Raw genomic sequence first — 72,089 nt, forward strand, 5'->3', positions numbered from 1 at the left:
AATGCTTTATTGATGCCTCTCTTTCTTAACCATAAACTGCTTTATTGATGCTTTCACATGGAGTTTTGCAATAACAACAAAATTTAATATACACTCTGGCACTGAAACAGTTTCGTTCCAATAAAATTATTACGTTCTCCTTGAATATAGCTTATTTAACTTTCTTTTATTCTAGAGTACACTGAAAAAGGAGACCATCAAAATCAAATATTAATTGGCTGACACATATCTCATGATGGTAGGCATCTTTCAATTACATCAAAATCGATCGCGCTGCTGCCAACCAGTAGCACTGGAAACCGTCTCGATGAAACAATGAAAAACGACTTCGCTTTGCAAACGGAGCATTCCAATGGGAGCGGAGATTTCAGTGGGAACGAATGATTACAAAAAAATGGAAACGAGAAAGCGGGATGAGAATGGGAACGGACCGTCGGACAGAGAAGAGAGAAAAAGAAAAAGAGAGACTTGGCCGTATTAAGGAAATGAGAAAGCTTTCATTCCGCCACCTCTCACTCCCATTCGGACCTTCCCTTCAAATCCCAACCCCCTTCCCGGAGAAAGATCTCTCCTTTGCGCAAAGGCGAGGATTAACGACAAAAGGGTGAGTTTATCTCCCCATCCTCCTCCTTCTCTCCTCCTCACCCTCCAACCTCCTGAATAGAATGGCAAAGAGTGGGGGGTAAGAGAGAGAGAGATCCTGAGGCGGAGATTGGCTCGGATGGAGAGAAAGGGCGAGGAGACGCGACCGGGGGGGGAAGAGAGTGGTGGCTGGGAGGGGAGAGGGTGAATGTGGGCGGTCGTCAGGGAAGAAACGACCGGGGTCTGTCGATGAATGATCGCCACGGGGGAATGAGAAAAGGGAATGGGAAGGGAACACTACCCCTTCCTATCTCCTCAGCCCACAAAGACCCTTAACTCTTCTTCTTTCCACCCTTTCTCTCTCCAGCATCCCTTCTCAACCCTTCCGCGGACCGTAGGCACACACTTTCTTCTAGGGTGAATGGATGCGAATAATTCTATGTCCTCTGATATGCATTTAGAATGAATCTACGGATATAATAAATTTGAATAAAGTTTGCAGATGTCTTCCGCACATAGGGTGCGTTCTGAAAGTAATACAATTATTTTTTTTAAGTAATTAATTATTCCGAGATTTGCACCAATGCTTTCAAAAATTCTTCGAAATAGAGCCCTTGGGCCTCCATAGTTTTTTTTCAGAGACTATGTCATGACCAGTACGCTCCCAGGAAGGCTTCTATCGGGGACCAATCGCAAGGTCTTCGTTACGGCTGATGGTATCTCTTCCATGGGCGAAAAATGGGTTCATTTCAGGACTTTCTTAATACGAGGTAGTAGAAAGAAGCCTGGTGGGATAACTTCAGGACTATTGGGGGGAATATAACAGGGCCTGCATGTTACTAAAGTCTTCTGATGTGACCTTATGGGAGCTTGTTCCCAATTTATAGATGTAAATTTCAAAGGACTACGCCGCTGTTGAATGACTACTCAATGACGATAAATATATTATTATGCTTCCGAATGATTGACTAAGGAAGAAGAAAAATACTTTATCAGAACGGGAATTGTAAGAGCAAAATGATAGCTGAATTGTAACCAGGGAAGAAATGACCGGGGTCTGTCGATGAATGATCGCCACGGGGGAATGAGAAAACCGGAAGGGAACACTACCCTTTTTTCTCTCCTCAACCCACAAAGGCCCTCACTATCCTTCTTTGAACCCTTTCTCTCTCCGACATCCCTTCTCAACCCTTCCGTGGACATAAGGCAAACTCTTTCTTCAAGGGAGAATGGTTGCAAATAATTCTACCCCCACTGATATGCATTTAGAATGTATTCAAGGATATATCAAATTAGAATAATCAACTTAATGGTAGATGGCGGTGTTTGGTAGAACTCTGTAACAGAAGACTTAATCATAGAAACACTAATAGTGTAACGTTAGTACAATTATAAATCTACAGTATAATTATAAACTCAATTAAAAAGGTTCGACCTTATGAATGCTTTTCCCGCTGTTGAATGATGACTCATCATCATAAATGGCGGTGATGTAGATAAATTCATTGTTATACTTCCGCATGATAGACTAAGGGAGTAGGAGAATAGTTAATCAACAAGGGAATGATAAAAGTAAAATTATAGCTGCATTTTAAGCAGGAAGAAACGACCGGGGTCTGTCGAACGATCGCCACGGGGGAATGAGGAAACGGAATGGGAAGAGGTGCGAGAGAAGAACCCTACCCTTTCCCTCTCCCCTCAGCCCACAAAGAACCTTACTCTTCTTTCTACCCTTTCTCCAGTATTCCTTCTCAAACTTTCCGCTGAACTAAGGCACGCTCCTTCTTCAAGGGAGAAAGGGTTAACATTATTCTATGCTTACTGATATGCATATAGAATATATCCACGAATATAATACATTACAATAACGTAGGCAGATGTCGTCGTGATATCTTACTAATGTCCTCAGATGCTCCTTTTAGGGTGCATATTCACAATTTATGAATTTAAATTGCAAAAGATTTAGCCGATTTTGAATAACTATCATCGCCATCAAAAATGACGATGATGGCGATAAATATATATTATCATGCTTCTGAATGCTTGACTGCCCACCTCGGAGGCGGCTGGGGAACGTCCTCGCACGCTAAACAAGAGGTCGCGGGTTCAAGTCCCGCCTGGGTAGTTTGCCCCTATCCAGGGAATGGTTGTTCGTGCTCGTGTAATTCTAAGTTGTTGATAAACCCCGGTGCAAAGTCCAGAGTGAGCTGTTTTCGGTGGGAATAAATAAAAGAATAAACACAAAGACCCTTTTTCTTCTTTCTACCCTTTCTCCAGCATCCCTTCTCAGCCCTTCCGCGGACCTAAGGCACACTCTTTCTTCAAGGACAAAATGGTGCGAATGATTCGACGCTGACTGATATGCATTGGGAATGTATCCACGGATATAATAATTTAAAATACCTAATTTAGGGGTGGATGGCGATATTTGGTGGAATTGCGTAACAGGAAACACGATCACTGATAAATCAATATTGTATGATTGAAATAATTTTAATCTCAGTTAGAATAATGTTCGCAAATATAATCCTCATATCTTAATAATGCCTTCAAATATGACCTCATGGATGCTTATATCGGATTTATAAATGTATATTGAAAAAGATTGCTCCGCTGTTGAATAACTACTTGCCATCTTAAATGACCATAAATACGATGAAATGATTGTAATACTCCCAAAATATTGACTACGGGAGAAGGAGAATAGTTGGTCATGACAGAAAGGGTAAGGGTGAAATTATGGTTCCGCCTGAATTTTAAACAGGGAAGAAACGACCTGTCGTGGAACGATCCCATCGAGGAAAGGAGGTAAGACGATCGTGAAGGAAATGGCGAGAGAAGATCCTCAACCCATTAAGATCCTTCCTCTTCATTCACGCCTTCTCCAGCATACTTTCCCAACCAGTATACGGATCTTAAGGTCTCTCATCTTCAAGCGAGGTGTAAAAATAATAATGAGACCTATTAACAGCAAGTGCTGGATATGGTGGGTGAGAAGAGGCAGCTTATAGAAAAGATACGGAGGAGAAGATGGTTACAGATTCAACAAGTACTCAGTGGGGAGGAGGTGTTGAAAACAGTGCTAGGGGGAAGAATGTTGGGTACACGACGGAGAGGAAGGAATAGGATAGGATTTTTAGATAGAATGAAAGGGAGTGGGTCCTAGTGTGAATTGAAGCGGGCTGTACGCAAAGGAGGGGATGCTGCTATAATGCTTTCGAACTACTCCATGGAAACCTACCTTAATCAGTAGAATGCTTTAATAACAGTTAATAGTACGCTAATGCATGTAATACACTTCAGCAACTTTTCGAAGTATTTTGACCTCGTGAGGTCACATTTCAGAGGCTGGGTCTACGAGTCACCGAATTTTTTACCCCGTATCCTCAGAAATAACTGAATCTTGGTAAGGACTTAGGAAGTAGATATTTACGCGATAAGCTGACGAATCCTTCGGGTTGGGAAAGCTTCTCAAGATTAGGGAAGCGATAATCTCGCGTCATATTTGAAGAGGCGTCAGCTACCGCTATTAAAGTCTGGAATTAATTGTTGCAAGATAAATTGAACCCATCTCCTAGTCTTAATGAAATAAAAAGTTACCTTATGTCTTCAATTTTGGACCAGAAGATGATTTTTCCGAATATTTAAATTAAATTCGCAAAGATGATGCCTTTGTTAAATGACCGCTCGCCAGCAAAATGACGGTGAGGTATGGACAATGACAGTAGTGGAGGAACAAAGAGAAATATGGCTTTCGAAATGTGGCGCTTGGTGCTCCGTGGTGGAGAATGATAAGGATCAAACGGATCTACCGAGTGAGTAAGGAGGAAGTCCTATGAAGAGTGAGAGAGAAAAGAAGCCTTATGAAAAATTTAATAAGAAGGTGGAGCAACTTAGGTCATACCTTGCGCCATGGTGGCCTGATGAAGACAATCGTCGAGGAGGAAGTGGATGGCAAGAATGGAAAAGGTAAACCTCGAATGAAATATATAGTGTAAGTGGAGAAGGATATGAAAGAGAAGAATTATGTTGGTGTCAAAAGATTAACTGATAGGGGATCAGGTTGTTGTGGTGGCTAGAGTTTGGGCTTCCCACCCAGTAGAATCGGGTTCAAATTCCGGCGGTGGCATGGCGGCGGTGAAAGTTGCGTGGAGGACATTTCAAGTGCAACACTCCGTCCGTTGGATGGGACGTTAAGCCGTGGTCCCCTTGGCGCCTTTCGTTAAGAGCAGGCTAATTCCAACGCCGGGTTTCTCTCCACCCTTCCCTTATGGTGCAAATGACCTCGGCAGTCTCCAAATTCCTTGATAAGATGATAGGGGAATTGAGGGGAGAGCTGCTTCAAACTAATCTATGGATTGTTGATCAATGATGATGATGATGAATGGCAATACATGAATTAATGTATCAAACGATCACTCTGGGGCATGGAGAATAGGCGGTTGGAACGAGAGGGTTGAAAGACTCACCCTTCTCTCTCCCTTCCTCCTCACAGCACATTGAGCCGTTGCCTCTTCCCTTATTTCGCCCTTTTCTCCAGACTGCCCTCTCAACCCCATGCGCGGGTCTTAAGTACTGCCTTCTCCAAGGGAGGCGGAATGGAAACAATGACTCCAGACAGGGTCGCGCTCATTTCCATGATTTATTAAGAATACTTGCTCCCATACAATACTCTACTTTTGGTATTAGTTGTCCTTGAAGCTTCCACACTTCTTCAGATTACACAAAATATAATCTTTTGCTCAATTCATGACTCTGATTCGAAAAAAGTATTGCTGAAGAGCAATGCATTTTTACATATCAATTAAAAAAGGAAAATATGAAAGGGATTATTTAAAAAAAAAAAGGATATTTCCTGCACTGACAAATGAAAGAGCAAACGAGGTCTGTCGATGAATGATCGCTACGCTAGATGTAAAAAGACGATCGAAATTGGAGTAGCGAGAGAAGAGCCCTACCCTCTCCTTCCTCAGAACATAAATCTCGTTGGGCTTGCCTTCATTTCAGCCTTTTTTTAGAATCCCTTTTCAAAATCTCTGCCTTATTCAAGGAAGAATGGATGCAAACAATACTAGTTTCATACTGTTCATCGCTTGATTAATATCGCAGCTAAGTACAGGAATGAGGTATCGCATCGTATTGTTGAAACTTGTCCTTAGTTTCCACATCTTCAGTGGCTCCTTACTGCATAATAAAAGGTACTTAGGCAGCTATATAAAATGTACTTACCTGTTTCCACTCTTATTTACTTCGACCGATCCAGGTTTCGGCTTATTATGCCAATTTCAAATTAAATAAATTTATTCGATCGAAATAAATGTGTGGGAATAGACAAGTACTTTTCATTGTGTTAAATCTCAAAGATTTTGATCGATTAACGCCGGAAATTATACCTTTTATTTAAAAATTTAATTAAAAAGAAATGGCCCCGAGAAATAATTTTCATCAATAAATTTACTAAAAATGACACTATACCATTTCGGAACGATCGTTGCGGGGGAAATACGAAACACGGTCGCAATGGGAAAGACCAGAGATAGCGTCTATCCTCACCTTCCGGAACAAATATAGCACTATTCTCCTTTCTTCTTTCCACGCATCCCTTCGCCTCCCCCTACGTGGGTCTTCTCGTAATGCCGTCTTCGAGAGAGAAGGAGTGCAAATAATGGCACCAGACGATGTCGCGCTTGCAACGTCGTCCCCTGAGAGCTATTAAACCTAACTACATCCACGAATATACATTATTTTTCATTATTCCTGGACCTTGTGTTCTATACAGTTGCTTTTTGTCTTAAGATACGATCTAAATGATTGTTTTTGCCAATTCCTAAAGGCATCTCACAAACAAAACCTGACTGTCGAATTTTATCAATACTTCAAGATATAAAGCATAGGGAAAACCTCCGGACTTCCTTATATAAAATCCCGACTTGCTATTCAGCCCAGGGAAAGGAGCTAGCTCTGCTACCCTGGATAAGTGCTTTTTACACGTCTGTGACTTAGTCCCAGGTGATACCTTTCCTCACCTATCTAGTGAGGTAAAATGTAGGTCAAAATCGATTTTTTGATCAATCGATTTTAATTGAATTGAAAAGGTCGACTTGTCCACAAAAATCGACATTTGAACCGAGAGATCGATTAATCGGAAAAAAACGACGGTTCTTTTCCTTGCATGCAGTTTGCACAAAAAGTTGTAAATTATAAAGTCGCAAAAAAATAAAAATACACATTTGTGATGCAACAAAATCTATTTCAAATACATGAGTGAAATATTTGAAATAAAAATTTACAAATGCACCCAAATTAAAGTTTTTGGATCACCGCTTGGAACCATTTTAGTTTCACAAAAAGTTTAGAAAGATCAACTGATTATGATACTTTTTTGGAGACCGATTGCATACTTTCCAATTTTACCGGCCTAAGAGAAAAGTCTTACGCATGTGACGTTGTCATAGCCCAGAAGTGACGCCACTGATGCAAACGAAATGGTCAAGATCTAAGTAAAAAGTTTTGATCGCTACTCAAAGATGGAGGCTTTATCTCACTTTCCTCTATCTCAGGCATTTAAAACTCGATGTTCGATTTTAATGTAAATCGATTTTTGCATCAGTACTCGTATCCAAACCAACCTTAGGGTTAAAACACTGAGATGGAGAATTATGACAGTAGACAAAAGAGAGATCGTTTCTAAATGAAGACTGCAAAGGAAGGAGTAAAGGAAGAGGAAAAGACGCTGTAGGAAGGACGATACGAACCCATTATGCAATGCTTAGATCACCATCCTTTTCATTCAACCCTTTCTGCAATATCTCTTCCCCACCCCGTAAGCGGATCTTGAGAACTGCCGTCTTCAAAGAATTGAGGCATGCAAACAATGGCTCCAGACGGGTTTGCGCTAACAGCAGCGCCACCTACTAAAAATAAAGCCACCCATGCATCATATTACAGTAGCCTTGGCACTCGTTACCCCACCAGCTATCGCATGTCTTCAGATATGACTTGAGGGATGCTTCCTATATTTCTAAATTCAACTCTCAAAGACTAGGGGCGAAGTATAAATACAGGGTGTTTAAAAAAGGACTTTACAACTTTGAAAATTCATATAAATTTTATTAAACAAGGTACAGAGCTGGTTTTGGTGTTACTTTAAAGGAAAACACTTCAAGTTTTTTTTACCTTAAACTAAAGATGTTCTATGTGGCTTCCGTTGGTTATTCTGCAGACATCCCATCGGTAATCGATTTCTTCCCAGACTCTCCCTAGCATTTCAGGTGTAACTTGCTCAGCAGCAGCGTAAATTCTTGCTCTAAGTTCAGCTAGAGTGGCCGGCAAAGGAGGTACGTACACCATATCTTTTATGAAACCCCAGAAGAAAAAATCGAGTGGTGTCAGGTCTGGGGAACGGGGGGGGCATGCAATTGACCATTGACCAATCCATTGACCTGGGAAGCGGTCATTTAGAAAATCCCGGACGTCAGTCAGATAGTGTGGTGGTGCGCCATCTTGCATAAAGAAAACATTTCGTTCTCGGTCATTATCAATCTGTGGTATTAAAAATTTTTGCCATAATACAGTTTTGAAACACCCGGTACTATAAAATATGATTCGAAGTAGATAATGTGTTTCTTCTTCTGTTAGGTTGCTGCTTGAACTTACAACGGATTTAAATCTTGAGAATATTTTCTTCTTTCACAATTAAGCCACCACTGATGGGATTAGGAGTTTGCAGCTTTCACATGGGTGCAGAAGGGAGATTCTAAATTCAATATTTGTCAATGATCAGCACAGGCTATTCGCAAAGATGTACGGGAATCGAAAAAAAAACTAGTTTTCGATACAATAGCTAAATAAATGCGTAATCATTTCGCAGAAGTTGCCTTGTGTGTTTTCAGCGTCTATCACATGCCTTGTAGGCGGTCTAAAATATGTGGTATCAAGAGGAGTCTGGGATTTAAAACCCACCCCATATAAAAGTGAAATCGATTGAATGGAATGTTGAAGGAGTAAACACCGAGGTAGCTATGAAATATTGCTACTAAGAACAATAATATTACTATATCCATATTTATTTACCACGACTTATCTTAACTTCCATCCACTATTTCATATATAAAATTCCTTTGAAGGGGAGATATAATAGCAATAAAACTCGAAAAAAAAACTCAATCAATTCATTACCTGGCTTCGCAAAAAAAAACTTAGAAACATAACAGCAATCAGTCAATAGAAATTAATTCCATTGTAACGAAGAATTGACACATATGCTGTAGAACTGCTGCCTTTATGCTCAACGGAGTGGGGTCGGGATCTAACGAGGATGAGAATTTGTAGGGCGCCAGTTCAGGTAAAAGGGAGTTTCCGCCTGAACTCGGAATGTGGTTTCTTTATTCCGGCGATCAATTCTTTAAGGAATTAGGAGTTTCCTCAGGTTGGCCCGGGATCGAACTCACGACATCCCGACGGCTATCCCCATCATCGGGAAGGATAAGGAGGAAGGGACAGGTCGGGAAACACAAGAAAATATTCCAAAAAGGGATACTTTCCACCTAACCGAAGAATGAGCTGACCAGAAGGCACTCCCTTGGCCTCACGTCCACTGACTGTCTGCTCGCCTTTTCTACCTCGTCACCTACCTCCTCTCAATCCCGCAAGGGTCCTGACATCTACGATTGGTGGTAGAAAAACGAATCAACATAAGACAAACATCGATCGCTACAGTAAGTAATGACAGAGGTCACAATGCCTTCATCACAGGAGGACAATACTCGTAATCACATGAAATGCAGCTCTATCTCCACATAACATAATGTCTTCACAGAATAACAGCTGCTGATACTTTTCAAAAGCGCCCTTGCAAACCTTAAGCGCCCATGACATACCTAACTTCCAAACAAGGGACGGAACAGCCTTGAAAATTTCCCGAGGAAACAAAAACGCGCAGTGTAAAATTATTTTATTACATAGCCAAAAAACACAGATCTAATCCCATTTCAATGGTGGATATGAAAAATCACTCATTTGGCAAGCTGAAAAGTTAAGAAGGCAAACCATATATGGAGTCTTGTGAATTTTAGGGGTCTAGACTGGTAATATCGAAATAATTTTGGTGAAAATGAGGAAAAAAATACAATGACGCAATCGGTCTTGACGTTGGATACCAAAGAACTAACCTTTGTTACCCCAGAGACAGAATATATTGTGGCTTGAAAAACTGAAATCAGATTTCAAAGAGATACATAACCCTTTTTAGCTATAAAAATCTGTCCCATTCAGGATAAGACTTCATTCAATCAGCAACCAGTCTTAATTCTACCAATTTTTTTTACGACGATGTAGAGAACAGTGGATTCTTTGGCTTAATAGGAAAGTCACCAGAAACTAAGATGACTTGCTTCATGTAGAATTTCGATATGGGAAGGATAAAGGCACGGTGGAGACATGCTGGAGAGAAACTCGGCATCCACGATCCAACATAATTTGCCAAGTATTACAACGAAGTTACAATAGATAAAAGGAAGGACCATAACCTTTAGATTATTCCCAAAAATTGATTTGAAGTTTAAAAGAGATTAAAATAGATTCGCTCATGTAAGGAGATAACCTACATCAATCACCGTTTTCCCACTCAAAGATTGCCAGCTCTTGTAAAAGACACCGTATATCGGTTTAAGGTGTTGGATCTCTAACCTCAGCTATAGAATAAAAAAGTTCTAACATTTCATCCCGAGGACCCAGCTTCAAATCACAAGCCAGAAGTTGCGAAAATTCTACAGAGAAAGCCCAATATCTACTCTCTACCATGGGTATTAAATGAAAAATTGAGAGAAAATAAAAAACCGCGACATATGCAGAACAAACTTGATCACAACCACAAGCCTCGACATCAAAAATTAATCACACAAACTAGTCCGTCAAATGTAATATTCGGTGAGAACATAGCGCTGCCTCCACTGCATAAACGCTCAACAATCACCCACCGATTCAGTGGGCGATTGTTGAGCGTTTATGTAGTGGAGGTATCGATAGCATATTGAGGATTTGTATAAAATAATATATAAAGCCATTATGATAAATTATATATAAAGCCTTTTTGAGGAAATGGAAGCTACAGTATTTAGGCTAAATAACAGAAGAGTACGCTAAAAAACCTTATAAATATAATTCCTAGGAAATAAATGTAACCTCTAGGGAAATCAGATGTAACTTTTGACAGTATTGTAATAAATCCAATCAAAAGATGATAAAATGACGGACACTCATACTTCACCTATTGTAAATTGACAGAAGATAGAGAGACACCCTAGCCTCAGTTTCAACTACTCTTCACCGAAAGCTATTGATGAGTCTGCAGTTGAACGTCCCACCTAATGGACGGAAAGCTACACCTGAAGAACACTTCACCCGTCAGAAGTGGGCGTCAAGACCGGAATGAGACATCGCCAGGACCGAGATCGGAGGCCCCCCGGATCTGGGAGTCCGGCATTTTAGCCAGCCATTACATCAACCGTAACCCCCAGAGCAAGAATCTATAAAGGAGGAATGGAAAATTCAGGATCGATTATAATTAATGCATAAAAATGCCATTTTGGTAATTTTTAAAACATAAAAGTAAAGTTGCAAGTTAAAGCATTTAAGCCAACTGACTGAAAAATACGAACTTCTGCATCAAATATAATCCTCGGTGAAAACATAGGATAATTGAGATCCTGGATGCAATAATAGCATAATTGTTTATATAAAACCTTTTTGATACGAGGTATGTAAAATTCGTTAGGTCAAATTAAACAATAATAGGCTTTAAAAAACCTTTTAGATCTCTAATCCCAAGGGAAATCGGATGTAGCTTTTGACAATATTGCAAATAATCCGATCAAAATATGACAAAATGACCAACGCTCGTATTTCGCTAATAGTAAATCGACAGAAGAAAGCCTCCGTTTCAACTACTCCTGAATGAAGCCTGTTTATGAGTTCGCAGTTAAACGCTCCACCAAATGGGCGAAGAGCTACACCTGAAGAACACTTCACACATCAGAAGTGGGCATCGAGACTCGAATGAAACATCGCCGGAGCCGGGATGAGAGGCCGCCCGGATCGGAAGCCGGCATTCCAGCCATCACATCAACCCCTTGCTCCGTCTTTTCGTAGTGGGCGTGGGACGGGAGTGGAAGGGGTGAAGAATGGCGTCTCTAATCACGGCCTTCGATCGCCCGGCGTGAATTATGAGCACGTTTTTGGGGCGGGAGGAGGAAAGGAGAGGGGGAATAGAGGGGGAACATGGAACGCCGTCATTAAAGAGAAGGAATGTGGAGATGGAAGGGAGAGAAAGGAGTGGGGTACGTTCGATGTTCCGACTTGAAGCAACGAAGGAGCGATGCAAATTGAATCTCGAGGCAGGAGATCGGCTGCACCGCTAACGGCAGCATCGTTTTCCCTGCCACATTAGCGTGTCGGCCGCGTAATTTCACGGCTGTGTACGACACACGGAAGATCCCAGCTCGTAATTCGTTAGGTTTACAATATGTCGCTGATGAGTTGAATATCAACCGTAACTCCGAATCGAAGAAACTATTAATCAACGAAAATAATGAGCATTAATTAGTTAATAAAAATTGAGATTTCATTATACATACCTGAAAATGGCATTTTAGTGTATCTTAAAAATTGTATCAAAATATTTTATAACCATAAAAATGCAACTTGGAAAGATGCTGGTTTTGAATAATCAGGCATTACTTTGCGTACGAGACGCACGGGAAAAAAGCGCTGACTCATTCACAAAGCAACTCATATATATACGAATGAAACCAACAGAGGTCTCCATGCAAGTTTTTGTGGTATCTCTTGCATCGTGAAAATGAATGAAAACTTTTTCTAGAGGCAGTTTTTGGTGTATTCCTTGACGTTCTGAAGAAACTGAGGCCGTAAACTATTTTCAATAGACCATCACACAACCAATGGTGAAATAATTGCTATTTAAAGTCCATAAAAGCAGATAAAAATTCTTCAATCGATGCTAGTTTCCAGAAATTAAGAAATGGTGTTATAAGTAACTAAACAAGTATGAAGTAGTTTAGAAGTCCGAGGGTTAAGATTTAGCTGAGTTTTTTTTCGCTAATGAACAATGTCAACACGCCAAAACTCAGTGACTTGCAAAATATTTTCTCATCGGCCCAATGCAGATACTGATTTTCCAACTTCACATAAAAAAAGGTAGCATATCATTTGTTTAATCACGTTTAGTACACCCAAGTAAAATTTATACATTTTTCGCTCTACTTAGGCGTATTCGCTTTTTGTGAATTGATTTTAATAACAGATTTTTTAATATCATATACCAATATTTTATATTACCCGTTTTACAAATGATCATTGCTTTTTCAATATGTTTCGATACATTTTCACATATAAAGGATTGAAGAGTATTATACAATAAAAACATATTTCGCACAAACAAATCTCATTCCAGGATTCGGAAAACAACACCGCCACGAAATGCAACCGCAAAATCATCAGAAGCAAACAGTGTGCAATCTCGGTAATCCGACAAATATGCAGCCGCGGAATAACTGAATCATCGAAAACGCCGGATCATCGGAAACGTACAGGAAACAAACACAGTACACAAAAGCTTTTTAAGGTATAATTTTGCAATTAAATACATATAGAGATGCCAACTCTGCCTAATTTTAAGGGCGTGAGTCAAACTAGATAATAAAATTAATAAAAACTATTACGAGTGTGATAGGCAAAATAAACCTCGATGACTCTGTAAAGAACATTTCTTTTACCGATACAGTTGGTCACGTAACCAAAACAATCACCTACATACATAATAATAATAATATATAATATAATAATAATATATAATATAATATTCTGACTATGTATTGAAAAACTTTTTATTTAAAACTGACGAAGTTATATTAGCCGAACGGAGGTCGTCAACTTCGCACGTACTGGACGTGTCGGAATACCGCAAGTCCGGATTATGTATAGGGATGGGACTGCAATCAATTTCATTACAAGTTTCCTTCAATGTTATGCAACTTTCACAACATCTTAGCCTGTGAGGGTTGCATAAACGCACTGGATACACGTCAGACGGGCAGGTTGGAGTGGGCGAGCAGGTGTATCGTTGAAATGGGACGGAAGGGATCGCGGAGGGTATGATGTTCGATCCGCAAGCATGACGCCTCGATGCAAATTGAATCTCTCCGGGAGGAGGAATTTACAGCAATGGCAAGGATGGCCTCACATCTGCCGCAACATTAACGCCACGGCTGCGAGCATAACACCCTGAGGTAATGCACTGATGGACGTAGACATCGGCTTACGCACGCCTCCATATATAGACGGAGAGATCAGATTTGACCCCGAGATTGAGTGTGTTGAGGAGAGCATTAAAATCGCAGGCATTTAGCTTTTCAACCAGCTCCCACTCTGAACTTGAAACGAATCTTTTCGCCGTGAAGGGTAAATATGCGCATGAAATTTAGGGATAAAGACGGGAGGAGAACGCCACTGACATGTGATTATGACAAAATAAAATAAACAATTATAAAAAACAACAATAATTATTATTATGACAAAATAAATCTTTCTGATTCCGAACTTAACAGTGGTGTGCCATGCTTGGTGTGAATGATCCATGCCACGAAGATGAAAATACTTAGTACACCGCATAAAAAGTTTTATAAATTGTATGATTTAGGTTCCACCGTACAACACAGTTTATTATCACCCATGATTCCCCAATGGATAAAACCTAGGTTTTACCACAGTAAAAACTTATAATGCTGAGATGTAATAAGTATTTTTTACCCTTTTAAGAATTTCTGTTATCGTTGCAAGATCTGCATCAATGAGACGATAATTTTTCCATCATTCTTGTAACCTCAAAATATTCTTATGAATTACAATTCAAAAACACTTAATAATGATGAATTGAAAAACAATCAATAACACTTGAAGAGAACTCGGTAAGTAACCGTCCAAAAAGGTGGGTAACAGAGATAATTCTATTTTTACCTCTGCAATTTTTTACCAACGTTACTTAAAATGGCTTTGAAAAATCCAATATTCGCTTTTAATCATTAGTTCCATGATTTAGTTTTTTAAACGAAAAAGGACGAAAATAATGTACATTTTCAAAAAAAAATACCCATACCTCTGTGAAATATAGGATCCTTACCCAACATCAGTCATAAATATATTAAATATAGGGACATAAAATTGCAAGCATATACTGCCACAGCTAAAGGGTTAAAAATTATATCATAATATTATTTCTTTTGTACCAAATAATGAAAATTGAAAAGATTCTGTTTCTACATTAGAAGGCACTTCTTTTTGTACTAAACGCACGAGGAAAATAGCGTTACTTCATACACTTGATGGTTGCGTCCATTCTATTATTACAATTTCTTATTTTAATTATAATTTTTTTAGTGTAATCGGAATCATGTTAATCGATAGACATAATTGCATCAGTAATGACTCAGTGATTCAACCCTAAGGTTGGTTGGACGGGTAAAGGTAGAGTTCACTCCTGATTTAGCCCCAAGCGTGTGAACTTCACACACCCCTAGGTCAGTTCCTTTCCTTGGGCACCCTCGTAATATGAGGATTTTATCTTGGGATTTCCATGGGCTTCACACGGGATTTGAAACTGGAACTCCTTGATCAGCAAACCAAACTGGCCTCGGTGGCGGCGGGTAAAAGCCCTTTCCTTCCCCATAAGAGGTTGCGGGTTCGAGTCCCGCCCGAGTAGGTTGCCCCCATCTAGGGTATGGATTTTCGTGTGCATTGGATAGTTATGCTAATAACCCCGACGTTAAAGGCCAATGGTGCTGTTTTCGGTGGTAGAGGATTAAATTAATAATAAATGAACGCTCTAGTGACTAGACTAAAACGCTTCCCCAAGTAATGACTATTTTAAACTAAATATTTTGTTATAATCAAATATTTATGCAAAATTAAGCATTATGATGAATGGCCCAAAAGAGGGAGACCATTGAACTGTCACTGATAAACAAAGTTGGTTATCACCAAGTCCCGTTTCCATCACAAAATTTGACCACGTTTGAGCGATTCAGTGACAAAACATACAGTACGATACGTCGCATCACAAGGCAGAACCAAGTTAAATATCGCACGGATCCGCGCGATAAGTATCTGAGGGCATGGGACCGAATATTATCATGCCAGCACAGGAAACCTCAGCTGGATGCGTTGAGGCGTGTATTGGAGAGTCGTCGTGGTCGAATAAATGGGGCCCATATACATCCATCTGCCCTAAGGAACTAGCTCCCGTTGGCTGGCTTTAGGCCGAAAAATTACTACTGCAAATTGAAGATTTTAATAAACTTTCTGAACCGAAATCGGAGTCATTATAACGCACTGAAGCCAAAATAGAGAAGTCAGCTATATAAACCAAGCCTATAATTAAAATTAAACAGGAATTCGATGCTGAGTGAATGTAAACAATCAAGTTCAATTATAATATTAAATTTGATAAAAAATTATCCAAAAGACCAAAATTAAATTTTATTTCAATTAAAAATAATAATTTACTAAATTCAATCAAGATATTAATTTAAAAAAAACGAAATTATCATGTCAATAGATTGTCGAAATGAGGCATTCGATTGATACTCAATTCTAAACTGCTTGCATCTAACCGACGCGTCGGTTGACTATAACCAGTTGATTGCCAAGAGTTACGAATGAGTTTTTTTTCTGTGCTAACATCGCGTAGAAAATCAAATGCACTACTAAAATCTAGTCCATCTCGTTTGTTTTCTTTACTTAATTTCTGTCCCTTACTCTGTTTAGAAAAAAAATCACTTTTTCCCGTTGGCTCCTCATTCATTCCTATGAGATCATCGTTTCTGAGCTATAAGGCCGTGATAAAACCACACCGCATATACATATATGCCCATAGGCAGATTTAGGGGGGGAACAGGAGCACGTACCCCTCACCCACTAACGGTTAAAAAATAGAAAAAAATTGTTTATAAGGTTATCATTACGTTCGGTTTGTTTTGTGTATTAAGAAGCCTCAATCATATACTTTCATATTAAAATAAGGAGAATATTTCTTACAGTAATTATTGTAACTTTTTTTTAATCTCAAGTATGAGAAGACTGTTTGCCTACCAGACCCTTGTGACTCTCCCCCCCAGAAAAAATCCTTGTTCCACCCCTGTATATGCCGCAACTGCGATATCTGGCATAAAAGTACCGAAATATACCGCACGTTTCCGCGCGATAAAGAGCTGGCAGCAGAAGATGATCATACGGGCTTGGAGAAAGGGGAAAACACAAGTGAGGGATGGGGTTGGGGCGATGCGATGTGGCGGAGACTGGGTTGTCCATGTGGTCAAATGAATGGGGCCCCGTATACATCCATCTACCCCTGGCATCTCTTTCCCGTTGGCTGGCTCGAGGGCACTGGGAAGGGACATAAGGGTACGGGGGGTGGTGTGGTGCGTCCGCCTCGACGAAGGGAAAAGAGAACCTTTTCCCTTTCTCTCTTATCCATCCCCCCCCCCCAAAAAAGAATAAAACCCTTGGGGGATGGGAGGCACATGGGCCTCCGGCATTCTCCGGCCTCGCGTCCATTTTCGGTCGAGAGCCAAAAGAGAAGAAGTAGTATACGAAGATGCTCCCGTGCTGCCCTCTGGGGGAGTTGGGCGGAATGAGTGGATGTAGATACAGGATGGAGACGGATGGGGTGTTCCCTAATTAAACCGCCAAGGAGATGAAATTTAAAAGCGAAAGAGCAGCGGCGTCTCGCTTTCTCTTTTTCGGCTAAAATGAAATCTCAAAAGGTTTCGCACTGAGTGAGATGGAGGGAGGGAATAATTATTGCGAGAGATGCTCGGATCCGGTTGAAGATCGCGCCCGAAATGGAAATGGACCCCCGTTTTCTCTCCGGCGACCAGAAAATAGAGGGAGGGAGTTTTCCCTTTACAGGGTTCGTCCCGCAGTGCCGCAAAGCAGGGAGAGTGCGACTCGCATTCAGACTCTTGCGGACCACAAATGCGTTTCGCGAAAGACATTTCGGTTGGCTCGTCGGCGGGTTGCCTGGAGACGGACCGAGGACTGCGGTCATTCCCACCAGTTGGGATATGTGGGTAGGAGGTTTTGGAAATGGTTGCAGAGAGAAGATAAACCCAACGGAGACATGTGTTTACTGCTAATGGAGGACGTTAAGGGCCAACCACGTTTTGCCTTCCTACGGTTATTTCCACCAGGGTATCCGGCATGAAAAGTTGGACACTGTTATGGCACAAAAATTGGAAGACTCAGGATGTGCAAATGCACGTAAAATTCCTATGAATGGCTCATAGAGGCCCACACTTGCGCTACAAGTGGTAGTTTGGATCATCTTTTATGGCCTAATAAGCTGGGATTTACTTGTGAAACGTGTTTGATGCAAGAATTGCGAGAATTTTGGTGTTTTTATCAACAAAGGTGGCGTTAGTCACTAACTTCAGCTTTCCATGCGCATTATCAACACAAATAGAATTTAAGGTTGTACAATTATCATAGAATACTCATGCTTAAAATTAGATATTCACCTAACATTATGGCTTCATATATTCATATAGCCATTTTCATAATTTCGACCAGAAACAGGGGGAACAGTAGCAGAAATGCAATAACCCATTTAGCTTTTCCAGCATCCTAGATTTATTCTCGCTTTCACTCATTCATGAACTATTTAGATAGGCGAGTATGTAAAAATTGGTAAAGGAGAGATAAACCCCAAGCAGACATGCATTAGTTAAAAAGGCAAAATGAGAAAAAATTGAAATACCAGCAGCTAACGGTATCTCCTGTGATATTATAAGAATAGGATATGAGATGACTACCAAATGAATATGATTCTGATGCACATGTGCACTAACTCATTACGAATGAAAAGTGTCATGAGATCAGCAAACGTGCTTTCTCTTAATATTTCTCATCATTTCGAAGGAGTGGAAGGTTTGGGGAACGATAGCCGAAAGAGAAATCCTTTACAGGAACAATCATCTACTGTAAATATAGGCAATCATGAGGCCCATACAAAAGCTTGATTAGGTCAATTCCGTGATTTTACATAGCTAATTTTATAATTGATAGAAGTTTATAAGAGAATGTCGCCGGATGGCTAATTCTTTAAAGTCGATATACATTTAACGTTGAAGAAGGAGACCACGAAGCCCATATTGTAGCTTTTAATGCCATTTTCATAATTAAAAATAGTTTTACAGATTGAAATAAAGTCGATGAACGGTTGTTTTAGAAAAAAATTGATAAAAATAATTGAAATGCGAAAAAAATGCGAAATGTCCTATCAACAAATGGGTTGAAGCCAACCATAAAAGAGAATTCAGCCATCAACTTATTCTCATATAATAGCATAATTTCAGTATTCGATGTAATTAAAAAAACAAAAACGATCCAATTTTTTCATCATTTAAAATAGAACAAAGAGGTTCCATATCCACCATTATGTCGTCATACCGTGTAAAGTTCTTCAAACAGCCTACATAGTCACCTTGATGACCGCAGTCGCCAGGAAGCATGTCATAGTTCAACACTATTTTATCCAGATAGAAGACCGTACTAGGGGGAGCGCAGTAAATATTTTATTTACCACAGCTGAGTTTCTTCGAAAAATGGTGTAAGGACAATCTCTAGTATTCTGTCTAAATTGGTGAAATTAAGTTAGAACAGAAATTTTCCAAAAAAGAGAATCATATTTTGTTTTAACTTTCGAAGTTCCAAATATTCACTATCAAACAAGGGTTTCCTGAAGGAAAATGATTATTTGAAAAAACTGACTCGATGTATGTATGAATTATCTTAAACTTGCTCCTTATCGTCCTAATGCTGGTATCTTTAAAATAACGTTCTTTAGTTTTGACCAAAATTATTTCATCGGTATCCCTTCATATTTTCTTCATCACCAAACAACTCACAAAACGCACTGTAAGCTTTAACACTAAATTACAGCACACTCATTTTTTTGGCGGCTGGAAAGATATTTTTACTTTTCTATATTCTCCGCAAATCCGCATGGAGTGGTCAGGGGACCGCAGCACGGACTTGTGAAGACCACAAATGTGTACCGCAGGGGATATTTCGGATACTGGTGGTCGCATTAAGAGCGGAGGAATGTGTTGGAACATCTCGACAGATTACATTCGTTTGCGACAGCACGTGATCAGCTTAACGGGTGAAATAGCTCCAGAGAAACACTTAATTTCTCCTCCGGGACACATCAGAAAATTTTCCATGCTGCGGTGGCCAAGCCACTGACTTTGGAGCTTAAAGACTATTTAGACCCCATTTCCACTACTAGCCTCAAATTATAGCATAAGGATAAGCGGTTTGTTTCAAATCCTACACATTGAGAGCCCCTAAGAATTTAATGAACCTATACTATTTGGTGACAGCCAGATGCTGATTTATTTCAAGGATACAGCCAGTTTGAAGAGGAAGTATTGCACATAAATTTCAACGACTAAGATTAAAACGAGGTAATTCTACATTTATTGCTACTGATAGCATAGATGACAATATATTCTATTTTAGCTAATAATATAAGACGGTAACAATAAAATTAGCAAAGGTTCACACAGATAGAAATGATAATCAGCACAATGACCGTATACAGTGTCACTCGCGAGCATTGCATTTAAAAATGAAAATGAATTCACTTATGGATTGAATTATTAAAATTAGTAATTATTACGGGTATATAAATTCTGATGTTCCAGTGAGTTTAAATAAAAATTTCTAAAAATTGGAAGTATTCTCAGCAGCAATCTACTGAATGAATTTAAAAGTTCTTTTATCTTGGGATTAAAATATTACTATCTACGCCTTTTTTATTTAATTGCCAAAATTGAAAATTTGGTTATAAAAAAGCTTTAAGCAGATTAGGTTTTTCAATTATGTGTTAAATTTTTGCGTACTAAAAGAACCATAATTTGAACCATTAAAAATTGAATTTGACCGACAAGTAATGTAAATAAATATATTATTTGTATGATCTTTGGTTTTCCCGACGTACTAGGTGCAGAAGAGTTTTCCGGGTTTTACACCGGTTAATATTCTCCATATCTCCCGACGTTTCGCGCAGCGACTATCTGTTCATCTCAGGGGATCTTCTGAATGGCGTTGATGTTCTTGCGGTTGATCAACATCAACAGAGACTGAACAACCGCTTCGATGTAACTTTTGCAGGATACATTTCCAAAGCTTTAGAGAGCCATAATAGTTATTACAACTATGCATCCTATTCGTACCCGCACCAAATATAATTCCTGCAGAAAAAAATACCGCAACCTTGTTGTTGGGAAAATTGAAAAATATTCCTTGTTATATTTGACACAGTATTTATTGAAAACTCTACGAGTTTTGACCTTGTCAGGTATTCTTTCAAGAGGTAACAGAATCTTTTCTGAAGCAAGAAAGTTATGGTACTTCTTGATAATGACCTGAAAAGGTCGAAACCGGTAGAGTTTTCAATAAAAACTCTGTGGAATATAACTACATTTATTTTTTAATCTATCATATCGCCATTCCACGAAGTGAACTCGCGATCCAATAATTTGATTAGTGTGACTGCAACTTGTCAATCGAAGATAAATTCCGATTTTGTCGAGATTTAAGGTGTGTAGGCCATTAAACTCTCCTGAGAGCGCCACTGCTTCACATCACTGTTCATATGGTGTCAAAAAAAAGCCTCACATCTCCGCATATCCCCGGTGCATGCTCCCGCTGCTACTTTGGGAATCCATCGATCCCAGGGATGCATCTTGATAAGGGCTCGAGGGGACGATAAGAGGCTTTACCAGACTTTTTCAGGCTAAAACTATCGATCGAAATACAACACACGCCATCCAGCGGGCGTCGAGTTGACCCTTGACAATGTGGCCTTCGGGGATCGGATTTACACTCGCAATTTTGCCCATAATGCTATCCAATGTCACAATACAAATGTCGAAAAAATGTCCCCACAACTCTACAAAACCGGAATAATTCTTCAAGTCATGGTTATATGATTTCAGTAGTTTCTTATTAAGTTTAATATTGCTGCTTACACATTCCATACTCATAACTACTGATAAGGCGAAGTATATATATAAAAATTTCTGCAAAAATAGAGGTATAATATATATCGTAAAAAGTCATTATAAGTTGATCGATTTGAATTTGGAACGTCTCCCATTGTAAGAAAAAATATTACGCATACATTTTATGGATTTCATGTCTCTCTACAGCAAATATTTTGTAACAATCAACATTTCGATTTAATTGCTAAATCCATACAAGGACGCGGAAAATATCACTTGATTCACAAGGTGACACCTCGTATGCTCGACAGTTACATGAGGTTTTCAGCCATATTTTCATAAATCCAATGAACTACCATTATTCGATGTGTCTTAGCCATTTTTTCAATTGATTGAAGCTCCAAATGAATTTATGAGAAAAAAATGTGGAGAAATAACATTCAGAAGGCTTTTTAACTACGTCCGTGAGCGTGATATATTCTTTCGCGTTGATATTTCCACAAATACCTCTTAGCCGCTGGGTACTAAGCATTATTTGTCGACTCTTTACGAAGAAAAGCACAGTAATCATCGTAAAAGGAAATCCTAATGGTATGCTGAAATTTCATGCATGAATAATATATATTAGGCATTGCAATATGCTCAAAATGAAGTACAGAAAACGCTTTCGTCCTAATGAATTTCGCGAGGGATGTCACCAAGTTCTACCAAGAATAGAATTTGTTTTCTTATAAAGAACCAAAATTGAAAGAAATCAGTAGCTAAGAAAACCTAATTTTAAAGCCCACGCCATTGCTCGGTAAATAACAATATTCGATGGGAGTTGAGTTATCTCTAAATTTCGATACTACCGATTGTTTTTCTCATCTGATATATCAAAACGCCAAGCGAATTTTCTCGAAGGAAATTTGGCAACTAAGTCAGTAAGTTCTGAACAAAACGATAATTCAACCTTGGTACCTTCACGGAGTAATCTGCAAATGGTATCAGGCTGGTAAATGAATCATTTTACTGCCAATACTCAAAGAATTCAGGAGCCCTTTATCACTCGTGGAAGAAGTCATCAAAATTCTGCGTTAATATTTGAATCATAACGACTTCCACTCCAGAATGACTTTTAAAAATTACTCAGATTTTTGACCTTTTAAATTCGTCGTCTCCACCAAGTCACGTCGGAGCCATTTCTTTTACTCCACACACGTTAGTTCATTCATGCAGATCATTGATTTCCGATGGCGATGAGCGAGCTAAGAGACGTTCAAAAAAATCCAGAGGCATTCGCATCGATCAGCGGAGAACCGAGTCTGCCTTCATTTGACTCCCGCGAGGGGGCGGAGTTTTCAATTACCTCGAGGAACACACGCCCTTCCCCAGGCGGGAACAAGAAGCTGACAGCTTTTGACGGAGGATAAAGCGATTTGTAAAAGGGCAGGAAAATCCGATACGATTGAATTGCAGGCTTCCTGTTCGATATTACCGATATTATTTCCTAACCGTAGAATCGCAGACAGTGAGCGGGAGTGAAATTAGAGAATAACTGGAAAAACGATATACTATAAAACACCTTATTGGGAACAATGTTTGAAAGAAAAGAGAAGCGCTTTTTATCAGCAGAGTAAACGGAAGTTTATTTACGCCTTCAAATCTAAGATTGGAAGCTGACCAATATTGGTAACCACAAGATAAAAATAGTAAATGTCAGTTCAAAGTTGCGAAGGAATGATCTTATTTGATAGCTATCATGCATTTCATAGCCAAGTCGAAAATATTTTTAACACGAGTGGATAACATATTATAAGAAACTGTGGGACGTATTGTGCGAAAATTCACCTCCGCGAATTCCCTCAGATCCAAACCACCAATCCTAAATACAAAATTCAGCCTTTCTTTAGTCCAATAAAAGTTCGTCTGGTGGGTTAAAATAAAATGGGTTAGCAAAATAAATAGGATGTAAATCCGGAATTGAATAGAATGAATTTCCGTAGTTTGTTTCCGTAGTTATTTAGTCATTTGTATAGAGCATGAATAGAATGGCTACGGGGCGCACCACACCTCAATTATGACAGTGTTTGCTCTTCAGCCGAAATAGGAATTGACATAAAAGTGATATCCACATCAACTTACCCTTAGCATACGCACTAAGGAAACCTGAGTTAATCACGCAAGGCGAGAGACATTATTAACCTTCCCATGATTAATACTGACTAGGAATTTTCCGGCAGGCCTTGGTGGAGGAGGAGAAAAGTCCTTGCCTACCAAACCTGAGGTCGCAGTTTCAAATCCCGTCTGGCATGGACATTTAGTTGGTTATTAGTTGTCAACCCTACGATGTAATGGTTTAGTGAACTGTTTCCGTGGTGATGAATATAAAGATATAAATACAAAAGGCTCAATAGCCTACATATGTTGTGTATATGCTGCGTAAAACTCCGATTTGATGACAACACATTTATCGCAAAAAATGCTTTGGGAAGAGAATGAGCTGCGACGGAATGTTTTTAAGATCAGCAACCTAATAAAAGACGCTACGCAACCGGCCGGGCTGGTTATGGAAAAATCGATTTCTATTAAAACCGAAAATCAAGTTTTAAATATCTAAGATCAAGGAAACCGAGATAAAGCCATGATATTCGATTTTCGATCCAAACTCGATTTTTCAACTTCGACCCTCGCCATTTTATTTTATCTCAGCAGCGCGTAGTTGTCAGGGAGGAAAATGGCGAGGGGATTCCTAATATTACAAACCAGAGTTGAACCCATGCCGAATGATTGATATCAGTTATCTAGCTAGTACACCAATCAAAATCTGTAATTACTTCCGCTAATGGGAAGGTGCCTTATTAAAGAAATAGTCAAATATTGACCAATGTTTTCCCTGAGGAAATATTAAGGCGAAATTTTTAAAATTTGAGATACCGAAAAATGCTGACAAGAGCCCACTACATGTACTCAGAACTTTTCAAGATGACTCGTTATTTTGGTCGTGACTTCATGGAATCAACTTGACAAAGTGAAATGGAAAAAAAAACTATATAATTCCACATAAATTTTATGCTGTAAGACCTAGGTTTAGACGCGGCACGTCATAATCTGGTTCTGGTCATTTCGAAGTGGCACGTCATCATAGCTAATTGATGACGCGTCTCGTCGAAACCTTAGTAGCAAAGCATTTAATTTGTGTGCAACTATAAAGTATTCGAATTTCAGTTTTTAAGATCATATTTAGAGCATTATAAATGAGTAATGTGCACCGAAAAAATGCCACTCCAACGGGAGTGATTCATCTTCTTAACTTAGAATGCCAATTATATCAGTGACTACCTCTTTCTCTGTATCTCCGGCCTCAAAAAGCCTTCGGGATTGCCCGGGTTATAGGGAAAACCTTCTCAATAGATGAGCGAGATCAAAACACGACGTAATGAAAACAGATATGGAAGCACAGGAGGCAAAAGAATGTTAAGGACCAAAGGAGGATGAAAGAATTCATGACGCATTTCTGCACATCCCCAGCACGACAGAATGCAGTCTCATTCTCTCCGCTAATGAGCTCCCTCCAGTGAGGAGGAATATAAAGGGCAAGGCAATTGTGCAAACGGAAAGATTAAGTAGGAGAAGGAACCGTGTTACAGCAATGGTCGCAGCTCTCTACCCTCTTCAAAGACGGAGAAATCTCATTTCCTCCTCCTTGTTTGTGCCTCAAGATATATCCACTCGTTGTTTTCGCTGAGCTGCTTGGGCAATAAAAACAAATGACTTGTCATCTTTTTTGGGATGAAAGGGCATCATATCCGCACCCTTGTACGCGTTCGAATGAAAGGGTTTATGAAATGCATTCTTAAGGGCGCTAATGAACGCTTTGGTGACGCCGGTTGACGCCTCGCCTGTTTCGTAAATCCAAATGCGCATGCTTTGGCATCTAAGTCTTAAGTCATTCAATCCTTCCGTATTTATTTTTCTAACAAAGCTGTAACGAATCAGTTCAAAAGGTACTCACAGCTTTGAAGATTGTCCAAATTATTTTTTCCATAAATCGAGGCTAATACACACAAAATGATTTAATGGTTGCCTATGTCACAGGACATCTTTGCTTCCGATTGAGAACATAGGCATCTTTATTCCTTCACGACGCCATAATTCTTGCTACATAAATTATTAACTTTTAACGGGTATTTGCTTTTAATGCAAAAATATTTTCCTTTTGTAAGAGTAAAAATCCATCGGTGCATATATGCATGTAAATTCATTGCTTAAAGCATTAAACTAGAAAATCAAAAATGAGAAAAGGAGGTTTACACAAAGCGCTTGAAACGAAACACTTGTCAAAAATAGCGAAATTTCAAATACCCCGACGTAAAAAAAATTAGGTCGGATTCACGATTCAAACCAATGATAAGCATTACGCATACTTTATAACATATTCGTAAATAAGAGAGATAAACTCTTCGTAAAAGATAAGCTCCATCAGATATAAAATACTGATTTATAAATTTTTCTTTAATATTGATTGGTTATGAATCTGTTCATGATCTAAGCTCTGTGAATTCATACCCGGTTGAGTAGGTAGGTTTTGTTTTGGTGTTAAATGTACATTTATTTGAAGATGAATATCCAAGTTAAAATAGTAACCCTATATACTTTCAGTATGTGCTTCTAGGGGTAATGCTTACAAAACCAATCGATTTATAGTGGTTACTATATTGAAGAAGCAGTTACATTAAAATACTAGAAAGCGTCTAAATATCATCACAAGATTCCAAAAAAGTGTATAGGCTGATGCATAAATGTACCTCATTATATAAGCGATAAATATTCAGCTGCTAAGTATTAATAATTTTGATTGCGTGTCGTTCGCATTCAAAAAAGGAAGTTAGACCAGGCGCCAATGCCATATCTTTTTAGCACAGCCGCCTTTAAAAATCAGAGAATATTTACACACCATACCTAAAGAAGTCGGCCGATTCCTTTCCTTCCGATTGAAGATGACGAGAGTCCCAGTCATGCAGCTCCCTCTTCTCGAAAAAGGGAGTCCCTTTGTAGAAGGAGGGCTTATCGCAGAGCACACAGCAGGCGCCATCTGAATCCACTGTTGTCTCTCCTCTACTTCCAAGAAGGGATTCGTTCACTACGTCCCCATTGTTGCTCGTCCTTCGTCCCTGAAAAAGAAACGTGTCACGTGAACGGGAGCATCTCTGCTAAGTTTACTCATGAGTAATGAAAACTGCCGTCTACACTATGACACCGACGTTGAACATGACCGCGAAGTCTAGATGCGAAAAGAAAACATATTAAAAATTCCATGTAGGATAGATCACCATTTTGACCCTTTATTACACTGATTTGCACCGTAAGACAACACAAGCACCCATCGACGGAGCAACTGGAGATGCTCCCGAAATTGAGGCGAAAAAAAACTCAGATCTTCGCTCAAAACACCTTTAATTCCCTGAACAGCTCTGAAATTCAATTTTCACTACCACCACAGTCTTTTAAAACCCTATTTCGTCCAATTTCATAAAACCTTTGCGCCTTACACTTTTATACCTTTTTGATCTTGGCTAGCACCTCATCCTCAGACTTTATTCGATTCACTTTCCTTACTCAATCCCGCATTTTGCAGCCCGTAAGAATACTAATAGCCTTCCTCTCCCTCCTAAGGAATAAAATAAGAGTTAAACGCAATAAAGACTGATCTACAGTCAACACCCTATGGATAAAGAGGAATACATCAGGTGACTATTCCAAATCATACTCTGAACCAAAACGAGGACGCTAGGCATACCCACAATATGCACAATGCACAAAAAAACTTGTTGCATGATGATCACAAATCAAAGAAATATACGCATCACCCAAATAATTTTGATTCCAGTTACTTTTCATACAAAAATTATTTTAAAATACCGCATTTTTTTAAACAGTTAAGATGATGTCATTACTAACATGATAGCAAAAATATTTTATTAGTGAAAAAACAGCTGGGAAAGTCTTTAATACGAAGGCTATAAGTTTCAGTTTACAAGGCATAACACACTTCACCTTTTAAAGACTGCCGAGAAATTTGCGCTAATCGATACGGTACGATAAAATAATTGTAAATGAATGTTATATTCTAAAACAATTTCCACAGTGAAACACAAAGCACAGGATGTCGCTCTGGTACCGCTGCTAAACAATTCCCCGAAGCCGGGTGAACGCAAGGATTAAACGTCCCTTTATATATATATATCTCTCTCTCTCGTGAGATCCACGGCTTCACTCTCCCGAGAGACGAAGAAATTCCACACCGACGTGACGCGAAATCTCAACGGGTTAGAACTGTCACGACCCGTCGCCGTCAAATGCCAATGGCGCTCACAGACCCGGATAAAACACACACGGTTGGGAAGAGAAAGCTTGAGGCCGAGATAAATTTTGGAGAAATAAAACTTGAAGGGATGTAATCGCAAGACATTGGGTGATGAATAGAGTGAACTCGCCGGGTAGAATAAAGGAATATGAAATTGCATTGTGGATTCAATCCTCGTCTGTAACAACGTGATATGAATTATGGAAACAAGAAAGCTTCGCTTTTTTACGCTGCTTCTTTCGATCCACACTCATTCCAGTCCTTTAACCCGATGTTCCCTACGGCAATCGTAATATGAAGAAATAAAGCATATATTTCAATGCTTTCTTGGAGATTCCTATGTTAAATTGGTTTTCATTGCTGCCAAGAAAGATAAAGACGGCGGAAATCAACCTAAGCTCAGCAAATGTATGCGATCAATAGGGAATGAAATATAAAATCAGTCTAGCCTTACTTTTGTGTCTAATATTTTGGTATCCATACCTGTTACCTGATAACTAATTTTATGAGACTGTGAAAATAATTTTATTCCTAAAGTAAATGAGCCAAGAACATTGATGGAACTAATACTTAAACTCACTTTTCCCCTTTAAATTATGTCCGAAAATTGTTTTTAGAGATTCTGAATGAAAAACTTTCTCTTTTTTATGACAAATCTATATATATAAAAGAAAGTCGAAAATCGTGTTAGTTAGAACACTTATAACTCGAGAACGGCTGCACCGATTTCAATGAGATTTTGTTCTTTGGATTCGTCTCAGGCGGGGTTAACATATAGGTCATTAAAAAAAGGATAATTTCACCAAAACAATTCATCTATTTCCTATGGACATGCTTTTAGGAGTTATAGTAACACAACAATTGATAAGTCGGTCAAAACTACAAATTAAATAATTTGTTTTGTTTTTACCACTTTAATAACTGAATTTAGTAACACTATAACATTTTAATCACTAAATATATTCAAAATATTAATTAAATTGAAATTACATTTTTTAAATTTAATTCGAGCTGATTGTAAGCCCAGCCGTGGCCCAGCTCGAGTTGACACTTCACTACCGTGTTTGTAAATAAATCTCCAAGCAATTGTTGACAAACGGTAATGTCCGTGTTCCTGTCAAGGAATCGAGTAGTTTTAACTCATTTCCTTGGAATGATTGCAAATTCGTTGCAGCGGAAGGTGAGCTCATCAACAAAGAGTTCCAGAATATGATTGATCACCAAAAGAATCAAAGATGGTTGATTTAGCGAGCAAGAACGAAGATGTGGATGACTAAAACGAGGTAAATTCAAATAGTTCGTACTCTGCATGGATTCGAATCTTTTAAATGTGTAACAAACGAAGACGAAATCACCAACTATCTATTTGAATATTTTAAGTCCTTGGACGTACCTGGCTTACCAAGGCACGATTTACAGAAAAATGTAGTTTATGTGCTCATGATCTTTCGAAGCCTAAACCAACCATAACTATCCAACGGAACGTGTTTGATCATTAAAAAAATTGGTGATGAATTTGATTCACGCAACTTTACTCAAAGGAAAATTCAAAGGCTAGGAAGTCCTCATTCCGTAGATTCCATGATCTCAACTCACATGCCCTTTTGAGCTTAAACGTATTCAATTTACAATTCGTGTTGCATTCGTGATAACGATTAAAAAATCGCATGGTCATTCTTTCAGTTTTTGTGTTGTTTGTGCTCATGTGCTAATGAAAACCCATGATTTTCTCATGGCCAATTTAGCGTGCTATGTTCACGAGTCGATAAACCATCCTCTGTATTTCTTTCTTCGCTTCAAGTGCGTAGCTAGGATAGGGGGTTTTGGGCGCAGCTAATACCACGGGTCTGTAGGGTATAGAAAACTCGCTAAGGTAAGCGGGAAGTGTGGGGGCACTTCCCCCAGACATTTTTTAAGATAAATGGTTCAAAATAGTGGGTTTTGTGGCTGTATGAATAGTTAAATGTTTTGTTTGTTAGTCATCCGTCCCCCAAATACTAATAACAAAATCTTTCATAAAAAAATTCTCTAAGCTCTTGGGGGGGGGGTTTATCCGCCAAAACCTCCCCTCCCTGCGTCACTGCTTTGCTTCGCTATATTTATTTAGCTTCATCCGCTTCATCTTGCGCCTGATAACAAAACAAAAACTGTTGTTTCTCAGAAGGTGCTTGACGCAAGACATTAAACCCGAATGTGTAGGGCTCACCGTGGTGCGTTTACGCATGCAGTACGTTTACGCAGTGCATTTTTTCCAAACAGAGATACTAAAACTGGCGCGCCTTAAGTTATTTAATGCGAATGCTGCTTCATAGGGGCTTTTCTTGCACGATTTTGAGCATCAGTCAAGCGTCGGTCTGGGGTCGTGTCAACCTGCCCCCTGAATGGGCCAAGTGTATGCAACAGACTTGGACCTAAAAACATTTTTTTACAGCTAATAACGCAAATAGCCAACAACTGAATGCGTATAATTTTTATTTCATGAACTGCTTTATTAAACCACAATGCCCAAAATTTCTTAAGCTAAAACGTAAGAAAATTTGTTGAAAAAAATCCGCGTAAACGTGCTCCGATTCACCCTATGTAGATTCAATAAAGAAAATGTCTTTCTGACAAGCAATTTTGGTACTCATTTACGTAGTTTTATTGAATTTGTATCCTTATTTTATTATAATAAATTAAACATGATTAAAAACGATACAGCCGCTCTTGATTTATAAATGGTGTAAGTAAACTGTAAGTTCATTGATTGTTAGGCGGTACGAAGTTCGCCGGGTCAGCTAGTTCTTCATAAAAGTCTTTACATGCGAAGCCAAAAATGCAAACTCTACATCACTTTTGATGCATTGCATTAGCACAATTGATAGCGAAGTTCGTCCATCAGCGAGACGTGTCCGCTCCACCGCTCAACGACTACCATAAGGTGTCATTTGCAGCAACTAATGTGATTTAATCATACAGGGTGGATGAAAATTGAGTTTTGAAATTCAGTCACGAAACTTAAATCCTAGATAGCTGATGTCAGTAGAAACCAAAATTACATATGATGTTGAGCTCGAAAACCCATCATCAGCGCTCCGATTTCCCACCAGCTTGCCCTGTTGCCGGACGCCTTGAATACATCGCAATCACCGGCAGGCAAAGCATTCGAAGTCAGAGAAGCAACAGGGAAAATTGGCGGCCAATCGGAGCTATTGGCTCAAAGCTTCCGTAGCTTAAAAATGGTGCGTTTTCAACTTAAAAATCACTATCAATTTTGATTCCTGCTGGCATCAGCTATCCAAGGTTAACATTTCGTGAATTAATTTTTCTCCTCTCTCTATAACAAAGGTAACCACATAAAACTTGAGGATTACCTCCTTCTAACACCCAATCAAAACTGATTTAACGCTTAATCTTCATAATTTCTTGAAAATCGGTAATTAATTTTGGCCTAAACCATATGCCAACAATTTAATACAACGCGGAAGAGGAAAGAATTATTATCTTGATAAGTCATAAGTAATTCGTTTAGGTCTTCTTTAAGCTTTCTCTTCCCAACTGATACGACAGAGGCTGGATACTCGGAAATGATAGGGGTTGCAAGTTGGCAAGGCCCCGAGATGATAATAATGGAGAGCTTATCGGATTCCCTGCGGGTCGTTTTAGCCGCGCCAAGAGGCATCCAGCGTATAAATCATTTCCGCTTCGTCGTTCCGTGAATGCCGATGACAGCGAACAATTTTCCCTTCTGGCCCACGGGAACCACGGGAATGTCAAAGCAGGCAGCAAGAAAAATATTTGTCCGAAAAGGGAACATTTATATTTTGACCAATTTAGCAAGAGAATCTCACTTAGCAAGATGGACCGTGGTCGTGCTTTCGACAGGCATGACCATTAGTTAGCAACAACAAAAAATGAGCTACCATAAAACGATAGATGGTCGTGTAAGCAAAATTTAAAATACGATAGGAAATAATACAACGGCTAGGATTTGTACTTATCACATAAATATTCACAACAATTTATACATGCTTTTCCATCAGGGTGAATAAGTGGAGTAGAGCAGATTATCTTCCATATATCCAGAAAGGTAGAGCACCACCGACGTGAAGTTAATCTGGGACTATATTCTTTATTAATCATCACTAGAGCATTTAGGCATCATCTAAACCATCTAAATCATGCCGCCAATTCCAGTAGCTACGAAAAACGCCGATGATTATACTCGTTCTGAAAATTCGGAGCGAGATTATATGTCGAGCCATTAACTCAGAAATGACCCAAACACATGGTGTCTAAGAAGAATAATGTACTAATTTACAACCAACATCTGCTAGTACATCAGCAAGATAGTAAATTGAAACTACTGATACAAGAAAGGGTAATTTTATCGAACCAAGAGCATTGCTGACATATTACACCGTCAACTCGCGATGACGCGCCCCGGTATTAGCAGATGCACACATTAATAGTGTACCAAAGGATCAATAAAACTAAAATAAAAGAGAAAACAGAGATAAACGACAGGGAATTTTTTTATGCATTTGAAAATAAAACTAGGATTAAATAAAAAATTAGTTTGACGAAAAATGGCGTTGATGTAGAGCTTTAAATATACTGATAGGGACTTCAGCGCAACAGCAAACGATTTTCGCTTCAGAATTATAAAATATTCAACAGAAGTCAAGTAGGTAGAAAATACACTATCTAAAAAGTCTGAAGGAGTTATCAATAAACCTACTTTCAGCGATGGTGCCATTCTCAGCTCTGAAATTACACCACAGGATAACTGTCAAATCTGTTAATATACAAACAACTGTAGTAATTTTCGACACTATTTTATTCGATCGTCCGGTTTCAACTTTTACTCGTGCAAAATCAAGAGATATCTCTTAAATATTGGAATAGTGTGGAAAATTACTCCAGCTGTTTGTATCTTATTACAATGCATTTCCACAAAGTGAACTCATCAACAATCGATCTATCAAATTAAAACTAATCAAGATTGACGTTGATCATTCCGAAGCTCTGAGAGTAGAGAGAGTACTGAGAATTTGATGGCAGAGCTCCGGCCCATCTCTTACGTAACAACATTGCTTTTACGTGTTTATATTCCGTGGTTATTATTTGGAGATGGCCATCTATGGAGGAAACTCTAGTAATTAGAATGCAGTCGACCGGAAACCACTGCGTTCGGGTGGTCGAGCAATTATTTCCACCCCTTGGTTTCTCAACTGGCTAAACCTTGTGAAAGGGAGGCAGCCACGAAGACATCTTATCTGTCCTTATTTACGGCGGAAGCCTTATAAGGCAACTTCTTTCACCCTTTCTCTCCTTTACCCGATATTCCACCTTAAAGATAAAGTTTCCAGGCCCATCGCCTCCCAGCTCCTTCTCTTTTCTCCAAGCTAACCCTTTTCCTGGCTTAATATCCGATATCTCTCGGTAGCTGGCAGGTTCAAATTGGAAGTTAAGGCAATAACTTTAAAAGATGACACCATGATACGTGAAGCTTGATCAGTAAAACTAAGTCTGGGAAGATTTTGTATCGTATGCTCTTTTTGAGCATTCATTAAAGTTTACTGCTAATCCAAATAAATGAGAACCGACGTCTTTTGACATTACAGAAGAAAATATTCTTGATGAGCTTTAGGAAGACTTGTTATGCATTTTTACGACCTGACTCAAAAGAGAGGGGATGTAGGTATATTTTTCTAACTAGGTAAACTATCTTTGAACGAGATTCCAAGTCGTGAAATAGTGTTTACAGCCACATAAATGCAGAATTTTCTTCAAAATTATCGTGTATAACCTGGCTGCACCACATACGACTCACTCATCTAGCAGAATTACAAATTTCTACAGTAAACTGACATTCATAACTAATCGCCGCCGCCATACCGCCAATCTCTTATACTCGAGGAATATTCCTGCACACACACCTTTTAACTTATTAGCATGAATTTCTTTTGCACCATTATTTTTCGAGCTGTAATGAACTATTACTATAATTGTTTTTACTTCAAAGATAGAAAATTATTTTTACATTTAAAACTTTGTAGAACACAGTTTGACTTTATTAAATCAAAAAAGAATAAAATCGCGATTTGTGATATAATAAATATTTCATTTTAGTCTCATTTAAATGATTGCCAGATACGTACTTATCGGATACTTACTATGATATTATTCTCATCCGTGAATACCTGAGATGAGACAAGGTGGGTCGAAAGATGAAAGCAGTGGATTAGCTACGTAAGTATTCTACTTTTTACTGGCATAATGGTTGAAGAAAATTTTGATGTACACTGATTTTTCAGTTCCATCATGAGTCGTAATATTGAAACTTTGTAAAAGATTTTTATCAAAGCAAGCTACTGTAAATTTTATTTTAATACGATTTAAAGATTATTTTTTCACTGAATGAATAATTACCTCGAAAGGTAACCTTAATTTTAACACATTTTGCAATTTTACATCAATTTTTTTAACAGCACGTACCAAAACGTAGTCACATTCGCCCCAGCAGGACAATATTCTAACACGTAATATGTAATAAGTTTGTAAAACTTATTGTTAATCTTCATTTTTATCACAAAATTTCACATTCGTAACAATTTTCATGTCTTAAACCTGTTTCTAAGGAGAGAGATATTACATACGAAAAATCTTAAGATATGCAATACCACGCAATTGCGCTCTGATGCAAAATGTCAACGGTTCTTTATTCTTTCCCTCGCTCCTTCTTTCCGAGCAGTGGAATCAAAACTGCTCAAACAAACCCCTTCCCCACAGCGTTGTTGACGGACAAGGAATCCGCATTTGGAATTCGGATGGATTCTTTCTACCGCGGACGCGAAGGGCATTTACTTACATACATAAAGAGACGGAGTGGATAGAGATAGAGAGGAAAAAAGTGGGGAATGGAGATTTTGAGAGGAGGAATCTAAGGTATACATATATATATGGAATGCAGGGTATATGGCCGACTGGAGAAAGAGGAGAGAGGCGGTCCATCTCGCACAAAAGACCATCCCTCGCAGCCGGATCGAATCGTAATAGAGAGTGCAAGAGCTCACCAGAGAAAGAGACGCAAAACAGAGGAAAGAAGCGAAGACAAGGTCTTCATACACATCTTTCCAGTTTTTCACCATGTTGGGCATGTTATTCACGCAACTATCACGTCAGTTAAGATTTTCCTATGGTATATTCTATTATTTTCATGAAAACTTTGAAATATATCCTCACAACTAAGGAAGGTAAAGCCTGGCCGACATGCATCTATAAAAATTATTCCTTAAATGCCACAAATTTTCACGTTAATATCGATAGGTTTTGATATCGCATATCACCACGCAACATCAGGATGTACTCCACATGGTTTCACAATGGCCTTAAAATGAAGCCACAAAAACATCAGTTCGATACAAGCATCGCAAAATTTCGTCACACCCACAGACTTTCATTTCCAGGATAATCACGATATGCCCTGAATACTGATTTATAAAGATGCGTGGAAAACGTAGCATCGTATGAGATGAGACGGTTAGAGTTAGCGATGGAAAAATCAATTTCGATTAAAGTCAAAAATCGATTTTATTAGCCAAAGATCGAGGAAATTGAGATCGAGCCATTTATTTCCAGTTTCGATCCAAACTCGATATTTCAACTTAGACTTGACCACTTCGTTTGATCTCATCAGCGCTACTACCGCATAAGATAACGTTATCCATCCAATGTGAAGGACTTTTCTCTTGGGCCGGTGAAACTAGAAAAGACACGCCCTTGATCATCAAGAAATTATCTCAATGAAATGATATTTCTCAAAAATTTCCGTTGGAGCCTTGTTAGAGCCAAATGGTTCCAACAAGGTGATCCCATAACTTAAATATACGCGCATTTACAAATGTTTGACACTGATTATTTAATCGCGTATTCCGAGTAGATGTTTTGGGATTTTTTCTATTACTCATATGAGTATTTTAAGTATTTTTCGAATTAATCAAAAAATATTTTGTATTTACTTTATTTTTTCAATCAAGAGCAGTCGATTTTTTCGATCAATCGACCTTTGGTTCAAATTTCAATTAATTGCTGAAAATTCGAACTTTTCGTTTCGATTAAAAATCGATTTGACCGAAATTTTTTCCATGATCAATCGAAATAAGAGGGTGGAGCGGAATTTTGTTAAATTAGAAGGAGGATGGCAAAAAAAGCCAAAGGAGTTGGAATGATGGTGGTTCGAATGAGGATGGTAAGGGAGGGTCTGGGGTGCGGTACAAAGGGATCTGCGCATAATAAAGAGAGAAAGGAGAAGGCAGCAAGCACATAAGAGCCGTCGATTTTTTTCATTCAGTCGATATTTTGGTTCAAATTTCTATTTTTGTGGAAAAGTCGAACTTTTCACTACGAATAAAACCCGATTTATCGAAAAATCGATTTTGACCGAAATCACTAGCGGAATTTTGCGAAATGAGAATGAGGATGTGAAGGCAAAAAGGAGTTTGAGTGATAGTGGTGGTAAGGGAAACGAGGGAGAGATTTAGGTGAGGGCGGGAGAGGTGGGTACAGAGGGGAGTGCGCAGAATAAAGAGAGAAAGAAGAGCACATAAGAGTCGCGGCGCTTCGAAATGGGAACTCTGGGAAAATAAAAGCCCTTCCCTCGCTCTCTCGTAACTTTGGTTCGCTTTTCTCTGAGGCGGACGTTAAGAGGAGCGCCCAAATGCACTCGAGAGGCAAGCAGTGTGGGAGGCGGCCGGTCACCGATGACAACGCGAAAAATATAAGCCCTGACCGGCACATAATATTTTCTCGACCAGAAAGATTTTTTTGAGATGAGAACGGAGAAACGAAAGGTTCATATTATTATTATTTATTTATTATGTTTCGAAGCGAGGAATTCATTTCGTAGAAGAGGATTGGAAAAAAGGCTTCCCACTCATAAATTATTATTATTTTTATTTATTTATTATGTTTCACAGCAAGAAATTCGTTTCGCAGAAGAAAGATTTTCCATTCATTAATAACAGCGCCCAGTAATTAATTTCATTCTGTCCAGAGGCTAAAAACAATGCATTAATTTTCCTCGTACAAGGCTACAGCTGCGTATGATAGAAGCAAAGTTCTCATGGATAAAGCTCAAGTTTTGATTATAATTTACTTTTCGTATTTGAATTATCATAAAGAAGGATAAAAGAATCAAAATTCACTGGGGAGGATAAAGGATTCCACTGTGTTTTTATGAATAACCACACCAGTCTAAAAAATTGATTTCCCACAATATAAGTCAAATTACCATACATATAAGAATTTTTGACTGAATGTACGGATATTCGTAAATCAGAAAAAACAGCAGAAAAAAAACAAAATCAGACAAAAAAATTCCACAGCAAAATGCAAACATTAGATTAGGACGAAAAAGTAGAAAAGGTTACGATAATTTTCAATACTAAAGTATTTTCTGTAACGAAGGAAGTCATTTCGGGATGAAAAAACTGTCGCACAATCCGTATATTGATGATCATTTACAAGTAAAGCATAAAAATGGACGGGATTTACGATGAAGATTCGAATAAAAAATCATAATGCTTCCAAATTAATGTAACTAATCCAAAATGCAACTCAGCCAAATTCTACCACAATCTTTGCCCAAGATTAAGGAGGTAAAGAATTCGACTTCACGCTTTGATGCGAGGAAATTAAAGGCAAAACGTGCATGGATATCCTTCGATAGGATCAATTTAGTAATTGAGTTTGAATTTTAAAAAGTGTTTCTATAGTAAAATTTACAAATTCTCAAGTACCTCAAATATAACTTTTAGCACCTTTTTACACCTCCTCATAAATTCGGCCAATTCAAGGGAGTCTAGAACAGACTATATTATAAAAACCATAATATCTGTCTGACGTGCAAAACAAGCGGAACAGCGGTAGTTTGATACCACCATGCAATACGTAACACAACAAAAAATATTCAAAATAATAGGATTGTAGCGCTAAAATGAAGTTACTACGCGAAGAACGGGTGAACTTTAATTAAAACTATGGGAACGATTTTAGGTGATATTGCTATCATTGTATTCCAAATATTTATTGAGAATTTTCGGCCAAAGTCAAGTAAATACAGAATAAAAAGGAAGAATTTTACAGTACGTCCGTATACCGTTTAACGGTTCACTTATATGTGGAATGGATGGCCTGGATATATAAAAGACCTCTTCCCAAAAAAAATGACGCTGCAATGTGTGGGGACAAGACCACGGGTCCAACCTGTTACAGCCACTTTTCCGCTGACTCCTGAAAACACCGCTACCCTAATAACTTATCGATCTCACTTTGCTTGCAGCTTTATAGATACCTACCCAAGTTACAACTTTGTTCTCCCACTACCCTATATTTCACTGGCTGCTCACTAGTTTCTCAGCGATTGGAAAAAAAAGACTTCCCAAGCATCGAGAGAGGTATTTCAAAAGCGAATGAGAAATTCTGCTACCTATGAATTTTTCAAAATAGTATATCTGATAATGCTTCAATTTCTCGATGTATATACATAGCTAAAGGAATCAATAGCCTCTCTATATCAAGCGGTTGTCTTGAGGACCGTTAAAAAGAATGAAAAATCTGGATTAAAAGTAAAAACCAAATTCTCAAAGGCAGGTTAATCAAAGATCAAGCTATAAATCACGGTGGTTGTCACTTTCCCTCTGAACTGCCATTGAAACGAAATGAATTGCTTCAAGAAAAGTCGCGAAAGGCTAATGGGAGCAAAAACGCAGCCAATCCAATCGTAGATCTGTTATCTCGATCCTTGCTGCTCGTATATGACTTTTTAGACCTAATAATTCACGATGGGAATCCTTAGGAAAATAGGTGGCAAACGCTGGATTATCCTTTACTTTTGTAAATCGCTAAATCAAAAGAAGAGCTCCAGGCAATACTTCTATCAAATAACCCACAATGTCTGTCTCCTGCGCACTTATTTATAAGTCTGCAATTAGGATAATGACGTACATTCTTTCCCTTTTTTTCTTATCAATGTACTTTGGTCAGTGGTGTAGCCAGGACCTTTGTTTAGGGGGGTCCAAAATTAGGGGGAACATTTTTGAAAAAGGAGTACTAAGAAAGGTTTTCAACTAAAATTAACACTTTTCATTATCAAAAAAACTTCATTTTCCAACTAAATTTTTTGCTAATTCATGATTTTTAAATATTTTGTTTTCTTTTATGAAGCAAATTAATTTTTTTAAGATTTCGAAGTATTCCGGACACCCCCGGATCTCTCCCCTGGCTACACAACTGACTTAGGTGGAAAAAATATCCAAATCCAGTGAAATTCAGTGGCAATTAAATTCTAAAAGACTATATATATTCCATTCATATAAAATCCCCACGAATAAGGAACGAAATAAGTAACAAACCCACGCAGTTGCACCGGAAACATGGAGAAATTGGAATATAAAATCCCCGCTACTGCAACAGATGTTTTTACATGTTACCTTGGCAATACATCAGTTGTGTAAGAGGTGTTTAATCCTTAGCGAAGGCAATATTTAGCTTCGGTAAGGAATAAACCGTCTCTCGTCACGATGTCTCTGCTACGATCCTATGAACGCCTACACCGAAAACTCCCTTTGAAGGCCATTCCCTCGGTAGCCCTAGAGCCTTAGAGACAAATTTAGAGAAGCCGTAACGGAATGTGCGTATTGTTATAGAAGTTAAAAAGTTAAACGATGATAGATAACGTATCTCCAACTTATTTAGTAAAATTTTGGCATGGAAATGTAAATATGATTAGTCAGTATGCAATTCTGTATGAACATGGTTCAGGCGTGATATAGAGGTAGTTCTACACATTGAAATGAAAAGTAGTTAGACTTTTTCTCAAGTATTTTAATGCGTCAGATGCGTTTCGGCTAACGGTACCATCATTTGGTACATTATTTTATTTAATTAATCATATAGTTGTATGCTCTCCATTCTCTAGCTATCACCGGACAAAGTTACTAAAAACGAGACAACCATAGTTATATTACATAGCACATACTACTTAAATAATTCACCTAATAAATTCCCTTTCAATGGTAATAAAACTGGTAAAAATTGAAAATTAACTGAATATGTGAGAAGAAAAAAATTTATAACAGGATGAGGTGAATGTAAATTAATAATCAAGGTATAATCGACTCACGCCTCAATTACCAAACTCGTTATGTAATACCTGCAATCATTATCAAAATTTAATACACATTTCCTACACTGGAGATACCAGGACCAAATGTTGATAAAAACCTGATTATTCCAAAGAATAGGTCCAAAAGCTATTCAGGGCATTGTGTATTCCCTATGCTTCCTCTCGGAGAAGTAGATAATACTCAGTTTCTGTACCTGAGCATTCGCGATCCCTACTTAGATTATTGGTTCCACTCGAATGAACACAGTTTGAGTTATTCTTGACAAACGCCAATGACAGGGCTAACGCAGCCGCGTAAACTTGTCCCAACATGAATCACAGGGGCGGGGCCGCAGAAGACCACAATACGAGGCGGAAAATCGAGTAAATCTCTCATAATTTGCTTGAAAAAATAAGCGACACAGGTAAGCCTGGCAGGACGCTGAACTTAGCGGGCCGGGACAGGGTGAAAATACCTACCCTAGGCAGGAGGAGAATTTATGCAATGACCCAAACAGTGCGGAGGGGTGATTATTAATTAATAATGTCGGTGCGATTGGCTCAAGCCTCTCCTTATTCCCAAGCAAAAAGGAATGGAGAAGTTAGAGGCAATGAGAGGTTTTCGGGCGATGAGTGATGAGGCGGACGGGGGGAAAAGGATAGCCGATTTAATCGGGGATAGCTATTTTCGGGATCATATTTCGCCAGTCGCCAGCAGACCCTGGATAACCTCTTTCCCTCCCCTTTCCATTCAACCTGACTTTCCCTCCCCCCCCTTTCCAGCACAACTCATTTCCCCCTTCCCTCACGGAGATAGAAGGGGCAATTATCTTCGATCACATTCCTAACCGAATTATCAAGACTACGTGAGAGACTCCAGGGGAAGTCAGTCCCTTCGAATCTCTTTCATACCTCCCGATTGGCCCACCCAATTTCGCTCACCAAAACCATTAATACTTGCCGAAAACGCTTTGGTGTTTCGTAAACGTTTCGTAAAATTGTACAGAAAGTCAACGATTATTTTGTTAAGTCTTCTGCACCATCGCAAAATAGTCTTCAGAAAATAATTCACATTTTAACTTAGTGCTACAAGTACAGTCAGAGAGGAATTTGGATGATTCTGATATGACTCGTGCATTCCCTCTGTTTCAGTATCTTGACATTCTTCCCTTGAGACATTTATTTATTTATAAAGTATTGAGCACTTTTTATAATTGTATTGGTGAATTAATTAACCTCAGGGCTTATGAATTTATATCTAACCACGATTTACTGATCCCTAGGCTAAAAAGGCATATGTAGGTTATCTTTTAATTATTTGGGAACAAAAATATTTTGCTCATACCGTCAGATATGACCGAAGTAAGTAGGTAGTGAAATGAAAATAATTAAATCAGTCAGCAATTGGTTGCTTTGAACTTGAGATTGAGTTTTTCTCACTTTCATTGAATAGAAGACGTCGCCAACACACGAGGAGTGATGTAGTGATGTGAAGTTTTTAAGTATTTTTTCCTTTCTTCCTGTGAATGAGTTCTTTTTTTTTTGACACTATTTTTTATAACTTTTTTATAAGTCTGTTTTTTATATTTTCTTTTTGCACTCCAGCGGTTAGGTGAGAGTTTTAAAAAGAGAAATACATGTATCCAGCGCGGGCCAATTTGAAAATTGAAAATTTAGATTTACTATTTGTAAATGAGTGAGTTGGTAACCTTAAAGCGAGGCAAAAATCTCAAAGGGTGTCTAATTGAAAATCTTTTTTATACATATCTCATGTTTTATTTATGCTATGATAAATAAAATTATTATTATTAATTATTATGATTATTCTATTATAATTAGTATATAATTAATATTAATATTATTATTACTATACCATTAAATCCAGCTTTGGTATAAGAAGTTAAACGTAGTTAAATAGGAACACGTTATATTCTAAGGCACCAAGTTAAAACTCTCCCATGCTAAACCGAATTTTATGAGCTTCGTTCCTGCCTCAACTATTCCAGGCAATGGATATTGTGAATGGACAACTAGCTGTACTATGCAGGCTAAATACGATACCCCCACTGCACAAACGCTCAACAATCGCCCACCGCATCAAATCCGCTCATCTAGATAGCCCTTATAATAAACACTAGATGAGCGTATTTGATTCAGTGGGCGATTGTTGAGCGTTTATGCAGTGGAGATATCGAATAGTCCGAATCGCTCTAAAATAAAATTCCGTAGCATATTACAATAGAAGCGCGTTATGGAAACGACAGAGATCGAGGCGGCAACAATATAAATATTGAAGACACTTGCCTCACGTTTGACTCCGTGACATAGAACGAAAACATACACCATATGTCTACTTAATATATCTTTACCTCCCTGTACAGCCATTGAATCCTATATTTCCTTCCACCACGGGATTCAAAGCCGTTCACTTTTGAAATTATATTCCAGAAAGTCCAATTTTAAAATCCCTTGAATTTTCACTGGGTTCTTTCATAAACAGGCCTGGCGTCTCTTCTCAAGTCTTTTGTCAGTTCACCCCCGCAAATCTCACCTACCCCTCCCTCCAGGGGATGAAATGGAAGGTTCAATTATCTCCGATCATATTCCTAACCGAATTATCAAGAATACGCGAGACTCCTGCACAATTTCCTCCGACCTTCGGATTGGTCCACACACCTACGCACACCAAATTTCCTTTCCTCCGCTTTCACCACATTCTACCTCACTTTCCCTCACCCCCAATTTCCCAACCCTACCAGCGCTCACCCTGAAATGACTGTTTTATTTTTGAAAAACGGACTCAGAGTCAACGAGAGAAAGTCTATCGTTTTTTTCGGGAAATGAAGCCGTGATGACTCGATTCCGCCCATTGATGATGAACGCACGTTCCAGTGAAAGGCAGCAATGGAAAAGCTTCCCACCATAAAAATATTGACGATAGAGTTTTCCTGATCGGTGAAGCAGATGTTCGTTCGAGAGAAAAACTCAGTAATGTGGGTTATTTTGTTTCGCGATAGCTCGGCCTCGAGGTGATGTATGGGATTGAATGGGAAACGTTGCGGAGAAAAAATTACACCCATAAACAAAACAAAGGACTTACTTTCGCAGCCTAGGCATAAATATTTCCACATTTCATGAGGTTTTACCATTTATTCAAGCACGCCCTGACCCAGAGTGAATTTTGGAGACCAAAATATGGTGGTCTCAAAATGTTTAGAGTAAATGGATAATGAAAGCAGCGCTTTCAGCACATGTCAAATTGAATCAACCGAGGATAAATCTGATTCCTGTTAAATCAAATGTTTACCACAATCCATTCACGTGATATAAAAAACAATTGGAAAATATATATATTTTATCGAAAAAACAGGGAAACTGAAAATGAGAGCACTGATTATTTTTTTTTAGAATGAAAATTGTTACAGAAAAAGAAAATCCCGACGCATATATTCAAACAATAATATCATCATATGTTTACGCAACACTTTGATAACTTAGACAAAACTAATAGTATTTTTGTTCCTAACTCCGGAATATTATTGGAAATATGAAAAAATATACTGAAATATAGGTCGAAAAAATCTAGGGAGGTGATACATGGGACTGAATGGGAAACGTTGCGAAAAAAAATTACAGCCATAAAAAAGGACTCATTTTCACAGAGAGAAGATAGATGTAAATCTTTCCACATTTCAACAGGGTTTTCAATTTATTCATGCACGTAATGGCCCATAGGGACTTCATGAGACCAAAATATGGTGGTCAAAATGTTTATAGTAAATAGATAATGAAAGCGGCGCTTTCAGCACATATCAAATTGAAACAACCTTGGATAAATCAGATTCATGTTAAATAAAATTTTTATTAGCCATTCCCGTGATAAGTGAAACAATTGGAAATATATATTATATCAACAGATTCATGGAATCTACAAATGAGAGCGTATTCATTTCGTGTAGAGTAAGAATTGTGGCACACGTACAAAACCTGGATTCGTATAATCAAATTAGGATATCATCATATATATGTAAATGTATCACTTTGGTAAATACGACAAAACCAATAGTATTTTTGCCAAATATCAGAAGATTATGGGAAAAATAAACAGATATAATGTCCAATCTATAACCTTTCGTAGTAGGGGAAAATTTTCCTCCCAAAAATGTTCCGTCATGATTCCACATCATTCCGATAAATACTATATAAGTAATATCACTTCAAAACTGCCTAAATTAAATTTTCAACAAAAATATAACAGAAGAAAAATTAATTAAATAAATAAATTAGTGAAATTAAATTTTCTCTTGTAAATATCAATACAAACTGCACATATTGGTAGGATAACTATTTTCAAACAGTTTTTCACAAACAGTCAAATGTTCAAACACTTCAAATGTTCCATTAAAAATCCAGCAACGTGGAAATAGTTAACTCGTTATAGTTTTAGATGGTTTATCTTCATCAACTTGAATAACTGCGTAATAGCTTAATTATTAGTTGGTGAAGCAATTTTTATCGTAACGAACTTATCATTAAAATCGATATATAAAATCGTAGCCTAATCTTTAGAAGCAGAGAATTACTTCAGCAGTTAAGTCAAGGTCGCACCATGGAACTCGTTGGAGTACTACTGAGATCTATTCTATTGCTCTATCACGTAAGATAAACAGTAAACCATACTAAAACATCCTTCAACTTTCAGAAAGCAAGAAACATAATATTTGATTTCCATATACAGGTAGGTACGCTTCCTGTAGGTATGCTTCATAGAAGGCAATAGTAATAACAATAGCGTTTCCATTATCTGAATATGAGGCAAATATGTTACTATGCCAAAGAACGCCATATTCTACTCGCAGTTACAAGCTCCGCAACGAGGCAAGGACGACTGAAATGAATGAAAATTATACTTTAATCTGAAGTCTGGTTACCAATGAATGGTTCAAATCACAAAAATTAAAGGAAAAACGATCCAGAGGAGATATGGAAGAAAATATGCCGACATCGTTTCTATCAGCGTTGAGCAGAAAATTACAATGTCAAGCTGACCCCAATGATTCCACCGAATTCCCAGTACAAGTCGAAGGGAAGCATGACGCGAAGATGGGGAACTCCACATGAATCAACTCCACACTTGCTATCTTAGAAGCAGAATCCAAATGACAGCTCTGGGAAAGTCATCTTCTACCCATCGCGACCGATAATCGTAGAGGACCGAAGATTGTGAAACTTTCCCAGAGAACTTTCATCATTAGCTACTAGCAATCAATAATAATCCTCACGTGGCCGCAGTATACCGGAGGGTAGAATAATATGACGATGTGTTTTCGAATACCGACGAAATTGCAGAAAATAGCATTTCAGATGTTCACCGACGGTGAATAATACGGTAACAATGAAACCATTCCGATAAATTGGAACCGGAACCAAATTATTTTGGAAGACCTATTATTGCATATAGTTAAATACTTTTAAAGGCGAAAAACAACATAATTAAATTTTAAAAAGGCTCTTTAATTCCACAAAAACTTATTACTGATGATTACGTGTGACTAAATTTACCAGATGATGACGTTCCACGTCTAAACCTAGGTCGTACAGTAATAAATTAATGTGGAGTTACAAAGTTTTTACATTTCATTATCTTAAGTCGATTACATGAGTCGAATACAGTCTGAGACAGAAAAAAAACAACGTTGAATTCAGATTTTACTTACAAACACGTATACTTGCGGCCGATTGAACATGCTCTAGACAATTTAATATGATTTATTCATTAATGATCTGACGCTTTCCCGGCGTATATCGCTGAAGTCTATGAATTCAGCGATAATGCCGATTTGTTGAATAACAATGCTCTGCATTGTCTGCTAAAATTAAAAAACCTTGAAATATTTCTCCTCGATACTATTTTAGAAAGCTATTAGACTCGTTTACTGTAACTTTGGCGTGAAATCTACGGTACACAAGAGAGAAAAAATGTTTCTTAAGGCGTGTTGACGCGAATTTTGGGCTGCATTTATAATCCTCTCAAGTTATTCATACATTTGGAATTCGTATATTTAATCAGGTTTTAATGCATTTGAAATACAGGAAATAAAATCTCAGTGAAAAACTTTCTGAAGGCTCTGTCAGTGCCCTATTAAAACTAAATTCTTCTTAATAAAATTAACTGAGGTGAGCAGGCGAGGCTGATGCAAGAAAATGACATCCTGAGTTGATGAAAAAGAGACATGGCTATGTTTCCCACAAATGTAATTAATAATGTACGACGCGTTTCGACCGTTCGGTCATTTCATCATACATTAGATAAATAAATTTATGGAAAAGTTTAAATCTCTCTGTTTCGTTAAATTTTACCTTTTCTCGATGAATCATGATTTGAAATGTGGATTATTTTTCTTTCGGCAGGAGCACATTGATTAACTTCAACCAACATTATGGTCGCGGTGACAACTTGACGAAAGTATCGACCAAATACGTATTAATCCGATCATCACTTGGGACCCACGAACATTTTCGCCGAGTTTCTCCTTAGACAGATTAGAAATGAAGGGAAAAAATCTCTCGTAATCGCCAAAGACGTCAATGGATGTATGACATACATAACGTCCAATTTGATGGAAGTGTTTCGACACTAAGAAACTTTTTGCGACAAGTTCTCCCGTGATGGTTAGTCATGGAAGGAATGAAATCTCCCATGAACACCATTAACGCCGACAGAGAGCAAGGTCCGAGCCGATGCCGTCAAGCCTAACTTTGGGTCACGTATTTACTGTTATCCATTACTAAATTGGCAGCATAAATAATACAAAAATGTTTGTTCTGAAATCCTCATTGAAATAATTATTCACTAAAATGTTTTTACAATGAAAATATCACCGCAACAATTTTTTGAAAAATCACAAGTTATAAAGCATACAAATAATCATTAAAATTCATCCAAATTTCACTGAATCGAGTATAATCTAATTTTCATTTGAGTCTAAGGAGAATAACATTGCTTCAGTGTCAAAATATTGCTAATGCTATATAATTTTCCCCAACAATGCTTCAGATTTCAATTACTTTTAGATTTTTATGTGATTCGAGTTTATGTTAATTCTTTTCTCCCCGCAACATGATCTTTAAATAAAATATTTTTAGCCATCCGGCTTTATAGAATACTGGCAGCGAGCCAAACTGCAGCTCTTTACGTAAAATTTCGTCCGCCGGCCCCGTCAGGAATTATAGAAACAAATTTACTCTACTAACCTTTGATTTGTGACGAATTCTTTGAATGACCCTTTTTTGTTTTCTTAGTATATTAGAGCAACAACATAACAGGAATCTGAGGCAGAATTAGAAAAAAATCTGGAGTGTTTTTAGCTATTTTGGAATGTATGCATCCATATTCCGTGAGAAATCGAATCAACGTTAGGTCTGGTCGCTTTGATGAAACATGGAAGCATTTTATTAGCTGTGGATTTGATTCTCCTTTAGTTTCAAGTATATATGAATAATTATGATACATATGTCCTATAATACATTATTTTCTTTTAACTTTATTCATAATGAATATATGTTTGATTATTTTGTAGCAATTTTCCCAACTCGCACGTTTTTTTTTAGATAATCGCGCTGACATTTACCGTTAATAACAATTTACATGAATATTTTCCTCCCATTATAAAGTACGCACAGGGTTAATAGCCACGTTAATATTTTGAACTATGTGACGCAAAAAGCTGTAAAAAAAACTTAAGGTATCCTTAATCCATGTCATAACTTTCTGTTTTTCTAATCTAGCTTGTTGTTGTTTATCTCTAGTTATGTTATCAGTCATGGCGTATATCTTTTTAATATTATTTCCAATTTATAAAAATAACCTTTTATTGCCGAATGATGACCTTGAAATTAAGGAAATTACACCTTGACCACGTTGATAAACCTTACCCATGCAGCCAATCCTACATACCTGGTGACAACTTGACGAAATCATCCGGCGAGTAGCTGCAAATCCGTTCATCGTTCGAAACTCCAGATTATGAAACTTTTCGCGAAGAGTTTCCCCGAAAGATATTAGTCATGGGGAAAAAATCTCTCCCGTAATCACCAGAAACGTCGAAGGAAAAGAGCAGCAGCGCCCGAGCTGACGCCCTAAAACGACTTTCGGCCGAATTTTCGGAAACTCACGGGAGAGGTTGAGGCGGGGGTTTGTGTGGACTAATTCGAGAGCAACTCCTCAGCCGAGCCCCTTCGGCATTCTTATCACGTTCCTTCACTCTCAAGCTAAAGAGAGCGAGGAGCAAGGGGAAGGAAGGAAAAAAAGAAGAAATAATGATAAGAAAAAAAAATAAGAAAAAATCCTCCGAAGTCATCTCTTCCCCTTACCGTAACGCCTCCGTTTCCACAGCAATCCATCGTCCTTAATCTCCTCTCCGAGATCTAACCCTCCCCCGAGTTTAGGAAACGAATGGACTTTTTATGCTCGAGGGTGTTTTATAGTGCCCTCGAAGCCAAATCGATACCAAGACATGAATAAACTTTTAAAAAAATAGAAAGAAGGAAAGGCGGGGTATCTGGCAGACTTGACAGGTGCGAACGGGGTGTATGTAAGGAGTGGATTTACGGTGGTTCGGTGCAAATCAAGGGATTTTACTGTCAAGGGATATAGGGAGGATCGCAAGGGTCATGGCCCTCCCCCGCCAAATTTTATCGAAAAATTTTAGCTTTTATTAGTTTAATAGATTTTTTATCCTTGTGAAGGAGTAAAGGAATTTTATATGCAAATGTACGGTTACAAATCTCAAGCGTGAGATAAATTTTGGTTTTATTTATCGTTTAACTTAGCACACCCTGCTGTAAAAACGCCCCTCTCTCTCGGGAAGGATTCAATACTCCCCTAATTTGATGCCGAATTTTATGCTCTTTAAAACGTTATAAAACAAAACCAACCTCAATCTTTTGCATGCGAATCACTCTGAACAGAAAAGATACGTTTACTAATCAAATTAGAGTTATGACATATTTGCCATCTGAACCAGAAGTAGAAAAAAAATTCAATAGTATTCTGGAGAATTCTGGAGTGGACTATTTTAGCTTTGATATGTTAACATGGAGTGTGGAATCGAATCTATGCTTGATTCTGGTTGCCACAATTAAACATGGAAGCTTTTTCAAATCTTTGAATATGATACTCCTTCTGTCTCGACTACTATAAATGCTTAATAAAAAAATGATTTTTTAACTTTCTTTTCCATGAATACTTATTACATTATTTAGTGCTGCATTTATCCTAATCGGAGCGCTTTTTGAAAAAATCGCTCTGATATTTATCATCAATTACCACTTCATTGAATATATTCCTTCCATATAAAAATAACGCAGTGTTAATAGCCTTGCACATAGGTTGAATTATGCGACACAAAATTTGGAAAATAAACTGCCAGTGTCCTTAGTTCATGATTCCTGATTTTCTATTATAAATTGTTACTGCTTAACTCTATTTAGATTATCATTTAAGGTGCTAATGCTATGGGCACCGAGTGCTCGTTAAATTAATTACCTCATTTTGCGAAAAGTAGGTACGTTCGACTAATCTTCAATTACCACCAGATTCTATAAAAATTATAAATAAAAATATCGTCATAATCACCACTTGCATACGCCTCATACTACAAAAACTCCTGACATAGTGAATCTAATAGCGAAAAAGTGGGCACAGGAATTTGCAAATTTCAAGATCAAATAAAAGTGATTATGAAATAAGTTATTTATCCCTGCATGTCTTTCTTCTAAACATGAAAAAAAATTACATATGTCTACCTATGTTATTCCTGACACCTGAGGTGAGATATTCCGGTAAATTACTAATAAAATTTTACGGTTTGTGGTGATACAGAATGGAGAATAGATGAGGATGAGGTGGACGGCACAGTTACGATGTGCGGGAACAACGGTGGGACCTTGCCCCCCGGGTGACATGTGTGCAATGGCAGCGGAAGGGGGGGCGGCAGGAGAGAACACCCTTCCCAGGCAGGGCCCACTTTTCAGACGGCCCCTCGAAGAGCTACGAGCACGGAGAGCAACGCCTGGCTCCTAAAGGCGAGAACAAATCCCGGTACACACAGCGGCAGCGTTTCTTGAAAGGACGTGCGGTGGGATCCTAAGTAAGGAAGCATGTAGGCTCAAGCCATTTGAAGTGAGAGGATAACAAACCCGAGAGAGGAGGTAATTTGCGGACTTTAAAAAATTTCAGCTTGCTTTTTATTTTAAAATTACAAACAGAGAGACTAGAAACAGCATAATTAGCATAAATCAAATAGAGACTTCGTCAAGACTTATTTTCGGGTGCAGAAATAATTATTCCATTGCAAAAAGAGTACATAAATCTTACATGGAATGCACGTTATTCCATTCGCCACTCAAATTCGTCTTCCCTCCCATTTTTTTATCGGAAAATAATTTTAAGAAAGGCTCCTTTTATGACCTTAATCAATCACAACAATGAACCACAAATGTTTTTAAAATTGAAATACGAGTAGACATAACGAATTAATGGCTTCCTTTCCACTCTACTTCTACATATCATTTAGATATTTATTTAATCAACTAGGGGAAAGACTGATCGCACTATTTTAATGATTTTATCCACTATTTATATCATGCAGGTAAAAAGTTTTATAATTGAAAACTACGAATGATCATACAACTAGGACAAACCATCTTTGTTTATTTCACCAAAGCGAGCTTCGGGATAAAAAGATAGGATTTAATCAATATGTAAAATACCTCTTTCTCTTTGAAACATTTTTATCTCACTGAGTTGAGATTCCCTTCATTCTTTTTCCGGAGGTGAATCCAACATTAGAAAGGGAAAATGCAAATTATCGTGCGATAATCACTAAATAAATCTTTTTTATCGCAGTTCTGGGACCGAAACGATTTCATGGCCATAGAATTCATGTTTCGAAAGAGATATAAATCTTTACCGGCTGAAAATATAACAAAAACAACACCAAGATTTGAATTGCCTATCTGCCGACGATTTTTATGATCACGAAAAAGAGTGATCACCTCAAATAGCCTCAACTAACGTTAGATAGGCATCAAGTCCGCTATAAATCCGCCATCCCATCGAAATTCCATACCGAGCTAGTCAAAATCCACTTCATGAATTGCATTGAACCAATTGGTTGATTAAAATTGATATTTGTGCTTAAAAACAAGCACGGATGTGGACACATTAATTTCGTTAAATTATTCGCTCAAAGAAAACGCGTCATCATGAATAGAATAAGATTTTTTTATTTCAAATAAGAGCCGTTTCAATGTATCTTGCTCGTGATAATAGCACTCATCCAACACTATAGAATTTTCTCGATAATTTTTATGGAAAAAATTTTCTTCTCAAACATTACTACCAAACCGAGTTACTCAGAATGCGATAAACATAGAAGAGTATCGACCATAAAAACTTTATCAGCCACATATCATCAACAATCTCCAAAGATAAACCCACTTTATACGATGAAGTCAGAAGAGAAGAATATAGAGAAAGGTTTGGGGAAAAAATATTTGACCAAAGCGCAAGAAACGACAGAAGGAAGAATTTCCCATGGATTTGGCATTGGGAGAGGCTTTTCTACCGACTTTCGACGTGAAATTCTTTCTCCGGCTCCAATATGAAGATGGCTTGACTCAATTCACCTCAAGGTGAGCTTCTCTGTCATTTGACGTTAAGGGGATTCCTCTCTTACCACCCTGTTTAACGCGTGAAAGACTAAGAGGGCTCAACTCACCACGACCTCTGATTTATCGGTCAAAATGAAATTACGGTAGAATTTGGCCCTTACGATGATAAGTAAAAAGTATAGTTTCAACAACGGTTAATCATAAGAATGCTGGTATAAAATTGTATAGACGGCTCCAAAGTTGATTGAATATGAGGTTTTTCATAACCTTACCACAGAAAAGTTAGACATAACAACAGAAAGAGATGGAATAATTGTAGAAGAAAAAAGAGGCACGAAAATGCAAGTTTGACTATTAGCATAACAAAATTAAAATAACTATGGTGATGGCCAAGTCGAGAAAAAAGATTTTGGGTAACTAGGAATGGACCTAGATGCCATTTTGTAATAACAAACAAATTACCGAATGGCTCCTTTTATGTAACTTACTTCGATTTTCATGGAAAAAATATTTCTTCAGGAAACTATTGCTACTAACCGGAATCACGTATAAAAAGATAAACAGGCGAATGAGACAAGTATCGACCATTCTCATCAGCGGTCCACGGTTTAAAATCTTTATTTAAAATTTTCCTTCTCATACTTTTATATAATATTCATCTTTTGTCAACATTCTATAATATCGGTTACTATAAACGCCGCTGTCGAATTCATTACGATTTTTCATGTCCTTCCAATTTTTGCACGCTTCCACACTTGTGATTTTGAACAGCTTAGATAAAATTTCTCTGATAGAAAATTTAATTGGTTGTCGATATAATAGATAACAAATGATAATAATACCATAGGTAATAAATGATACCATACAAAGTAATCTCTCGGCAAAAGTGTAACCTAGATAATTGTTCAATTGATACACGGGAAGATAATTTTCACTGAAGTCAGGCAGCAAATATGGTAAAGTAACCACTGCGGTGCGATCTAATGATGATGATGATCACTGTGATATCGTAAGTATAAATAACATTAGTGCCGTGAGTAAAGCCTGTATATTAAATGCGGTTGCTGCAAATGAGGTCGAAAGAGGGTTTCTTTTCAAAAATTTATCCAAGGAGATAGGACAGAAAATTTATGAATGTAATTTGAATGATCCAAAGGGATTCGGGAAATATTGCTAAGTTGGGAGAAGAAGCATTTTGGCGAATAAATTAACCGAATACATTTGGATACACGGGTGAAACGAAAAGTTATCAAGGACACCCAATATAGATCACGAAATCCTCCTCGGTAAATTGAAGCCAAATAAAATTTGGTCTTTAAGTAATATGAATAAAAAACAACTCCTGTTAAACCATGACATATTGAATAGAAATATTAAATTAAATGGGTACAATTTTTCTCTCTCTCTCCCTCTCATTCCAGCTAAAAAGTAGCAAAATAACCAACATAACCACTTTGGCCATCGAAAGCATGATTTAAGTTTTTTTAAACTATCTTCAACTATTATAACTTAATTTGATTAATAATCGTAAGAATGCTTGGATTTTATTACAAGGAGAATTATTGAGACATGTGGAAGAAATGTGGAAACAGGCGTTACGATTGGCTACTTTTTGAGGAAGACGACAGATTAAAAAGACACTAAAGAACTCAGGCTCCATATATACCACAGTTAAGCGTATTCATTATAGATTTTTCATGAATCGATATCAAAATATTAAGAAAGAGGGTATATAGAAAAAATCAAGAAAAAATAAAAGCATTCATAAACGATAAAATCATAAAATGACAGTAAGATGAGATAAGGGAAAGGCGAGGGATATGGACCGATAAGAATAAATAATCTACGGAAAGAATAACCCGTATCCCAACCAAGCCTCTGCAACGAATTGCTCATCAGTGAGCCACGCTTTGTAAGCCATATTTCAAATTTTCCCTCTCGTACCTATTCATAAAACTCATCTCCTGCCAGCATTCGAAAATATGGGTAACTATAAATGCCGCCGACGACTTTCATTGGAATTTTTCATGGTCTTCCACTTTTTTTATTCGCGAAAACTTCCGCAATAAATACTCACTGAGCCTAGACTCCGATCTCACAATTAGTTTCCAGCACCCTTCCATGTCCTTCCATAAGTGGTATATCCTGTTCATATTCTACACAAATTTGTAAGCTTTAATTTCAAGGAGTGATTTTCGACAAACTGGTACAGTTTTCGCAAATTCGTTTCAACTACGTAAAATGATCTATTTTCTCCGAAGTGAGAATAAATCTGCTCTAATTGCTGCGCAGAAAAAAGCTTAAGAGCAAAAATTTGGAGTATCCTAATTATGTTAAATTTATTATTACCTTTACCCAAACGTTGGTTGGAGTAGAAGTATAGAACGTTCAGTGAACTCAAGGTACCATTTACTCAACTATGAACACTGCATCCATATTGAAGACGCAATTTTTATTCGCGTATTATATGTTTTATGCATATGTTTCCACATTAAAGAGAATATGTGGTATTGACTATGAGATAAAAGACTGTCCAGTGAACACTGTGATTTGTCAGCGCAGATTACTTTTCACTTATGGTTGTGGCTGATCTTCTCCATTCTTCTGACCCACTTACCTACGAATAGCCTGCACGAGGTTTGAAAACTAGACATCGCTCCTTTTAATAATAACGAAGTCCCTTCTCAAATATGACTCTGCCGGTGCTCAGAATTAAAAATAATTATAAATGATGTCTATGATACATAACAGGTTTCTAAAGGTCACTAACTATTAGTTACACATAGCCGGTATTCGTTGAAATAAAGGGTCAAATTTGATAAAATACATTTGTTTGAGAAAGGAAAATCTAATAAAAAAGGCGTTATTGTGTGAATAATTTACAGAAAAATCACTCTTATCGGTTGTGACAGATAGAACTGAGGAGCATAGAATCAACGCAATAACCCTTAGGATTATGACATTCAGTTTATTATTTCTATATAATATGGAAGAAGGAGCATAAATGAGAAGGAAGAGCATTTTTGAAACGTAATGTATGAATTTTAGATAAATGGGTGCCTTAAGTTTAAAAAAAAAAGAAATCGACCTGGGAAATTCTAAAATTATAATCAGAAAATTAATAAATAACATGTCGATTCATTTTAGTAGTTTATCAAAATTGGCTCCAGTGCGTAACAAAGTTATTGAAGAGTCCCAATAAAACAAATAAAACCTATACATACTCCCGAGGGCATCAACTAATCGCCTCAAGAGATTCATTGACATTTTCTTGAAGCGGCTGATTAAGAAGATTAAGAAGAGATTATTAAATTAAGATTAAGAAGCACTTACAGCACAGATTTTTTAATATCCTAAATTTAGTCTTATCTAACCTAAAATTTAAGTTTCCCGAGAATTTTATTCCACCGTAATTGAAAATCGATAAGCATTTCATACGGTAAATAGCATACGCGAGCTTAAAGGGGCACAGATCTGTCAGACCCGACATTGCGACCTCACTTTCAACAAGCAATATTTTCGAGAAATTCCTGCAGGATTTAGCATGATGCTCCACTATTACCCAATTTAATATTGTATCTGACCGGTCGTATTTTGTATTTTTTCGTGACTCATGGCATCTCAGGGACTTAAAGTCTTACCTTAAAAATTTTCCTAATATCTACGGTAGACCTATGCCAGCCTTTCCTGAAACTTTAGCATAAAAACTTGAAATCATACAAAATACTGAGTTTAAAGTTAAAAATTGAGATGCTGAAAATGGTCTACACCATATACCCTGAAAGTTTGACGAACGTAGCACAAGTTTTAAACGAATTATGCGTCACTTAAAAATAACCAGTCGAGAGCAAATGATATGTCTTCTTATGAGAGATTAATGATTGAATGAATAGTATCACGAAGGCGCGGAACAATATCTTTATCTGAAAATTCACGGGGAGACAAAATACCATATGTTAGAGCCCAAATCAAGCGCGTGAGAACTAAAATGGTAGAATGACGTTTAGCAACATATTATCTGGATAGCAACATATCCACGTTTTCATCTGAATTGGTTCATGAATGTGCTTTAAAAAGTTTAAAAAAAAATACTAAAAAAATATTTCGTTCGAAATCCAGCAAATGCTATCTTTGTTGCTTCAAGACCAAGCACGAGCTTTTTCTAAACATTATCATCAAAAATTTGTTATTGAAAAAATTTATTAAAAATATTAGCAACAAACTCACACATGAAATGGATGGAAGACAAAAAAAATCAATCGTAAATTTTACTTAATCATACTATGATACAAGTACTTTTTATCCTCACTTTTTATCCTCTTTAACGACTTAAAAAAAACAAGATTTAACTTCGGGTAAATTGTTAAACGGTTACAATATTACATTAAATTTTCGATACAATCAACGCTATCGGTTTCTTTCTTTCAAATATGAAAAATTGATTAGTATTTTGCATAAAAATTGGTCACAACTAATATGCAAAATTAGGAGAAAGGGTACGTTTCTGTAATGGAAATTCTCTCAGCACCCTGTACAGTTTCCACTAAGGAGAGGGCATCAGATTTACATGGAAAATATTGCTATGAAAAGTAAATTCACTGCATCAGTATTAGCAAATAAAATAGAGCCCATCGGTCATTGAAAGGATTTCTCCATGGGAAAGGAAGTTAAATATCCAGAGGCAATGCGTTTACTGGGAAACGGATTAAATATGACGGAGTGGAAAGGCCCTCGTTTTGCTAATTTTCCCCTAAATAATCCTCATAAACTCATAAATCCTCTTATTTATAGAACGAAAATTTAATTTTATAAACGCTGAGATTCCAATGTGAGCTATTACTTACTTATTAGTTTTTGGGTAGAAAGCAATTGGAAACAAGTAAATGAAAAAATTACGAACGTGTATTTCCTTTTGCGAGGACCGATAGATCAAAGAGTCGCTTTGAGGAAGGGTTAGTTTTAATTCGCCCATGCATGAAGGGTATAAGAGGGATGAAAGATAGGGGAATAAAGTAGTGAATGACCGTGAGGGAGATGGTTAGAAAGGCAAGGAATTGCGAAGAGAGAGGAAACCTTCCTCTATTACACCACCATCACCTTTTTTCTCCTTAAATTTTTCCGCAAAGACGAAATGGAATTCTGAAAATCTGTTCCGAACACGAGGTTACTTTAACTTACAATATCAAAAGGGATTGAAATAATAGTGAAATTATTTTACTTCATCGGAAAAGGATTTTTTAAATATGGCCATGATTCAAGCAGTCCACTAACAGAACACTGAGAGAGGAATATGGCTCGTGAGGAAAAAATCAACTCATAGGACAATTCCGGAGAAGCAACAGCTAGCCTTGGGCCAGTTTTTATAAGAATATAAAGGGAAGAGCTCAACAGAAGAGAGATGACGCATGCAATAACGGCAGAGGGAATGATACCCTTGAAATGGATTTAAGATGACTCAAGGAATTGACGGAAATGGGAAGAAGGAGGATATTGACACTGAAAATGATGTGAAAGAGAAGAATGTGTTATATTTACTCAGGAGAATATGCCGACAGAAGGCATTTCCCTCTGACCTTTCCATTGAAGGGTGTCGGATAAAATTCAGGACGAAAGCGCGGACAAAAACCACCAAAGGCACATAGGGGTAGAATTTTACCACTATGAAGAATAAAAATACACAAATAATCGCCAGCTTTTGAATTCATTAAATTCGCATTTTATCACCAAAATTCTCCATAATTTCAGGTAATGTATCTCCTCGATCATTGCTTTTGCTATAAAAGCAATACAATTAGGAGCGTATGTCAAACGAAAATGGGGAAAAAAGGTAGGATACTTTTTAAGATATATCATATTGGATGGACACCTTCCCCGGAAATATGCAGAAGATATCATTTAATTTCTAATACCAAATTGCTTCGACTGTGACAATGCGCAAAAAGAGTGTGTCATTTACATAAACAATTGTTTTACCATTACAGATGAAATTTTTTCCCAGTTTTTCCCTCTGTTTACTTTTACCATGTTATAATGCATCTGGCCCATCATATGCCATACATAAAAAAAAAACGTGTTCGATGAAAGTCTTTCGACGTTTCAGCAATATATTTTGCGGAGAAAAACTCCTCACACTGTTTGGTCGCATGTTTCAAGGAAATGCATTACTTTCACCTAAATCACTTCCTTACCCAAGAATTTCTAATAACACGGCCAATTTTGAAAAATAAATACTTAAAAGATTGGCCGATAGATTGGCTTCCCGAAGAAAAATACAAATCCGTTCGCGTTATCAACAACTCTATTGATATTTAGTACCGTACAATTTAACGGAATTCGATTTTTTTGTCATAGCTTATGATTTTAGAAGTAAAATCTACTTAACAAATCATTATCTATATAAAAGAGAAGGAAAGCCTACTTCCCTATCCAAAACACACATATACTTCCCTTGAATCCAATACAACACCCTTCTATATGGAAAGGCACCACCCAGCCGTCTATCACATGCAGCTATTCCGTTATTTAACCTCGTCCTTACGGATACTGACACTCTCAACATGTCAACACTTGTCCAATTCGCCACGCATGCAATCTCACCCCCTGGGGACAGCTTTAAGCCTTGGCATGGGATCCGGAGTATAAAAAAAAATAAAATAAAACCTGCACGATCAATCTTTCCCTTCCTTTCCACGTACCCACGAACATATGTGAATCGGGAGGGGGCAAGAAGTGAGACTGAAAGCGGCCAAACGAGGATTCCGAAACACCTCCACCAAGGGCGTGAGAAGAAACGGAAAAAAATAAGATCACGTGACATCTTGGGACGACGTTGACCGAGAAAGTGGCAACGCTGCCGCCGCCGCCTCCTTCTTCTTAAATAAAGAAAAAAGGAAATAAACTCCTCCCTTCCTTCTACCCATCTTCTCCCTTGCGTTTCCATACTCCTCCTTCACTTCCCCTCCCACACTTTTCCAACCCGTTCCAAAGACCCTGGAACGGCCGCATCAAATCAAACGAGGACTTCTCCCCCACCCTTTCCCGCCCTCACTGCGGAGGGTTACGAGTAGAGAAAGGAAGGGATCTTAGGGGGAGCAAGGGAACGAGGGGAAGGGGAATGGGAGGAAGGAAAAGGGGATCAGCAACATCCCATAACATACCCCCCCCCACCCTAAAAACACACGCATTTTTTCCGGGCGAAGAATCCGAAAAATCTCGTCTTCTCCACGCAAGCTAGGGGTTCTGAGAGGAGGAGTAGGGGTATGAAGTACGAGGTTGATGCGGATCGGTTGTTGGGGGGCTGTGGAAGATGAAATTTTTTTTTCTTTTTAAGGGCGCAGAAGGGTTGGTTTTCATTCGTCCCTGCGGGAGGGGTGAGGGGGGGGATGGGAAAGATTGCGGAATGTAATAGTGAATGGAGGTGAGGGAGGAGAAGGTTAGAAAGGCAAGGGACCGTGAAGAGAGAGAGAGAGGGAAACCTTCCTCTATTACACCACCATCACCTATTTTCTCCTTAAAGTTTTCGCTTCCGCTTTTCTTCTTTTTAACGGAAAATCATCAGTGCGCCCCCTCCCATAGACGTGGTCTCCTTCAGCTTAGCTCCATTCCGGCACGTAGATGTCGCTCCGAATATACCTTCGGCGACCGAGAAAAGAAGGTATGCACCCATTGCGATATGATCCAACAGCAACGTCCGTAATGTTGAAATATTTTTGAGCTGTTAAGTATCGATATGAAAATAATTGCCTTTAATATAAAAAGTATTTTCAAAGCATTGTGTTTAATGAATTGTTGACCTCGATAGTATTGAATAAATATCTCTTCATGATTAAAAAGCTACAATTCTCTTCTGGTCTCAATCAGATTCTTTTGATCATCCACCTGATCAAAACTGTTTTTGTCCGAAAAAAATTCTACGAAGAAACTGCCTCATTATACACTACGGTCACCATTAACACGATATAAGAGCACTTAATGTAAAAAGTGACTTTGTACGCGGTCACGTGCACTGGTGAAAATTTACTCTAAGGCTGATATCCGTCATGAAAAATCATACGGCTTAGCCGGGATGAATGAACAAGAGAAATGTTTCATATCACCGAAGCCACTTATTCAGGGGAGGGAAGAAAATATTTAACAGATAGCAGTGATGAAAATCAGAAATTCAATGGAGTCGTTAGTAATAAAATATAATTTTTCTCAAAAATTTTATCTTTAAAGCCAAGCGGCGGAATGATTCAGTGAAAACCTAAGAATGAAAATTGGCCATAAATTCCATAGCGAAGTCATCCAAAAGTAACTGAAACGCATCTTGAACTCGGGGCAGGACATAAAATGCCTACCTTATGGTGACTTTAAGTAAGGTTTCTCTGGTCATTCGTTTGTATTCATAAGGATTTTTTCGAGTAATCAAAGCTAGCATCAAACTACAACCGATATCTTCAGTTAAAGCCAATACGTTAGTCAAAATTATTCCACCACCTCTGGGAAGGACGCACTATATCATGAATACAACTTTTTCGCGATGGAAAGTCCATCTTATCCTAAAATTAGCAAAATATCGCCAAAATATAACCATTCTCGTGAGTTTATTTGCGAGATCAGATATGGACAAAGAGAACTGTGAGACGAGAAGCTATCTATTCATTTTCATATGAAAAACGGAAACTTTAAACATAGTATAAACAATTGTATATTTCACCGCCGTTCACGCGGCAGGTTTAGAAATATTTCACATACCGCTTTGCGCGGCTTTAGCGCAGGTTTGAGGCTCTCAACCGGTTGTGGCTTCTTGGAAGTCCTTTCTCCCTCGCGTTGCCATCCTTGATGGACCGCGAGGGCCTAACACCTAGTACCATGAGCCTCGGTATAATTGCCATGAGAATTAAAGAACCTGGATAGCGTAGTGGTCTGCGCAGTGGCCCGGAAAGCCGACTAGCGAGCGGACGTCTTATCGGAGCTCTGTTGTGAGTCAGCGACAGCGGGTTTTTCTTGCCCCGGCGATCGAGTGTTTGATCGCCGGGAGCGTAGTTTTGCGTTCCCGGTGAAGTGACTTACTTTTCCTGTGAAGGCAAAAATTGTACTTTTTGTGTGCGCACCCCTGTACCAGGGGTACGCGGTCTGTTAGCATTTAGTGTCGGTGAACGCAGCGCGAGCCGACGCAAAATGCCGGTGGAAAGGAAGAACACTCTGCGTGTAAACATCGAGAGTGTTAGTGAAACGCCTTCGGTCCTGGAGGTCCACCAACTAGTTGGTGGAGACCTCGGGCTGAAAACTGAGGAAATTCATGGCATCCAGCTTGGTCCAGGAAGGAAGTCATTCCTTGTGAAAGTCAAGCAGGAATCTACGTTTGAAAGAATTATGGTGAAAGCGGGTGAAAAGTTTCAGTTCCCGGCCAAAGGCACCAAAAAGTTCTCATGGTGGTGTGAATCAATATCCGAAAGATATACCTTTGTTAAAGTGTGCCAGTTACCTTTCGAGGTAAAACGTGAGGAAGTCGAAGCAGCGCTGAGCAAGTACGGCAAAGTCTGCGGATATTTAGAGAATAAGTGGAGCGGTGATGGTATACACCAGGGCACGATGACGGGCACTAGAACCGTCAAGATGTCCCTTACGGAAAATATATCCAGTGTAATAAGTATTGGTGGTGAACGCGCAGTTATCCACTATGATGGGCAAAAGCTGACGTGCTCAAGGTGTGGAAGTGAGGAGCACTTAAGGCTGCAATGCCCAGAAACTAGGTCGGGGCCATCATACGCTAGTGCTTTAAAAAATTCTGGGAGGGTGGAAGAAGACGAGGAGGGGATGGATATCCCGGCGGAAGACGGAGTCAAATTGGCTGAGGAGACACCAAAACCAGATGAAAGTGAGGACAAAGTCTTGCCAAATAACCACGTGAGTCATGTGAGTGCATCAGAGGGGGGGATAAAGAAGAAGTCGAAAAGGAGAAATAGAACACACAGAAATAAAAGCTCCAAAGGCGAACAAAATGATAAGGAAGTGTCTTCTTCTTCCTTTGAGACGGACACGGAAGAAGCCGTAGGGACAGGGGGAGAGCCGAACGATGAAATTGGCAAAAATACCGGTGTGAATGAGGGGACAAATAATTTTATAAATGCCTCAGGTATTGTGGGGTGTACCGAAAACATGGAAGTGAGGGAGGGAGTAAGTGCCTCATTGTCAGACAATGTGAGGTCTGCAGAAAATATTGAAGTGAGGGAGGGAGTGAGTATCTCAGGCAATGTGGGGTCTAATGAAATCAAGGAAGTGAGGGAGGGAGTGAGTATGTCAGGCAGTGTGGAGTCTATTGAAATCATGGAAGTGAGGGAGGGAGTGAGCGATGACCAAAATAAAGTGCTGAGAGAAAAGGAAATGTCTCTGGAGGTTGGGGGGGTTGTGGGGGGGGGAGTGTTTCCTCCTTCTTCTTTCCTTACCCTACCAGGTACAAGCAGATTGTGGTCTGAGCGAGGGGAGGAGGATGAGACGGCCTCCAGCGGCAGCGCGCCCCTCAACCTCATCGAGGATGAGGACAAGAACAGAGCTGCAGCTGCGGAACTGAAAAAGCTATTCGGGAAGGACCTCTCTCCAATCAAAAAGAAGAGGTGGAACGAACAGCTTAGGAACCGGGGCATCAGAATCCAGGAGGGTGAGCGCAAAGGGAACAAAAAAAAATCAAGTAAAAAGTAAAATGATCACTAAATCCTTTAAAGTTTTTGTAAAGTTAATGTTAAATAATTTGAATAGCACTTATCTTGCTTCAGTTATTACCATGAATATAAAATGTCTACTAACCCTTGCCTTATGTAAAGAATACGGAGGTATTAAACTCAGAGTTGGTCTATATGAACGATGTCGAGGGCCGGACTCTATTTCCGAACCTCGCCATTTAAATTTAACTTTTTTCCTATTTTGGACCCCCTTCTTAAGATACGAATTTCGCATGCAAACGCCCTTCGTTTGTTTTAAAAACGTAACAGAGAAATTTTTACTTCCTTCCAAAAAAACCAACAATGAGTACCTCTTCAAATAAGCGAGATATCACGGTAGCGTCACTGAATGTGGCCGGAATCACGAATGCCTTAAAAATCAATGTTATTAAAAATTTTATGCACAATGATTTAAAAGCAGATGTCATTTTTATTCAAGAATATAAAGAATCACCTGCTTGGCAGAGCAAAAATTACCGCATTTTTGGCAATACTGATGACTCCTCATTAGGTACAGCAATTTTAACAAAAAAGTTTTTAAACGTTAAGAATGTTCGTCGTCATGCCTCCGGGAGAATAACTGCGTTGCAAATCGGAGACACACACTTTGTTAACGTATATGCCCCTTCAGGACATGAAAAAAGCGAAGAAAGGCGAGAGTTCCTGGCAAGCGAAATTTTGCCTTACGCCTGCCTCTTCAAGGACAAGGCGATAATGGGGGGAGATTTTAACGCTATTTACAGAAGGGAGGACAGCGGGGCAAATAATACGAAAATAAGATACCGAATAAACAAGACACTGAAAACCTTAGTTAGCAATATAGACGCAATAGATACCGGGAAAAATACAGTACAAAACAAAATACAATTTACAAGAATAGGAACACACTCTCAAAACAGAATTGACTATATTTTTATATCAAAGAAACTTAAAAACGAATTCATACAATACAGTACGACCCCGATAGCTATTTCGGATCACCATGCCATTCATATTAAAATTAAAATGGACCTTGATGCACGGAATGTAAACAATAAGGAGAAAAAAATTTGGCGTTTAGATACTAACCTATTAAAAGACGAAACAATGTGTAAAAATATTGAAACCGAAATATTACGACTCTCAAATCACGCTCTCAGCGAGAATGATACTTTACTTTGGTGGGAAAAAATCTTTAAAACAGGTATCATAAGGAAATTAAAAAAACTAACAAGCGAATATTACAGGGAGAAAAACGAAACAATAGCTTTCTATCGAGAGGTACTCCAACACCTAATAGACACAGAGAACAGGTCGCCCAGAGTAAATGCCGAAATAAAAGAACTCAAAAAAGAAATTTTCCGACGGGAGGTGGAGAAGCTTGCCCCAAGGGAATGGGAGCGAGGTCATGACAAAAGTGAATCCGAAGCCCTGACAGTAGAGCAATTGCGGAAAACGATAAAATACGCGAGCGGAGGTGAAATAGGAGATCTAGACGACCCCGAAAAGCGGCTTGAGGAGGCGACGAGATTATATAGCCGGCTCTATCACCAGTACGGGGAATGGGAAGAGGGGGACGGACTGGCTGTCCCTCCTCTCCCCAAACTCAACCCCGAAAAAACGCAGCGCTTCGAGACAAACATCACGGAACAGGAAATAGACTCTACGAAACTAAAGCTTAAAAAGGGAAAGGCTCCCGGGGAGGACGGCCTGCCAAATGAGTTTTATTTGACATTCTGGGAACAAATGAAACCCATTCTCTGCGTGGTTTTCAATAGCATCACGCGAAAAGGGGAAATGAGTGCGCGAATGAAAAACGCAATAATAACGCTTATACCAAAAAAGAGAAACGCTAAACATATAACGGAATTTAGACCAATCTCTTTACTAAATACCGATTATAAAATATTAGCTCACATAATAGTCCAAAAAATGATGATGATAATGGATGGCGCAGGCCTGGAAAATCAGTTTGGAGGGGGAGAAGGGAAATCCTCAGTAGAAGCTAATATTTTAATCAGGGACATCATTTATAGTAGTATTCCAAAGGAGGAAAATTCTTTAAGCATTTTAGCTATCGACTTGGAAAAAGCCTTTGACAATATTAGAATAGAATGGATTATAAAAATTCTAAGAGAAAAACATTTTCCAGAAGGGCTTATAAGAATGATCCAAACACTTTACCATGATATCACATCTCAAATAAAAATAAGAAACAAAATATCCGATCATTTTATAATAAAAAACTCGGTCCGACAGGGGTGCCCGTTGTCGATGTTGCTCTTCTCTTTGGCGATGGAACCTCTGGTCATGGACCTTGAACGCAGCATTGGAATCAGGAGATGCGGAAAAACGTACACATCGTGCATATATGCCGATGACATCACCGTTTTTGTGAAAGACGCATCGGAACTCGAGAAAATAAGCGATATCATGAAAAAATACACCTTAATTGGCGTGAAAATCAACATGGCCAAGTCCACACTCATACATGTAAAAGGAATGGAATTATCTGACACAAAAGGCTGGAATAAAGTCAGTGGCCAAAACATCCTAGGGCTATGGTGGGAGAAAGACCTTGCCGCCACTATTAATAAAAACTGGGATAGAGCAACGGGAAAAATCCGTAAAATTCTACTTGGATATGCGGAATACAACACGTACATTACGTCTAAAATCAAACTACTTAATCAGATACTGTTCCCAAACTTATGGTATGTGGCACACGTCTGGCCAATGCCTGAAAAAGCAAACGCAAACATAATTAAAATGACGAATAATTTTATATGGAAAGGCTATCTTCAAAAAGTCGAAAGAAAAAGACTATACGCGCCCCCAAAATATGGTGGCCTAAACCTTATTAACACTAAAATCAAGGCACGCATTATAACAGTGAAAAATATCGCTAAGATTTTACACTCAAATAACAACGAAAGAAAACGTTTATTAGTAAATTCCATGGAGAAAGCAAGGGGACTAAGGTACTTCAACCAAATTTTACACGAAGCAAATATTTTCAAAAGCAAATACGCACATAACGACAGCCTGCAAACTACTAAGCAGATATATGAGAGCGTGCTCAAGGACGAGCTGAAAGCGACTCCACACATTAGGGTAAACAAAACTTGGGAAAACTATTCCAGGCTGGGGAGTAGTGCGAAGGAGTCAGACGTTATGTTCGTCATATGTTCGGAATGCATCGTGACTAATACAATGAGAAGGAAACTGGGTTTACGAACAGAGGACGAGTGCCCGGAGTGTGGGAGGCAGGAGGACATGACGCACACAGTTCTGGGTTGCAACCATGACGTATTTTGGGAAACCATAATAAACATTTTTAAAGAATTTGACACCTTCGGATCGGGAAGTGTTAACGATAAGGATCTACTGAAATTAAATTTCCAACTCTTCCCAAGCACGAAGGCACACATTTTATCAGAACTAATAAGCACATATGTTTTTAACAAAATTAATAGAGGAGACATCAGATCTAATTTAATTAAAAAAATTATATATTTAAACAAAAAAATCAATACAACAAAAGAGCAGAAAGAATGGCTGTTGAATGTTTTTTAATACGGAAATGGCATCTGCTTGGGAAATATTTTCCCGTATTGTATTCTCTCAAATTTTATGTAAAATAATCCTTTGTAATTAATGTTTGCTTATTTTTACATTCCATTTTATACATATACATAAAAATGTCTGTATAAATATATGCTTTAAAAAATCTGTGCTGAGGTAGAAATGGACGTATGAGCAGGTCCCATACGAAGGGTTGGCCTCTGTGCCGAGGATCGGACGTTCGTTACCGAGCCCCGCCAGTCATTTTTACCTATGTTTTTTTTTTTTTTTTGGAAAATTTGATAAAAGAATAATAATCTGTTGTTTATGCTCTTTGCTTATGTTTACCTCCAAATTTTTATTTGAATGAAAATGTCTAAGACACGCATAGAAAAGCATATTTAAATGATTGAGATCAAAATTTTTAATGTTTATAATGTTGTACTTTTATATACTTGTATGTGATACTAATACGTTTGAAATTGTTCCCACTAGATGTATTATATATCTGTTTTGTATCAAAAATTAAGCAATAAAAGCTTATTTAATCGAAAGCCAAAGGTCCGTGGTTCGATTCCCGGTCCAGGGGAATTTTTTCTCATGGCAATTCTTGTATATAGTATAAACAATTTCATCAAATTTCCCTTTTTATTTGCTTTTAAAGACTCACTTAAAGGTCATGAATCTACTCCCACATCCCTATGACCGTACTCTACACCAAAAAAGACATACATTGAGCATATTCACCTTTTAAAAATATCGGAATCAAGTTATTCTAGATTTAAATTTCAAAAAGGCAGGGTCGGATTTTAGGGTACTTATTCGTTTTAAAAATTTGACCTCTACACCACGTAGAACGTTATCGTACCGAGAAAAAAAACTAATTAATCAATATTTCTGGTACTGTGGGCCACGTTTTAGCATTGACTTAATTTTGAATGTGGATAAAATTACTTTCATAGCCACCCCTGCTAAAATGCTTTTATAAAATAAAAATAAACTGCTTTTAAATGTTGGTAACATAAATATTCCATCCTTTCTCAAACTGATGTTTAAGATGAAATACAATATCACCTAACCTTATTCGGCCAATTAACTAATGGCCATTTGACAGATTAAATGATTTTATAATTATATCTCCACTAGAAAATTAGGCCTGCTTGGGTTTCATTTCTTATAAAACAAGAAATATCACTTCATAATTACATTCCCAGTGGAATGCAAACGTATGTCTCCTAAAATGACTTGCATAATGAGATTTGTCATCAGACATCTAGTGCAACCATACAAATAAGTCCTCTTGAATTCCAAAAAATTTAGGTTTATTACCAACCAGCATTATTTCAGAAAATATCATAACCCTATATGCAAGTTTAATGTTTCCTAGAATGTAAAATAAAAAAGCACTGACATCCTTACTTCCGCATAAATACATAGGAGTGAGAAGGAAGTGTCTATCAAATAACTGAAATATACTGTGTCTATTCAAAGTAATCGAGTGATGAGCAATATAATATAGCAATGATAATAATATTTACAGTAGTATACATTCGAATATGAATGTCAGGGCACTTATGAAAAGCAATATACTCTTTTCAATTTATAACGCCCTTCCTAAATAATAAAGAGAGGGGAAAAAAAGGTCAAGTAAACAGTATTTGTAAAGCAATTTTCAGGACTCGACATATCCTAAGCATAAAATAAAAATTTCATAAGAAATACTGAAAAATAACTCGTAATGCTATGTTAGAATAAGAAAAAAATACATCACTACATAGTTGTGGCTTCAATTGATAAATCGGGAGATTTAAGAAAAAATATATTCTGCCTCCGTGAGATGCTTGACCTAAGCCTATCTAAAACGATACTGGTTTCCATAAGGGAAATTACAGTGCATATTTCGCATTTTTTTAATCCATTAAAACAGCAGGCACGTTGGATGCCGAGGATTCCACGTGTAAAATATTGCGCAGGAGGCGAAATAAGAAATGCTGAAGGGACTTGGCAGTTGTTGTCATCACGACGAATGCAATGTGATACCACCATGTCAAGGCTGAAACGTCTTCACACATTAGTTTAATTTGATGCAAACGTGGTCTGACAATCATCTTTTATGCCAACGAATGCTCCCCATACTATCTCATATCCACCTCCGCTCACTTATTTTTCTAAATCTCCTCGCATTTCATCTTTTGCCTCTTTTTATGGCCTCCTCCTGCGCCTGATCTCGCTTCGCTCTTCACATTTGTCATTCTAGACACCCTACTCCCATCCATTCTACGTAAATGTTCCAGCCACCTCCGACTTTTCTCGCGATTTTGTCTTGCAACATCTCTTCTCCAATTTATTCTCTCATACTATCGCTGTCCTTATCTAGATTCTACTTTTTATGACCTAGGTCTCAAAGAGATGTAGTTTTTATATTCCTCAATTACCCCCCGCAGTCTACCCTCCTGATACATAAATCGTTATCAGCTGTAAATATTTCTCACGCCCGCTTTTACGTATTATTTCTTCTCGATTACAAGCTATCGTTTTGAATGCTATTATTCGTTCACCGCATATAATACGTTCATTGTATAAGAATATCTGATGGCAAAATCCAATGTCCGTTTTAATCTGATACCATAACCATCTACCTTCAATCTTCCCAATCATATTACAATTCCAGAAGAAATAATATTTTACAAAATACTCTTCCCTTTTTGATTTTCATTGCTATGTGACCTTGAGACAGACATTTTTTAACCATGAAAAGTATGTGTATCGAATCAAGTATATGGCACAAATTTTTTTCATATGGAACTATATCACCTATAATTGATTTTCTTTCAAGTGTTTTGAGGCATAGTAATAAGTTAAAAATAGTATGAAACTGTAGCAAACTTGATTTAATGTCACTTACGCCATATATTTCTTAAAGATGAACGAAAGTTAGTTACGAAAGTTAACGTCGTAAATTGGGTAATACCGCATCATTTATGAATGCCGTATTTTCTTTCGAGAGTTTCGAGGCAGTTCAAAACTGTATAAAACGGTAGCAACCTTGATTTAATGTCATTTACGTAATATGATCCTTAAAGATGAAAAAAGCCACGCCATGATCAACCGCAATGTACACTAGATAGTCGTAAATATGGTAAAATCGCCTACGCCGTGAACATGATGATGTTTTAGGGGATTAATAGAAAGGAGAAAATGCAAGCATCTAAGTTTTGCGCCTTCCTTTCCTCTTCGTGATCACACACCGCCTTCTATCCTTTCCTCTCACAATGCTCCCATTCTGAGTCGATGGCATAAAAAAAATAAACGACCGAAAAAAATGCCGTAGAGGGAAAATAGATTGGGAGGGAAATTGCTTAGGAAGAGGTAGAATAAAAAGAGGGAGAACTAATTAAAACTTTAAAATTGAATGCTTCGGAGGCAGAAAACAAAGTAAGCGGAGAATTAATCTCTCAGAAGGAAGGACAGGGACGCAAGATCAATTCCCTGATAAGTTTACTGAACGTTCAGGACAGAGATGCTGCCTGGAATGAGAAATTCTCGCGACCTTTTTATCTTTATGGGCTTTAAATAGCACTTTACGTACATAAAAATGTAATAATCTTACATCAAGGCCCTTGAGGAAAGTGTTTCAAATCGCTATTCTCATCTGGTGGAGCGATTCCCGAATATGTTTAATATAGGATATCTGTACATCTCATTCATATCACTACGATAAGGCGAAAAATATCTTACCATATCTTTTTTTTTTGCTCCTCAATATCGATGTTTACCAGAGTCCTCTATCTTGCCATATTATAGAGAGAGTAGTGTTGAGAGAGCAATCTAGAGGACTCTGAATGTTTACATGATCCTGCTACCATCTGTAGATCACTGAGCGAAACGAAAAAAAGAGAAGCGTAGACCGGAACTTGCACGAACTTGACACGATCATTGAAGTCCGGTTTGACGAACAAAAGTAATCTGAACTGACCAGGGGAAATTTTTAAACGAACCCGCACGATCGTGTGGGGTCGGTTGGAAAGGGATATAATTTCGATACAGGTACAAAATCTACCCAAAACCCTAAAAACATATTTTTTGCAGCACTTAAATTACTGAATAGGATACAAATATAACACCAACGCGAAGAAATAATAATGCCAAATTATATAACCATAATACGCACTTGCTTCCTCGATAAGAGGAGAAAAATCGAACATTTTAAACGCCCTTGCAGGCTGGAGATCATTTAAAGGCTATTACCCATGTTTCCCAAATTAATTTTAAAAACTTCATCTTTTTATTTATCGTAAACTCGTAAAATAGTAGAAAATGTCGAAAAAGAATTCACTCTTAAGCCTGGTTTACTCGTCGAAAGGGACTACTATTGAGTGGTTCATGACATCTCGCTGCTATTATCTACACTATAAAGTCCCCCTAGAGTACCTACTAATACGCTACGTGATGTTATAGATATTAAAAGAAAATAAATGGTTTTGAAGACGCTGTAATATCATCTCCGTTAGAAAATTAAGTCAATTGTGGATTACTTTTGATCCTTATTACGAACTGAATTGAAAAAAATAAATTTGTAATTATATTCTTCGCTTGCGAAGTTCAATCTACCATTGACGCTTGCGGTGCATCCATATCCATTGACTCCCACTGCATTCAAAGTTAAACAGCTTGAACTTCACTAATAGATTGAATCAAGACCTCAATTGATTCGTGATATCTGCGCAGTGCTTAACGGCCGCTGTCCACACGTACGAATCAAGACTACCATATCTAAAGCAATCAACTTCGGCGAGTAAACCCGGCTTAAAGAAAACGGGATCAGCGTGTAAAGGTTTCAGCAGCAGGTTTCATTCCCTTAAACGATCACTAAACAGTCATTTTGCATTCTCTGAGAGAACGTCATTTTGTATGATGAATTAATGCTATCATTAAACATATACTCAATTATAGGGTGTTTCACAAAGAATATACGTATTTCAAATGCATACATTTATTAAACTTTAAGACACACGAATATGAAATTTTACACTGATATTAACGGACCTCTCAAAAATCCACACAGAAAAATCATTCGTCTTGACCGGGATTTGAACTCGGATCCCTCGATCTCCGGCCGAGTGTTTTAGCCAGTTAAGCTACCGAAGCTTTACCGGACAAGGTAAAGCCCACAAATTTCCACAGAGGAGAATGACGCCTCGTAGTTTAACTGGCTAAAGCACTCGGCCGGAAATCGAGGGATCCGGGTTCGAATCCCGGTAAAGGCGAATGATTTTTCCTCTGTGGATTTTTCGCAATTTGTGCATTGCAGGTGACTCCGTAAAAGTTATCACCGTGGTGAGTCCCGGTATACTTAAATATGAGCCTCTCAAATTTAGACTACAGTTGTTTAATATGCCCTCCATCAGCGGTAATAACAATATCACATCGATAGTCAAATTTCTCCCATACTTGGGCAAGCATGTCCTTCGCCACTGATGCTATGGCAGTACAGATACGGTTCTTGGCCTCTTTTAGGTTTTATGGGAGAGGTGGTGCATAAATGTTGTCTTTAGCGAAAACCGACTGGAAAAAGTCACAGGGTGTCAAATCTGGTGACCGTGGAGCCCAGCTGAGACATGCTGAGTCGCCAGCTCCCTGACGACCAATCAAACGGTTCGGTAGAGTTTCATTCAGATTTTCACGCACTTGGCGACTCTGGTCTTGTTGAAAAATGAAGATGTCTTCGTGCAGCCTCGGAAACAACCGAGGCGCAACGATCGATAGTTTGGACAAAATAATACTTAAATACTTTGTAATACGTATTTTCTTTTTGAAACACCCTATATAATAGGGTAGTTTCCTTCATCAAAGAAAACGAAAGGTATTGATTGCGATTCGTTACCCACCATTAGTGTATTCATAATACACAAATTATTTGGTTTTTGAAATACCGGTTTAGACGAATGGCAAGGGTCAAATTTTATCCTCATTTGAAAAAGGCCAGATTGGCGCCCATGCGATTCCACTCC

The sequence above is a fragment of the Ischnura elegans genome, chromosome 5 (genome assembly GCF_921293095.1).
Source record: "Ischnura elegans chromosome 5, ioIscEleg1.1, whole genome shotgun sequence".
Taxonomy (NCBI): Eukaryota; Metazoa; Arthropoda; class Insecta; order Odonata; family Coenagrionidae; genus Ischnura; species Ischnura elegans.